Here is a 60,948-nt window from a genome sequence, read left to right on the forward strand (position 1 = left end):
TTATTGACAACAACTTTCCACCGTTGCCCCTATATATAAGTTTTTTTTTCCTATATTATTAACCCTCTAACCGGCAAGGCTGCCTTTAGACGGGGTATGTTAAATGTATGTAATGCTGCTTTATTTGTTTCTATAGCTGAAACAAAAAGTCGACTTTATGACCTTTCGACTTTTTCCGTTTTTTAAAAAGTCGACTTTTCGAACTTTCGACTTTTTAGTTAAATCGACTTTTTTCGACTTTTTTAGACTATTTTCGACTTTTTTAGACTATTTTCGACTTTCCGACTATTTTCGATTTTTTTCAACTTTTTACCATTTCTTGTAACAAATACATAGTTTCTACATTTATTGATGCGCCTTTTGTAATGTTTAGCAATAAAAATTACATTTATCAAGGCGATAATAGTTAGAAGAATGTTGTGTAGAAAAAAGCTTTAATTTATAAACATTTATTTATTATTTATATTAGCATACACTACAAAAAATGCAAGTGTACCAAATTGCAATAGTTTTAGTATAATGTTGCAATTAAATATTTTTTTAACAATCTAAAAAGTCGACTTTTATCGACTATTCGACTTTTGACCAAAAAGTCGAATAATCGAACAATCAACTTATAGAACCCTATTCCGTAGTTGTTTTTAAACAACTAATTTACATGCTGCTAATAGTTTGAATTAATTAAGATGCAATATTTAAACGGACTGCTCCAAAACCGAAAAGTTTTCATATAAAAAATAAGAAAAATAGAAAAATGTAGAACGAATTTTGATTTTTTCCCCCAAATGGAATCTGAAGAAGCTAAAACATAATTGATCGGAATAATTACTTTGGAATTGAAACGATTTTGAACAAAATGTGTGACATGCCTATATATATACAAACCTGTGTATATACCTATATAGATTAAACACTTATGACCGATAAAGTCGGGACTTTAAACATAAAAACGTTGCATATCAAAATAATTCTTGTTCATATCGCATTTTTAATTATTTAAAGTATAGGATTAGTTCAGATTCTAATTAAATTTAATTAATTTTTATACCCTACACCACCATAGTGGGGAGGGTATATTGGGTTAGTGCAGATGTTTGTAATGTATTAAAATATTGTCCCAACACCCACCATAAGGTATACCAATCTGCTCAGGATCACTTTCTGAGTTGAATCGGCCCATTATTTCTCCTAGCCCCCATACGTTTGCCCTATCTGAAAATAGTCAAGATCTCATAAATATCTTAGTTATATAGATATCAAAACCAAATTCAGCACAAATAAGTTTCATATAAGACGAAATCGCACTACTAAATTTTGTGACGATCGGTCCATAATAAGCCATAGCTTTCATATAAGGCCCACTTTCGAAAATCACTTTAACTCGCATAAATCTCTTAAAAATGTTGGTATTCAAACAAAATTCAAAACAAATAAGTTGTATATATAAAAAAGTCGTGTCACCAAATTTTATAACGATCGGTCCATAATTAGTAATAGCTCCCATATAAGGCACACTTCCGAAAATCACTTTAACTGGCATAAATCTCTAATCAAATAAATCGTAATCAAATAAAATTCAACACAAATAAGTTGTAAATTTTGTAACGATCAGTCTACAATTAATCATAGATCCCATATAAATTTTGAAAGAAAACTGTTTATAATCATCTCCTTGGTGTAGGGTATCATATGGTCGGTCTTGACCGACTATACTTTCTTACTTGTTTTATATATTGTTCATTACACAATATCTTAATGATACTAGCTTCTTGGCTTGCAACTTCGAAAATAATTTAAAATTTTTTTTAAAAATTTTCGAAATATCATTTATTTAAATGATACATAAATATAATAGCGGTATTTACAATCTTGTAAAAATGATCTAGCATCATTGCAAATGCAAAATTTTACACTAATCCATTAACAAAATACACACAAAAACCTATACAAATTTGCATTTGCAATGATGCAAGACCATTTCCACGTGATTGTGAATACCGCTAATATATCATTAGATATGTATTTTAAAAGCATTTTTAATACAAGTAAAATTTTTTTCAAAATTTTTTTTCGGTAGTCCGGGTAATTTGATAATCCGGATTAGGCTCTGCAATCAAATAATCGTATTATCAAGGTTTAACTGTAAGTCAATGTTCACTGTATTTTTTAACAAAGTTTTACTATTTCAAGCTTTTATTTAACACTAGAAAATGCTTACCAGTTTATACATTATTTTTTGTTTAAAAAAAGTTTATTTTAAATCTATAACAGTCTTTTAAGTTTATTCCTTTTTCTGTTTTTCCTCGAAGCACTTAATTATGAACCAAAAAATCCATAAATATTTTCTTTCTGTTCGTTGTTAAACCAATCTTTCGTTTTTTTTTCTGGAAGCGTATGGTAGTTTTGTTATTTGTTTGATAAACGTTTTATCCAACACAAACCATGTGCACTGCTGTCAAATAACAATATAGCAAGAAAACGAAGGAAAAAGTACACAAAATTGAAATTCAAAAGATGAAATTTTCGTTTTGTCAAGCAATCAGCAAGAAACAAAAACCAAAAAAAAATCTAAAACAGTGAAATAAAAAGTACTAAACTAGAATTTGCACTTGCACAAGACTCTGTGAAACAACGGACTCAAAAGAAAATCAAAGAGTTGTATGCTTTTATACCACGACCGCCAACAACAACTACAAAAAACCAACAACAGCAGCTGAAATAACTGCAACAACAGCAACAATAACAAGTATGTACATAGTTTTACTAACTTACCTCTATACATTGTACAAGTATGCAGTTAGTACGTACTCACACAGTCTAGATACATTTCATACTTCTACCACTCGTAAATTTATTGGAAATATGTAGCACCTCGCACAGTACTTTTCTACTTGTACTCGATATCGCCATCATACCAACTAACAAACCAGCTCAATTTAGAGCACTTTACATAAAAATATTGAAACAATAAAAAAAAACATTTTGTAAAACTTTTTTTTTCTATAAAACTAAACTCAACAATAAACCGCGCAATTAAATACCTGCATAGAAGCTTAGAAAAACAACAACAACATTTCAAATTCATAATATGAATTGCAATTTTTTTTTAAATATTTTATACATACAACAATACAAAATATTTCAAACTAATAAATATTTGTAATAAACAACAACATGTTTAAGGCGGGGGGAAAAGTGCAATTTTGTAATATTCAATTTTATTGAAAACCCGTTAGAAAAAGTTATTGAAAAACTATGTATTTGGTTTTATATTATCACAATAATTGTTTGTTTTAAATAAAATTTCAGAAAAAGTAAAGTTTTTTTAAAAAAATATTGAAAATTTGTTAAGAAATTTTGTTATATTACTTTCGTTTTAATTTTCTAATATGTAGGTTAGAGTGGTTTTTGTGAAAGGGCAACATTTGTTTTTCTTAAAATGATTAAGTGCTCACATCTAGAATTGTTCCTTTTAGTGTAAAAATACGATTGTAATAGTTTTAGCTCAATCGGACTTTGCTTTCCCGTGCCAAAAGTGCCTCGAAGTTTTAAAAATGACTACTAATTTTTCTCATTTTGACAAGAAATTTAGGAAAAAGAATTAACATATTTCTAGAAAAATTACAATAAAAGGTAATTTTTATTTAAAATATATCCGTATTTACTTGTGTATGAGTTTTTGTCTTCGTAGGATACCGTTAACCTATTCGCAGGTATGTCAAAAAAAAAAATATTTTTTTAACGGCTGTTTCGAATCTCCATTTTTTGAAAATTTTGTTAAACATATTTCAGAATTTTCTGACCATCACATTGAGATTTATTGACATCATAATAGCGAATAAAAATATGAAAAAAATTATGTCGATACCTCCTACAGTTTTTCCGTAACTAGGATTTAATTTTTGCGATTTTCGGGAAAAACCAATTTCTTGGCTATATTTTAACGAATGGGATCAATTTCCTTACTGTTATAAATTTAAGTAAAACCTATAGAGAATATTATAGTTCAGATAATTTAAAATATACTCTGAAAGTTTTACTAAAAACGGACAACTTTAACCCTTAACCCTCCGTTAGTCGCAATCATTTTCAATCGAGACTAGTCGCAATGTATCAAATTGATATCAATAAAAGAAAGGCGCGTTTGAAAATAATCTCTGCACTTTTTATTTCGAAAACATATAAACCATATTAAATTCAAAGTATTTAAAAGAATAATAAGAATAAAATTCCAGTATAAATATATTTTTATCAAAAAATAGCTTAAAACTTAATGTGTTTAAAAAAATTTAAATAAAAAAATGTTTGCCTGTATCAACTAGATCAGTTGCGAGTAACGGAGGGTTAAATGTAAAATTTTGTTTTATTTTTTGGCCGACTTTAATGAAACTTGAGAAAAATATACATTATGTTCTAACATACTACAAAAGTGCAAAAATGAATTTTAACCCTTAAGAGCATTTATGGTCAAAATTACTGTTTTTTGTGATTTTAAAAGTTTAGGGTAATTTTTACCCCAAGTGGTATTAAGGGTTAATTTCCATTTTTTGCTGTTGTTTTAGATTCTGGACTTCATGTTATATTTTTTCTTAATTTCATTAAAATGGGCCCAAAAATATATAACATTTCGCTATATTTCATTAGAAATTACAAATATTGAAATATTTAAAGGTTAACGTTTTTCGATTTTAGTAAAACTTTCAGACCATATTTAAAATTACCAGGACTAAAAATATTATGAATAGGTTTTACTTAAAATTTATAACAGTAAGGAAATTAGTCTCATTCGCCAAAATATGGCAAAAAAATGGTTTTTCCCGAAAATCACAAAATTTATATCGTAGTTACGGAAAAACTGTGGGAGGTATTGACATAATTTTTTAATATTTTTATTCTCTATTATGATCTCAATAAATCGCAATGTGATGATCAAAAAATTCTGAAATTTGTTTAACAAAATTTTTAAAAATTTGAAAATGGAGATTCGAAACAGCCGTTAAAAAAATATATTTTTTGCCATACCTACGAATAGGCTAACTGTATCCTACGAAGACAAAAACTCATACACAAGTAAATACGGATATATTTTAAATAAAAATTACCTTTTATTTTAATTTTTCTCGAAATTTCATAAATTTTTTTTTTATACATATTTCTTGTCAAAATGAGAGAATTTAGTATTCATTTTTAAAACTTCGAGACACTTTCGGCACGGGAAAGCAAAGTCCGATTGAGCTAAAACTTTAACAATCGTATTTTTATTAAAGCCACCCTAATGTAGGTAGTACCAATTTAACAAACTACCAAGGTACTAAACTACTTCAAAATATTTTTACCGTCAAAACGGGGTGTAAAAACTTAATTTAACTTGATATTCGAACAAAGGACTATAGGAAATTTTACTACTTTTTGTGGCCAAAAATAAAAAAATAATGACTGCTTACTCTTACACTCTTTGTTAGACTAAACACGGACTGCATAGGTTTTTCTGGAATGATATATCAATATCCTGCTGTGCTCTATTCCATGAATAATTCAGGTTGGACCAAGAACATATGAGATATTGCACACACTAGCTAATATCATAACAGTGTCCATCTGCCCGAATAATCAAAGGTCGCAAGTCTTATTATTGGGTGTATGACCTAAAAATTCGTGATTTTTTTTTTAAATTTTTAGCTTTTATTTTGAACTATTTATACTATATAAATTTATTCAAAGTTGTAAGCTACGGCCTTTTCCCCATCTTTCTAACAACATATGGATTCCGCGCCAAAAGAACTGTTCATCTTTTAAGACCAAGAACGAATCAAGCCAACATCGGATACTCTGTTATGAAGTGAAGCGTATCCCAGAGAGAGCGTTCTGCATCGATCGAAACAAATAGTAATCGGACGGGGCAAGGTCTGGACTATAAGGCGGGTGAGGCAAAACTTCTTAACAACTTCTTTCGAAATAGTTTTTAACAGATATTGGCAGCATCTGACCTAGCGTTGCCATGGTGAATTAATACGGTTTCTGACAACATATATGATGGTCTGGCCAGAATTAAGCAACTCATAATAGATAGATAGGTCCCTTTGGGTCCCACCAAATACAGAGCGTTATCTTAGCGTCATGGATATTGGCTTTGATGTCGATTCGGCTGGTAATATTTCGATGCAAAACTGATTTTCTTTTATACACTGACGGAAAAACGACGTTGCAAAATCGACAACGTTGGTGTCATTTTGACACCATACGGTGTCATTTTTTTTCGACACCGTACGTTTACAATTTGTAAACAAACGGGTACGAATCGACATCGCAATGTTGTTAAATTATTCGCGACGCATTTCAACGTGAGTTGCTTTTTATAAGTGTGTTTTAATTTTATTTACATTAAAAGTTTTTAATATTTTAATAAATAATAAAGGGTAATAGTGATGCAAATAAATGGTTTAAAAACCAAAATATAAAATAAAGTGTAATTGTGTTTGATTGCGAATTTGTGTTGATGCAGATGAAGATCCTGACAATAAAATCAGTGAAAATCCAGGCAGAGAAGATCACCGAATCCAGTGACGACATACAACTGAAAATGGAAACTTATAGTTTTTATATTTATTATATATTTAAGTATTTATAAGTATTGTATTGTATTAAAAAAATGTAAAAAATAAAGAAATTGTTACACAGAGAAAACAGATTCGTGATAGCAACCGAATTTGTTGCCAATCGAATGATTCGGTTGTATACATAGAATTTGTCAGTTCTAAGAACAGAAAGTCAGTTGATAAAGAAGAATTTCAGTTGAAGCAACCAAACTTTAGTTACCCCTTCCAAAATATTGTAGCCATAACTGTAAAATTCGGTCACTAAGATAGAACCATTCGATTGGCAACAAATTCGGTTGCTAGCACGAATCTGTTTTCTCTGTGTATTTAAACAAAAAAATAGAGAGGAAAAATTGTCAGGTGTCAAATCGTACACGAACGGTGACAAATTGTCAACACCGTTCGTGTACAATTTGTCCACATACGGGGTTGATACACTATTGACACCGAATGGTGTCAAATTGTACACGGATGTGTTCATTTTTTCGCTGGGTGTAGGGTCTTTCAAGGTCTCTCGTATGAATCCTGCTGCTTGCAAACGAAATTGCTGATTGAGTAGCTCCCTACGATTTTGCAAGCTCTTGTTGAGTTTGACAACAATATTCATGGAGTAATGCCTCCAATTCATGGTCTTTAAAATTTTTTGGCTGGCCTCGCCCTTTGTTATCCGTATGAAATTCACCACTTCTGAGTCGCACAAACCATCTCTCGCACATTGAAACCGATGAAACACATTCACAATAAGCTTCGGTGAGCAATCGATATGCTTCTGCGGCACTTTTTTTAAAATTAAAGAAGTGAAGCATAACTTCCCGCATGTAAATTGTTTAAAGACTCTAGAAAAGGTGGTTAGTAAAGTGACCACTAAACCAGAAAGAGTTCAAATATTAAAATAAAATGTCGCTAAAGTTAATTTTAATGAAACAGAAATCACAAGAACCCAATTTAGTTGATAAATAAAAGGCTACTCTAACAAATAAGGTTTTGTTTAAGAACGGAAATATAAGAAAACACCTTTTACCCTGGCCTTCTTAAATATATCAACATTGTTTGTGTCTTTTGTTTATTTTTTTTTTTTTTCTTGATCAGCTGCAATCAAAATCAACTTGGGCAAATATTACAACTTCGCCTGACTTAAACATAAAGAAAAATTTCTATATTGTGGTAAGGGGAATTTAAAAAAAAAATTTGGTTTTATTACATTCAATTTCTGTTTAGATTTTTGTTTTTAAATAAAACAAAAACGTCGTCAATCAACTATTGGTACAAATATGCAATAGTTTAGTTTAGTACTGCAACTAAAATTTTACGTCATCTCATAGCCCGAATAGTACAATATAAAAGTAGTACAATTTAAAAAAAAAAAAAAAAATCTACGCCCTCATCAGCATAACAAGTGTTTCTTTCCATTTTGTTTTCGCTGCTTCAGAAAATTGAACATTTATAAAAAATACAAACAAAAACAAGTAAGTGAGTTTTATTCGGCTGTGCCGAATCTTGTATACCCCTCATCAATATGTGACAATTATGGACCGATCCGCACAAAAGTTGGTAGAAAGATTTAAAATGATATAAAACTAGTTTATGTCCAATTTCATCTCGCTATTAATTATTATAAGAAAATTTATAATGATTGTTCAAGGAGGAGCTTGTATTGGGACTAATTTACGGTATAATTTAAGAGTACTTTGAACTAATTTAAACAAAATTTTATCAGGATTGTGGCGGATTGGTCCGATATTGCCCATTTTCAATACCATCCAGCTACCTCTTTTCGTTTGGGCCCTATCGTATTTTCAACATAAAGACAGACAGACAGACGCACGGACATAGCTAGATCGCTAGCTTTTCTGGGTCTGCTACAAATATTTCAATGTGTTACAAACGGAATGACAAAATCAATATACCCTCCAATCTATGATGATGGTGGGTATAAAAAACGCAACTGGTTATTGTGGATCAAGTTTGTTTTAAACTAAATCAAACGTATTTAATGCTTTTTTCTATAATGTTTAACCTCAAGACATTTTAAGAATGTTTTTGTGCTGCATTTAATGCTATTAAAGCTTTATTTGAGCGAAATAGTTTCTAGAATATTTGTAGCCAATACTTACTTACTTGATTGGGTTAATGGTTTTATTATTTAAAACTTGAAATGTAAAATTTGTGTTATACTATTGCCTGACCATTTACTCAAATTTTTATTACGCTCATGGAATGTTGTTAACTGAAAGTGTTTTTATTGTAAACATTTATTTTAATTTCATTTTAATTTTTTTTTTATATGTAAATTTTCATACTGCAGCTTTGTAAAGCAGCAAAGATTTTATCGGCTTGATGAACGAGTACTTGAACTGTGCTGAAATCGTTATGTGATCATACTCCTTTCACTATAGGTTTCCCCAGATGTTTAGAATGGATCAGTGTCTCTAAAACAGAACCTTAAAAGGAACTCAAAGTAGAGGCTTGAGCTGTAAGCTGTGTGTATGTACATTTGCTACACCATATTCAAAATATTGTGATTTGACAATGGTCTTTTCAATAATTTATGAGATTAATTCAGTTGGCAAATTATGCAAAGACAAAATACATATCTCAATTTTGAATTACATAAAATACCGCAACTTTTCATTAATCCCAGAAAAGCTTTAGAAAAAATTTAAAGTAATATTTGAGTGTAATATGCTTTCAGCTATAAAGCTTTTTAATCCCATTTCCCTTTCTCCTCAGAATATTCAGTCATCCATACAGAAACCAACATAAATAAAATAGAAGAAAGAAAAACAATATTTCTTTAGCTTTGCTTTAAACAGATTATTAAATAAAACAATTGTGGAATAAAGAAACAAATTTATCAAAATGAGACATAAAATAACACGTCTTATTTTATCAACTTACTCCATTTAAAGGGTGTTTCCAAAGGAGATGATATTAAAAATCATAGATCATATTTACTGATATTATAGATGCTTTTGTCATACAATGGAAAGAATTTTAATTAACTCTAATACATTAGTCTTGAACTAGTTCAATAAAATTATTAAAGTATAAATTATAACTAATTTGGACACTTTCACAGCAATTAAGGCCATTCTAAATCTCTACCTCTAGCATATTGCATGATCCAATTTTTTTTATCTCTTTCTTTATTGAATCTTTCTTTTGAGAAATTTACAATAAGTATTAATATCTTAACCTAAATTTTATTGAAATTCATAAAAGTAATAGAAATAATCGGAGTATAAATATAAGTAATCCCGAAAAAGAACAAGTTCGTTAAAACACAATGAGTTTCTTAATAGTGTCAACTGACAACTCCATTTTAAAGTAATCGGTCATTGAATTCGAACCGGTTCCTAAATCCCAGAAACCAGTCACGTAATTAGTTCTGTGTCATCTATCTTCCCTCTATGATATACATTTGGGGAATTTCATGTCAAGTGAACCAACCTTTGAAATCAATGTCTTCCGATCGGGATGAAATTTTCACCAAGGTTAGTTCTATTGGATAGTAATTCAGACACAAGATCGGTCGAGAACTGAGGGGGTCAAAAACACCAAGCAGGTGTTTTTTCTCATCCATGTAACTTATTACCTATTGCTCTAAGCAAAATGTGTCCCAAATAAATTTAATAGCTCTTTATTCAATCTTTCGAAAAATAAATAATTTTTTTTTTCCAAAATCAAAAAACATTTTTTACTTGTTTCCCAAATGGATTACTCGCATTCCACAGATAGTTGGCAAAAAAAAAATTCGAAAAAGAGCCAAAAAAAATTTGAAAAAAAGTCAAAAACGTTTTTGATTTTGCCAAAAAAACATCAAAAATTGTATATCATGAGTTACAAAATATTTATTTTTATATATATCCCACTAAGCGACAAAAAACCTCTTTAAAGAATGGACCTAAGCTTCCTTTTGAGCAAAAAAAAGGGCCCCATTTTGGAAAAATAGTAAAATTTAGCAAAGAAAAAAATTAAAAATTGTATAGCTACAAAATATTTATTTTGATAGGTTTCCCACTTGCATCTCATTACGCGACCAAAAACCTCTTAATAAAAAAAAATATTGAAAAAAATACAAGTCAAAAATAAATTTTACGTCATAAATTTTGAGTTACAAAACATTTACATATTTTGATAGATATCCAACTCGTATCCCACTATGCGACCAAATAAGTCTTCAAGGAAAATATCTAAGCTTTCTGTTGAGAAAAATAACGGGCCCATTTTGAAAAAAAAAGTCAAAAACTTTTTGATTTCTGAAAAAATTTAACATTTTTTTTTTTAATTTTTTTAAAGAGAAATAGCTATCTAAACTATTTGGGATACATTTTTCTAAAGACAATAGGTAATAGATTACATGGATGAAAAAATACACCTGATGAAAAATTGTGTCTGATTTACTATCAAATAGAACTAACCTTGGTGCAAATTTCATCCCTATCGGAAGATATCGATTTTAAAAGTTGGTTCACTTGACAGGAAATCCCACATATCAATAAATGAAATTTATTTTTAATACCAATATTTCTAGGATATTATGAATTATGAGCCGATCTAATCAATAAAACCAATTTGGTAGTATTATATCTGGAAATATTTTCAGGAAATATTAATAAAACCAGCTAAACATATTTTAAATTATGACACCTCCTATTGAAACACCCTCTGTTAATGCTGTGTGTGAGTGAATAATATTTTAACTAAAGGAATGAGTTAAATCGACAGAATGAGTGAGTACATTTAAAACTTTGCTCATTACAAATTCCAATCCCACATGGAATTTCAATGCTGATTTCAACTGTCTTTCTTTGTTCGCATATTATTAGACTGTTTAATCAAATTTGTTTACAAGTTTTCCTGGTTTTCTAGCGATATCAACGACCTCAGGAAGCAGACAAAATTCTTTTATGATTTCTTGTCTAGTTACTACAAACAGTAAATATATATAAATATTTCATGAAATATTATAATTAAACTTAACAAAATTATTTAGTGTTGACATCACAACAGAACACGAAACAAAACCACAAGTTATTTATCTTTAAAGGAGGTGGGAAAGTAATATATTTCGCGCCTAATAACTTGAAATGAATATTTCACAGAAATAGAAAATATCTAGGAAGTAAAGACAATTAATAAATAATGAACTTATATTACCTTACCAATGCAAGGTAATAATAAATACAACCTTGGTTTTGTTGAACTTAACTATATGTGACAAGATGAGAGCTTGAAAATAAAGTAAGATGTTGAGGTGTTTACATGAATTTATTTAAAGTCTTGTATGTTTAAATTACACAGTACAACATTTTTCAGTTCATTGCTTTGGGACTCAATTCTGACAATTGCACGTGAAAGTAGCCCCAAAAATAAGAACTTCTGCATCATTAGTTTTGTCAAGTTGGCTGCCGTATTAATTTAATGGCCATACGAATTTTTTTCCTCATGGTGGATTTTTTATCACTTTTTCTATATTTTAGCACGGTTATATCTCGTATACCGTACGTAATATCTCTTTTGTGGCTGAAGCAAAGTTGTAGATATTGAATAGTAGAAAAAAAGTACGGAACATACCTACACGAAAAAGGAGCATCCAGTGCCTTAAAAATAGCAAAAATGCCCATTTTTTTAGAATAACTGGATTACAAATCCAATTATGGACTGATCACCATGAAATTAGGTCATGTGATTTGTGTCTACATAAAAGTTATTTATCATGAATTTTGTATGTATACCATAATTTTTAACAGATTTATTCACTTTAAAATGATTTTCGGAAGCGGGTCTTATATGGGAGCTAAAAGGTGAAAAATCGGTTAAAAAATTTAAAAAATGGTCATTTTGGCGATTTTTAAGACACTGGATGCATCTTTTTCGGGTAGGTATGTTCCGTACTTTTTTTCTACTATTCAATATCTACAACTTAGCTTCAGCCACAAAAGAGATATTCCGTACGGTATACGAGATATAACCGTGCTAAAATATAGAAAAAGTGATAAAAATCCACCTTGAGGGAACAAAATTCGTATGGCCATTAAATTAATACGACAGCCAACTTGACAAAACTAATGATGCAGAAGTTCATATTTTTGGCGCTACTTTCACGTGCAATTGTCAGAATTGAGTCCCAAAATCATGTGTTGTACTGTGTTATTTAAACATTACAGGTTTTTATAGAAGTAAAGGTATGCAAATCTTATAAATTCTGTTAATATTCCTAGTAAGTAAATATTTACCATAAACATCTAGCATCTATAAAACTTTCTTTTCCCTATACTAAATTTATTATACATTAACAACTCACAAGTATTTATGTGTGTATGTACATATGTATATAATAGAACACCATGGAAATATTTTCCAAAAATTAACCTTATTGATTGAAACAATTCATTAAAATGATTTATTAATATTTGAACTTAGTTTCGTTAATGTTCAATTCAAGTTAATGTCATATTTAGATCTTATACGACATACAATTTCCATTAAGTGGATTTTAACATGTTTGCCATAAATAAATGTTAGATGTCATATTTGAATTGAATATAAATACATATGTATGTATATACAAGAAAAACCCTTCAGATGCAATAAATATATTTGGGGGATTCACACGGTCTGCTATTAGGTCATATTGTCATAATGTCCTAATGTATTATAAATTTTAAACAAATTGTAGTTGTGCTTCAAACAAAAAAAGTGCTATTTTATGACAAAACAATAAACATCTGTAGTTCAAAAAGTCTTATTAGTTTACAACTTTTTTGTTTGGAACTCAATAACAATTTGTTAACCCTCCGTTACTGGCAACAGATCTAGTTGATACAGGCAAAATTTTGTTTATTGTAAATTTTTTTAAACACCCTAAGTTTTAAGCTATTTTTTGATAAAAATATATTTTTACTGCAATTTTATTTTTATTATTCTTTTAAATACTTTGAATTTAATATTGTTTTTATGTTTTCGAAACAAAAAGTGAAGAGATTATTTTCAAACGCGCCTTTCTTTTATTGATATCAATTTGATACATTGCGACTAGTCTCGCTTGAAAATGATTGCGACTAACGGAGGGTTAAAACTATCATAATATATTAGGACATTATGACAATATGACTCAATAGCAGACCATGTGAATCTCCCAATTGTGTACCTGTATAATAAATGTGAATTTGTATTAAAACATTAAGTGCATTCAATATCAGCTGCATTATTAAGAGTAATTATGTACATACATACATACATATATGTTAATAACTATTTAATGTATTTTATTTAGATAAAATATCAGATAATCTCATTTACCACAAATCCTGACTGCAATCTGAAGTTAATCTTTTTACAAAGGCAATATTTAATATAACTAGGGATTTTAATTCCCAAAATTTTTTGATTTCCGTGAATCAGGGAATTCCCGAAATATTTAATTATAATGTAAATTATGAATATTATAACAAAAACTTAGTGTTATAATCATTATGTAAGAATGTTATATGAACATCTACATAAAGTCTTAAATTTTCCACAAATAATTTTTCAAAAATATAATGACGGAAAAATCAAAGATGACATTTACGAAATTAATTTGTTTGATGGAAATCGGATCGAGAAATATGAAATAATTTTAAATATTTTATATACCCCAGATACCACACTCTGTGTTTAAAATCCATATTCATCCATAAACTCCATCTCTTCTATAGCCATTGGAAATTTTATTTAAATCGGAATATCCGTTTAGAAGTTATAGATTTGTTTGTCCTTTTTATGAATTCTCTCACTGTCCGATATACATACACATATTTTCTCAAGACTTATAGATAGTGAAGTCGTTTCCAAAAATCCAAAACAACTAATAATAAGCAGTCTATTATTATTAGTCCATTGAAATTAGAATTCCAACTTGTTTTCTATGTACTTTTTTTTAACCCTTTCACACGTCCGTACATCACATATGATTCACAAATTATATTATTTTTCAATTAAGAAAAAAAACACTTTGGACGTACGGCAAATTTTTTTTTTTGTGTGGGGGACAGGCATAAGGTTAAAATAAAACAAGGCACCTTTGGCAAGGCACCTAAACGAAATGTTCAAGAAAGAATATTTCATTCTGAAATATAGTTAACCATAAAGGTTCCACGTCCCATCTTAATGCGCTAAAGTTTTTGCAGAAAAATCAAAGTTAGCCCAATTTAATGGTATCATGATTCTAAACTCAGCAATATACAAGAGGGTCTTCATTAAATCCCAAGATTGTCCTGCATAAAAAGAGATTGATGGCAATAGGTAAACATTTATGTGTGTGACTCTGAAATTGATGAATTTAAAGACAGGACTTCATTTCCTTGTCAATACCATAAATATTGAAATCATACTATTATTTTCTAGAAATTAAACTAAGTTAGACAGCGATGCATTTCAGATTTAAAAAGCAACACATACCAAAATGTTTTCTATGGATCAGAAAAGTAAAACAAAAGCTGTTCCACCGATTCGTCAATCTCCTCGACCTACAAAAAAAAACCTACAAACGTTATTCATAATTATGTTAGGTTATGTTGAGTAGAAGTTTAAAAAATCAAACCTGATCCATGTAGTAGTCTTCAGAGTATTGGTTTATGGTATGGGTTTCTCCATAGAACTTTGGTCGTTCTGCCGACTTTGGAGTTCTGCCAGTTTCTGACGTGTTTATTTATTTAGCTCGTTCTTAGACTTTAGAAAGGGTTTGACATTTTCCAGAGTGATGATACCATTTTGTATAGTTTGTCCGTCTTTTCATTGCCGATAATGCCGAGATCGCCTGGAACCCCTATTATCTTCAGATATTCGCAATATGAGTGAAAAGGTATGTCATTCTTGCATTGTAAAACGTTCCGATATCTAAATATAAAAGCTTTTACGAGTTGTAGTTTTGCTCTTCAACTACATAATTCTCTCCGTAATCGTCATTATCTCAGCCTGAAAAGCAGTATTGTGATCTGGGAAACCCATTCGTAGGTACCCATTCCTGTTCGTTCAACAATTGTTTAACCATTTGTTCGGTTCCTTGGTATTTCCTTACCCTTGTTACTTCATATCATGCTACACCTTCCGGTGTTATGGTGATCCTGCCTTTCAGAAAGATGTTTATTATATTTTGTTGTTTGGATATATGGTCATTTATTAGTCATTATGCCATTGCCATCAATCTGGTTGCAGCTAGGGCTGCTTCAGATTTCACCTGTACTTCGATCGGTAGTATTGATAAAATATTTTCAATAGCTTTTGACGATGCGGTTCTCCGTCTCATTCTCAGTTCTTTTTGAATATGTTTAATTACAACTTTCTTCTCTTAGAATAGTCGCTGCACATTCGTATGAGCCTATAGCTTTTCTTTAGAAAGTCCCGATTCTGTGTACTTCCAGAACAGTCTCATAAAAATTTTGTTGTTATATGTAACTTATTTGGAAAGACAGGACATCAATTTGGAATTTTCCGCTTTCCTGTGAACATACAAATTTCCGTATTTTCCGGGTTTGCTCTTTCTCTCATCAAAAGGATATTGGATAGCGCTTACTAAATCAGGAGATCGCTTGAGACGTTTTTTATATCTTCATATTCCAATTTTTATATCTTCATATTCCATAACAAGTTAATACCTGTAATTATATTTCCCCCACGTACTCCTCTATATATTTCAAAAGTACAAAACTACCACAACGATACGAAACTAAAGTCATTGTCTTGAATCTATTCTTATTTTCTGTTAAGTACGTTAAGGACATAATGATACTGATTAACAGCTAAAGGACAACAACTCTGACAGTGTGACAACTGAATAAACAAGCTAAAAGTATATAGTCACCAAAGTACACATAAACCCACATATCGTCACCTAAAATGCAAAACAACGTATCAACAAAAAATACGAACATTTTTTCTGACTCATCCATTGACTCACCCAGCCAAACCGCTAAAGCTAGGAACTTGAAATTCGGTTAATATGTACTTCTACATCATTTAGATCCACTAAGAGATTTTTGGAAATTCGATCGCTAATCGGGATAAACGGGCAAAATCGAAATAAAATGTTAAATGTGTCCGCCTTTAATCAAAAAAAGAGCCTACAAGTGTCTGGTACTTTTTGAAAAATAGTACCATTAGAACCCTCTGTTAACCTTTATATCTTCTAAATTGATAAACATGGCAATACAATTTTTAATTCATCTGAACCGGATTAGTAATGGGTAGAAATTTTTTTGGTACTTTTTTGAAATTCGACTTTTTTGGTACCGTTTTATTTTTTTAATAAAAGAACTAAGAAATATTATTTTCTAATTGCACTTTTTACTGATAACACAACAAATTGAGACTTTTTGATTGGAACAGAATAGCGACATATTGTAGATCCAAATGTCCTTAAATCAATGGCATTATAATTTTTGACACTTTTTATTTAAAATGCCAAAATTCCTAAAACGGGGAAAATGTGTTCCAAAAACTGAGTTTATTTAGAAAATACCCTACTGCGACATTATTTAGCGTGTGATAGCAAAATAACTTTGTATGTATTTAAATAAGATATAGGGCTATACAAGCATGCTGTCTTTTCGAGGATCGGTGCTTTGCATTTTTATAATTTTTTACTGAAACCAAAAATTTTGTTTTTTTAAATTGTAAAAGTTTGGATAGCGACTAGGTCCACTTAAGAGAGCCAAGATTTACTTTACACGCTTTTGCATTAGGTTATCTTTTTGGGTCATATACAAATTTTATATAGTCCCGAAGTAAATTTTATTCTACAGAAGAAAAAATATATGTACTTTTTTGGAAAAAAACGTAAAAAATACATCCATTTTTTCATGTTCCAACTTTGGATGCGTGTAACTTTTTATAGGGATGAGATAACTGTTAGCATGTTACCTTTATTGTATTCGAAATTTTATTTTATATGCTATTTAAAAAAAATGCGAACTTCCATAGGCCCGCCATATCTAAAAAACCAAAACAAGATCGAACAGAATTAAAAAAAAATAAATAAATAAACCTAAATATCTCTTGAACTAAAAGAGATAACTTACATATGTATGCATATATTTATGTTTATGTTTTAAATTTCAGCTTGTTCGGATCATATTTGAATTTTTTTAAAAAATGTGAGACCCGATATGGGCTGTAATTATGCTAATTAAGCGTAAAGAACTTTATTTACAACTTTTGTGTCTTTGGTGACCCCCAATGAAATTTTACGGCAAAAAGTTTCGTGGAATTTTGTAATCCTTAAATGTCCTTTTTGAAAGGACTTTTTTCGATTTTCTCGAAAAAGGGGTCAAATTGACCCCTAAAGAGAGGAGATAGGGGTTTAAGATCTTCCATAAAAATGATCCCCATAAAATTCCACGATATAACTCTGGCAATAAGAATTCTCTCAGATATTAACTAACAACATTTTTTTCAGTTAGTATAATGCTACCTTCGATCAAAAAATTATAACTTTGACCCACAGTAAAATTCACAGTAATTCAGACCAGCTAGACTATAAGTTTATTCTACAAAAATGATCTACTCAACATGCCCTTTCAGAATTATAGGGTCGCTAGTCTGTTCCAAAAATGCTGATTTCCACACGGGGGGAAAAAAGGGCCCAAAAAGGGGGTAAACTGGACATTTGATATTATTTACTCAAATTAAAAATTAAAAAATAAAATATACTTCCAACAATACAAAAACGATCCCACAAGACGCTATTCCATGATGTATTAAGTAAGGTGAGAGCGTTTCGACAACAAATACAACAAACTCAATATTTCTTGCTGACAAGAGCATAGGTTTTGTCAAAATTGAATTTGTCAAATAAAAAATAAACAAATTTTACTTTTGCATATAACTAAAAAACGGCCGTTAAATTTAAATTATTTTTGAAAAAGAACAACGGTTTAATAGTGCTTTATCCAAATTTCATTATATGAAATCTTTTTATTGACATTTTCATTCATGTTTTTTGATTTTAAATTTTTTTTCTTTGAAAATTAAATTTATTATTTTTTCAAAATAAATTCAGTTTGACAAAACACGAGCACTTTCAAAATAGATAAATAAAAATCAGCTGTGTTGTTGATTTCACCTTACTTAGTGCATCCTGCGCTATTCTATTTTTTGAAATTAATTTCTGATATTCTATTTTAAGTACTTTTATTTTAATTTTTTCAATAAAATAGTTATTTCATCTAAAAGAAATCTATCATAAGCTATATGCTATATACTTCTGGGAATATAGCAATAGGTAATTATACCCTACACCACCATAGTGGGGAGGGTATTATGCGTTTGTGCAGATGTTTGTAACGCCCAAAAATATTAGTCTAACACCCACATTAAAGTATACCGATCGACTTAGAATCACTTTCTGAGTAGATTAAACGATGTCCGTCCGTCTGGTTGGCTGGCTGGCTGGCTGTCCATGTAAACCTTGTGCGCAGAGTACAGGTCGCAATTTCGATCAAATTTGGTACATGCTACTTTTTCGGCCCAAGGACCAAGCCTATTGAAACTGGCTGAAATCGCTCCATTATTTCACCTAGCCCCCATACAAATGTCCTTCCGAAATTGGACTTTATCGGTCATAAATGTTTAATTTATCTATGTATCTACACAAATTTCGCTCCAAATAAGTTTTATATATAGAAAATTCATGTCACCAAATTTTGTTACGATCGGTCCATCATTAGTCATAGCTCCCATATAGACCCGCTTCCGAAAATCACTTTAACGTGCATAAATGGCTTAAAAATGTCGGTATACTCACAAAATTCAACACAGTGAACTTTAATATAGACACAAATCACACGACCTAATTTCATGGTGATCGGTCCATAATTGGTCATAGCCCCCATATAAGGCCCACTTCCGAAAATCACTCAAAAATATAAATTATTGAAATTTTAAAAGAAAAATGTTTTTGCTCTTTCACTTAGTGTAGGGTATTATATGGTCGGGCTTGACCGACCATATTAGGTGAATTAGGAATCAACATAAAAGTTAATAAGATATAGTACTTTCTGTAACAGTGAGCTAATCTTCAAATATGTGCTTTAATAAATTAAACTTGAATGTTTTAACCAGCTTTAAACGTTGGTTGAATTTCTCCGCTAACGAAGAAGCGAGTTAAAAATGCTAGTAAAATACATATATTTCCAGTTTCATTGTCATCCAGATTTGAACATTTTGTTTCAATATCTCAAGTAGTTTTCTTATATCGTTTTTTGCTTATGAAAAGTGATGTTATTTTATTTAGCATTTTAGGTGACGATATTTTTCCATATGTTGCCGCATCCCTGTAGTTCTGTTGACTGTCCGAACTAGTGATTTTACCTAGCACTTATGAACAATACTGGCTACTGAATAAGCTATAGTTAGACCATTATCTTAATATGTTTGTGTCCTAGAAGGAAGTAAATTTATCCTACTGATTAATAAGACTACAATGGGGATTACAAAAGGATGCACATCTTCAAAGTAAAATAACAAAAGCAAAAGACATTAAACTTATAATTACTAAGGTATACTAAAGCATCAATTGATTCTATATCTGATGAAATGATGTGTGAAATAATATATTAATTGGTGTCAGCCTGATAACTGACACTATTAAAACTATAGGGATACATACCATTACAAGAAGTTAATATGTTTAAACATGTGTGTCCATAATGAAGTCATTCAACTTATAATGTCAACCCAAATGTGTCTTCAACAAAAATAGACCGAATTTATTTGAATACATGACAATATTTATTATTTTTTTTATAAATTTAATAAACGAAAAGGTGGTAAAAGCCAACACTACTATTAAAATATTTCAATTAATTAATAGTTTAATAAATAAAAAATCCATAATTTGGGTTTTTCTATCTAGGTTTTTTACTTGACTTTCTTTGACTCAACCTTCTTTAAAATGCGATCCATATGATTAATTAATTGCTCTAAAACCTCCTCCAACATAGTAATGCGTTTGTTTAAACTGTAATTAAAATAATTGTTAAATGCGAATGTAATTAGTTGATTATAGATTAAAAAATGTGGAAACATTCGCCTGTGGGAAATCATTTCAGCACAGGGCTGGTGCACAGAGAAAACAGATTGGTAATGGCAAACGAATTTGTTGCCAATCGAATGATTTTTCGGTTTTAGCAACTGAAAATCAATTGATAAAGAAGAATTTCAGTTGAAGCAACCAAATTTTTGTTACAAGTTCTAAAATTTTGTATCCACAACTGTAAAATACGGTCACCAAGGCAGAATCATTCGATTGGCAACAAATTCGATTGCCATTACGAATCTGTTTTCTCTGTGTGGTGTTACCACAAACTCTAAGGATATTCAGACAAACAAAACATTCGAATTGTTAACATGTTTTCCAGAGTAAAATCTTGTTTAAGGATCGACAATATTTTCGAATTTTTCATAGTAAACTTAATATTAAACATACCTTTCAAAATCTAATTTTTTCCCCAAAAAATCAGGTGGCTCTTGAAATTCCGAAAGCTCCTCGAAGTATCTGTGGAATTTTAAATTTAATTTGTTGCTCATTGAAGTAAAGGAATTAAAGAATTTATTACTTTACTTACTCTCTTAACACTTCACTGACACGCTTTCTTACACGATCGGGCGAAGATGGTTGAGATGAATGTTCATTAGTGGATGCTGGATATAAAGAAGGTGTAGTAGCAGATATTTCCTCCATTTCCTTTAACAACAAACTTTCATTTGCTTTAGTTTTAAGTTTCCTTTTAGGAAAACACCACATATAGAATTTCTGAAATAAGCTCTTTAAATATGGACCAAAATCCGAGCGACCTATCTGAACTTCACTTTTAACAGCGCCATAAGTATCATTGATAATGGCCAGAAACATATTCTAAACAGAAGAAGTATTTTTAACAGTTGATAATAAATATTAAAAGCAAACCATTATCTACCAACCAGTAAAATAAAGAACACAAATAAAACATAAGTTAAAAAATAAATGGGTCCCAAAACATGATTCGCCTCCTCTATCAATTGATAATCAAAGTCTCCCAAAAACATGCGCATCAATGTTATAACCGAGACGCCAAATTCACGAAAATCTGGATGACTGGAGCCAAAAATTAGCAGGCCCAATTGAGCATAAGCCAAGAAGACAATGAAAAACATGACGGCAAAGCCAAAAAGATCTTTAGCGCACTAAAGAATTTCTAGTTAGAAATTGGAAGTGTCTTTTTTCAAAAATTAATTACAACTTACTCTTTTCAAGGTGGTACTAAACTGCAACATGGTTTTATTGAAACTTATATATTTGAATATCTTAATCCATACCAAAAATACACAAATACCCATCATATCGATGTAGAGTAAATTCCAATAGCAGATGTAATCAATGCTCACAAATTCATATGATTTGGCTTTGATCTGGTTCAGAATGTCAGACATATACCAAGGATGCAATAAATTATAGATTAAAGATAAATAGGAGAGCTGAAAGAGAAAAATTAACAGGTTATTTTTAGAGTGGTAACAAACACTTTCAAGAATGTCTTATGACACTCCCGGATAAAAATCTGGTCAATTGTAAACCGATTCTAATAATACTTGGTATTTTAATGTTTCTTTTATTGGGTGTATGACTTAAAAATGCATGAGTTTGTTCATATATTTTATAAATTTATTGAAGTATTGTTAGGTATGACCTTTTCCCAACTTTCTGTCAAAGTATGGATTCCGAGTCAAAAGAACAACTCATTTTTTTGAGGCCAAGAACGAATCAAGCCAATACTCTGTTCTGAAGTGAAGCATATCCCAGATAGAGCGTTCTCTATCGATCGAATCAAATATTAGTCAGAAGGGAAGTTCTTAACTATAAGGCGGTTGAGGCAAAGCTTCCCAATTACTTCATTCTAAATAGTTTTCAACATGTATTGCAACATGTGGCCCAGCTTTGTCATGATGGAATATTACGGTTTCCTGTCTGGCCGCATATTCTGGCTCGCTTCCAACTAATATTTTGCGTTCGCTACAGGTTCCATGTGATGTTTTGGCGAAATTTCAGATAGATAGGAACCTTTTGATCTCACCAAATACAAAGCATTACCTTAGCGCCATACATATTTGGCTTTGATGTCGATTCGGCTCTTAAGCTTTGGGTTATCGTAATCGATCCATTTTTCATCGCAAGTAATGATTCGGTGCAAAAATGATTTTCATTTATAGCGTTCAAGCAGCATTTCAGATACACAGAGAAAACAGATTCGTGATAGCAACCGAATTTGTTGCCAATCGAATGATTCTGTCTTAGTGACCGAATTTTACAGTTGTGACTACAATATTTTGGAAGGCGCAACTAAAGTTTGGTTGCCTCAACCGAAATTCTTCTTTATCAACTGACTTTCTGTTGTTAGAACTGAAAAATTCTATGTGTGCAACCGAATCATTCGATTGGCAACGAATTCGCTTGCTATCACGAATCTGTTTTCTCTGTGTAGTATTTCAAGGTCTCCCTGCTTCTTGATTAATCCTGCTGCTTTCAAACGTTTTGATATTGCTGTTTGAGTAGCTCCCAATGATTTTGCAAGCTCTTGTTGAGTTTTACAGCAATCTTGGATGTCAAGTACATTTTTTTCAAATTAAAGAAATAAAGCAACTGGTTTCGTAATGAAACCAGCTCCAGTTTTCAAAGTGGAATTGATATTGTTTTTTACTTACATTTTTGTTTTCCTAAAATTTTTAAATTATTATTTAAAACCATTCCAAACGAAATGTGTGACCTATTATTTTATATTGTCTCCATAATTATTCGAGATAGCCACTTACCATCAGTACTAAAATATCCAAAAAATTCCAAACCGAAGAAAAATATAGTTTCGCACCCATTCTTGAGTACTGAATAATTTCTTCAATAGTATAAAACAAAACCATAATATAGAAAATACCACCAGCCACATACACATACCAATAGCCCTCGGTCCAAAGAGTGTGCAATTTCAAAGCCTGGAATTGATGAGATGGCACAATGCCACCAACCGGTGGCACCTCGGCTATAATTCTAAAGAAAAGCCAATATTACATAACAAAAAAGATAAAGAATAAAAAACAAAACTTACTTGACATTATTAAATATATTTGTATTAATATTAAACAAAACAAATTCTAAAATGATCATGCGAGTTCCACGATCAATCCATTTGTTGGCCTTTAAGTTTTCTAGGATTTTTCGATTTTCTTCAAAATCATAACTCAATTCTTGTACATAGCCAGCTCCATAATATTTGGTAATTTGGCCATGTACGACATTTACTTGTAACTCTGTCCTGGTAAAGAATTTTGAACTGAAATATTTAAAAACTAAGACTTAGTAATTCATAGTTTAGCTTTAAATGAACTTTATATCTACTTCATGTATGAATCTGTAATATTCTCTTTATCTTTGCTATAGCCCGCATAACAGTTTATGAAATATGTAAGAAACACTTCATGAACTTCACAGGAATTTTCCCTAACACGTATTTGTCTCAAACGAGGAGGTCCCAATAAAATATTATCTCTTAAGTAAATGCGTGACAAACTTTCAGTATCTCGTTCTTGGCCTTCATTACCACCACCTTCTGCTTTACTTTTAGTTGCTCCAATTTTTCTTCTTTGCTGTCCTTTACCTTTAGCTATTCCACGTTTACCTCTTTCTTTAACTTCTGAAACTTTTTCTGTTACACTTGCATTATCATTTAATTTCTCCTCATTTATCCATTCATAGTTGAGACCATGTAAATTGGCCAAGAAAACTCTTTCCATATATAACCACCAATCAGCTGTTGTCACCAAATCATTAAAACTCAACTCTGTTCCCAAATCAGTTTCTAAATTCCTGTCCAAAAATGATCTCTCCAAAGTTTGATTGAAATAGAACATGTACAAATGCTGAGCTGCATTAGCCACTAGAAAAATAAGTTAAAGTCGTTGTTCTTAGTTATTATTTGATTAAAAATTGTAAATTTATTGACTTTTACCAATTGTTATTGCCACCAGAAAGATAACATATATCAATATTTCCAATAAGGCCGCTTTAACGTTTTCATCATTATCATATTTAGGTGATTTTTCAGTTATTTTCTTTTTTGGGGTTTTCAATTGTTCCGTATTGTTTTTAGCTTTTTTAAATTTTTTGATAAAACTTCTAGGAGAAAACATGATGACAGTTTTTATTTTCTATTTATTATTAAATTACGTAAAGAAATTAGGAAAATATTTCTTCCGATAAATGTTGTACAATCGATAACACTATGCACGAAATTTACACTTTTTTCTGTCAAGAGGGGTCGCTGAATTCAGTGGTGCTAACCGTTTTTTTAGGTTAGCTCGTATTTTCGAGATATACCGTTATTTCGAAAATGGATATTTCGAAAATTCGCGTAACTCAAAAACGGGTTAGTTTATTGAATAAACTGAAAAAACCGAAATTCACCAACGAAATTACCTTCAAGCTAATCTTAACATGTTTATAATATTCGCAGTCGTTTTAGAAATATAATATTTTTTTGGCAAAAAAATAATTTTTTAGAAAAATTTAGAAGTTTTTGGTTTTTAAAACGGCATTAAAAATTGAAAAATGCATATACGCTCACATTTTTACACATTTAGAAAACGTAGTTCCAAATAAAACAAGCTCTAAATAAATAAAATCTGTCCACAACTTTTCATTTTATTCACAAAAAATTATACAAATATCCCCTAATATTTTATCAAAATACATAACTCGTAGTAACTAAGTAGCTATATCGTGCAGTGCACAGTGGTAGAGAAAAAAAAAGGAAATAAATCTAAACCCTTAGTCCGATTTGATAGAAATTTGACACGCGCAAAGAAAAAGTGTTGTTGAGTTTAAGTTTGAATTTAGACCGCATGAGTCCACCAGAGGTGCGGCCAGGGGTCCCCAAAGTAGGACTCGGGCAAGGCATATTTAACCAGGTGGCAGCGTAACGCCAGCTGACTATTTTTTGCTCTACTCGTGTTTTGCCTTGTGAAATGTCAAAAGCTTGTTTAAAAAATTTTTAAATTTGTTATAAGATTAAAAAGATTATTTTATATTAAAAAAAGACAGTATTTGTCACCGAGTTATGTGTATAAAATATTTAAAAGTGTTAAAAAAAACAATTTCATTTATAAAAGTGCGTTTTTGTGAATTTTTTTTTGACGCTTTACACGGTTTTGCACAAACAAAAATGATTATCTAGTTTTCTATTTATGACCAATGATGTTGACAATTTTAGTTTTTAAGATTCCAATCTTACGGGCTATTTATGGTCAATCATTTGTTACCAAATGTGTAAATAAAAATCAAAGTATTTTCATTTTTATTATTATTTACCCAACGTTTCGTTTGTTTGTTTCAAACTTCTTCAGGGGTTTTCTTTTATTGTTGAATTCTAGCGACAAAAACATATAAATATTTTATTATAAATCATTGAAAAACTTAAGATATCACAGTTCAACTTACGAAATTCTATTGTTTACATTGTCAATTAACTTATTATTTAAAAAACTGGACTTCACGACACAGAATTAATAAATAAATAAATAATCATTACAACACAAACATATACTATAAGTCAAACTTAATACTAATATCACAGAACTTCAACTGATTTAATAATTAAATATTGCAGCGGAATATTGCAGTTTTATGTTATCCTTGTCCTCTTTCGTGTTCATTGTATTGTGTATTTTTTGTTGTATTCTTAAGCTTTCAAGAGTGTATTGTTTGTTCTCTTTTTGTTCTCTGTCCAATATCTTAATATTGTCAAAATCCATCTTATGATTGCACTCCTTTACGTGCAGAGATAATGCCGTCGTTATTTTTCCTTTTTCAATATCTGTTTTGTGTTCATTAACTCTCGTCCCCAACATTCTCTTTGTCGTACCAATGTAAACCAAGTTACATCTCTCCCTTTCATTACCGTCATATTTTATCTCATAGACCACATTATCACTCTTAAGTTTGTCAATTTTTGTTTTGTTGTTTGTAAATAGATGCCTCAGTGTCATATTTGATTTGTAAGCTATTGTTGTTGTTTTCTCTGTGATCATTCTCTTCATTGTTTTTGTCTCCGTTAGTTTGGGAATAAATGGTACACTGTAAAATGATTATTGTTCTTGTATTGTTGTAATTGTTGTAGTTACGCTGCCACCTTGTTAATACATCTTGGACTCGGGTATGATCAATTTTTAAAACGATGGTATTTCTTCGTTTGTGTTCCGATTTCAAAAAGCTTACACATATAATATCTCCTCATCGAGCACTACAAAAAACCTCGTCGTGGATATCAACTATCTCTTACAGCTTAGGAAATATTCGCATTTGAAAATTAAATTATCAACATTTTTACCCACCATACTCCAGTTTTTTGATAACAGCGGGTCCAAATATTTCCCGATTTGCTCCTTTTTTCTTTTATTGGACTAACTACAAATGTGTATGTCAAACAAAAAAATAATTATTTACAAATCGTGACTGACTCCAAAGTTATATGCATTTGAATTTAAAAATTAAGAACGTATACGCATTTTCCAATTTTTAATGCCTTTTTAAAAACCAAAAATTTCGAAAATTTTCTAAAAAAAAATTTATATTTGTAAAATAACTGCGAAGATTAAAAACATGCCAAGATTTGCTTAAAGGTAATTTTGTTGCGGAATTTCGGTTTTTACAGTTTCTTCAATAAAATAAACCGTTTTTGAGTTACGCGAATATATGCTGCGCAACCTTTCCATTTTCGAAATGACGGTATATCTCGAAAATATACCGACTAGCACAGTGTAATTAAAGAGATAGTTTTGCTCATAGGGTAACATAGAGACAAGACGTAATTTTAACAAGTAAGAAAGTTGGTCGGTCAAGCCCGACCATATAATACCCTACACTAAGTAAAAGAGCAAAAAGATTTTTCTTTTAAAATTTCAATAATTTATATTTTTTAGTGATTTTCGGAAGTGGACCTTATATGGGGGCTATGACCAATTATGGACCGATCACCATGAAATTAGGTCGTGATTTGTGATTTGTGTCTATATGAAAGTTTACTATGTTGAATTTTGTGAGCATACCAGCATTTTTAAGCGATTTATGCACGTTAAAGTGATTTTCGGAAGCGGGTCTATATGGGAGCTATGACTAATTATGGACCGATCGTAACAAAATTTGGTGACATGAATTTTGTATATATAAAACTAATTTGGAGCGCAATTTGTGGAGATACATTTATAAATTAAACATTTATGACCGATAAAGTCCAATTTCGGAAGGACATTTGTATGGGGGCTAGGTGAAATAATGGACCGATTTCAGCCAGTTTCAATAGGCTTGGTCCTTGGGCCGAAAAAGTAGTATGTACCAAATTTGATCGAAATATCTTCAAAATTGCGACCTGTACTCTGCGCACAAAGTTTACATGGACAGCCAGCCAGCCGACCAGACGGACGGACGGACATGGTTTAATCGACTCAGAAAGTGATTCTAAGTCGATCGGTATACTTTAAGGTGGGTGTTAGACTAATATTTTTGGGCGTTACAAACATCTGCACAAACGCATAATACCCTCCCCACTATGGTAGTGTAGGGTATAAAAACGTCAGAGACAAAAAACCTTAGGGCCTCATTCAGAAACACGAAAGGAAAACAATTTTCAAAGTTTTGTATGAACATCACTCAGTTTTTAAATATTGTTTGAGTGTTTTTCATACAAAAATTTTTAAATTGTTTTCCTCATAGAGAAAATATACATAGAGCGGAAACTAGAAAAAAACTCAAACAAAAAAATTACTCAAAAAAGTTACATATACGAGTGTTGTTTTTGTTTTCACATAGTTTTTTTTACTAATACATTCTCACCACTTAGGTTTTTGACAACTGAGTTAGGTCTTTGACAGCAGAGTTTCCGCTCTATGTGTTCTCTATAGTTTTCCTTTCGTCACAATTTGTTAGTACAAAAAAATACGCATGATTTTTAGTCATGACTTAAAGTCATAATGTAAATGCCCCCTAAAAAATCGATAATAAATTGTTAGCTTAAACGTGTATCCAAGGTGTATTAATCAAGTGAAGCTTCTCGGCAACAAGAACAATATTTGTTAATTGTCAAATGACTGGCAATGTCAAAATATGTTGTGGCACATGAAAAATGTAAAAAACAAAGAAACAAAAAAAAGGTTTATGAATATGTACGTTAATCTTTTATTAAATTTATTAAACATTTTATTTGCTCTTACAAAAGTCACCTGAGATCAAATAAATATTTGATGGAAATAGTATTTAATTAAGTTTTTAATCAATTTTAATGAAAGTGATTAATGTTCGTAAATCGTGAGTCTATAACTGTTGCCAAATATCATTAACAATCATTTGCTTATTAAACCTTAACCTTATTGACAACAACAATTAATTTCCAAGTAATGTCATGTTTAATGCCTGTTTATTTGTTAAAAAAATAAAAATCAAAAAAAAACAAATCTTAAGAAAAAAAAAATGCGACAAGTCATTGCAATAAAAATATAATCAAAGAAATAATATTAATTATTATTAAAAACTATTGGTTCAGCAAGAGTTTATTTAAAATGCCGTATATTAATAAAATACTTGAATAGAAAGAAGCATTTGAAATACACTAAAACCCCTAAAATTTTTCAAAGAGGGCAAGGTTTGTGGTGCTTCTGAAAAGTAAATATAGGCTTTTTATTTAATTATTTGAAATTGGTGAATACCTTAGAACCTAAAGATTGATATTTTAGTAAAATTTTATAAATTTGTCTGGAGTCATTTACTCTGCGAGTTGTTAAGTTTTCCCTAATTTATTTGCCACATAAACATAAGGTAGACATGTAATATATCAATGGATAGGGGATTTTGTCTATTTTTCAAAAATACATGTATATAACTTTTTACAATTAAAAAATTCATGGAATACTTTTTTGAAAAATATGACAAACATTGGTTTTTATTGAGTTTTTGCAAAGATACAAATCTTTCAAATTTAAATTAAATTTTTATTTATGAATATTTTTTAATAAAATTTTACAGTTATATAGACTTTGTCATTGAAAATATAAAACTAAAAAAATTTTTAATCAGTAAAAAAAAGTGTTGAAAAATCCCAAAAATTTTTTTTTTTTTAATTTTTTGGCTATAATATCCATACCAAGGGCAGGGTTATCGGAACCCTTTACAAAATAAATTAAAAACATATTTGGCCATCTAAAATGAGTTATTATATTTTGATGTCGACTATGCGATTTGAGAATTTTTATCCTAAAGTTGAATTTTAGATAAGAAATAGGCGTTTTTTGGATGGACCTGGTAACCTCGGTATCAACAATTATCAAATAGGTTTTCATTTGAAATATTTACTGTAAAGTTAGCTTTTAAAAAAGTATAAATTCATAATACACCTTCTTAGAAATTTTTTAGATAACTTAAAAAGGAAAAAAGTACTTTTTTTCCAAAAACTTGCGAAACATTTTTTAAATTTTTAAATTTAAATGCATATAACTTTGGATTCAGTCACGATTTGTAAACAATTCTTTATTTGTTTGACATATACATTTGTTGTTAGTCCAATAAAAGAAAAATGGAGAAAATCGGGAAATATGTGGACCCGCTGTTATCAAAAAACTGGAGTAGGGTGGGTAAAAATTATATTTTCAAATGCGAATATCTCCTAAGTTATAAGAGATAATTGATAGTACTCGACGAGGATATTCTATATATGTAATGGTTTTAAAATCGGAACACAGCCAAAGAAATAGGATCGTTTTAAAAATTTAACATACCCGAGGTGTCCTACTTTGGGGAACCCTGGCCGCATCCCTCGTGGGCCCATGTGGCCAAAATTCAAAACTTGCGCATGTCAAATATCATTCAAATCGGACTAAGGGTTTAGAAGTTACAGATTTATTTCCCTCTTTTTTTTCTCATACCACTGTGCGTTGGACAAATTTTGAATGTATTTAAATAACATATACTGTTATACAACAACTGTTGAGATCTATCGAGGATCAGTGCTTTGCGTTTTTAGGATTTTTTAAATTGGCCAAGTTTGGATAAGTCCTGGGGTATGTCCCCTTAAGTGAGCCAAATTATACTTTATACGCTTTTGCATTAAGTTCTCGTTCCGGACTATATAACAATTGTCCCGAAGAAAATTGTTTTCTACAAAAGAATAAATGTAGGGACATTTTGTTAAAAAAAAACGTAAAAAATATGGCTCTTTTTACATATTCCAACTTTGGATTATACTTTTTTTTTGCGTTTATTTAATACAGGTCAAGCCCGACCATATAATACCCTACACTAAGTAAAAGAGTAAAAACATTTTTCTTTTAAAATTTCAATAATTTGTATTTTTGAGTGATTTTCGGAAGTGGCCTTATATGGGGGCTATGACCAATTATGGACCGATCACCATGAAATTAGGTCGTGTTATTTATGTCTATATTAAAGTTAACTATGTTGAATTTTGTGTGTTTACCAACATTTTTAAGCGATTTATGCACGTTAAAGTGATTTTCGGAAGCGGGTCTATATGCGAGCTATGACTAATTATGGACCGATCGTAACAAAATTTGGTGACATGAATTGTGTATATATAAAACTTATTTGGAGCGCAATTTGTGGAGATACATTTATAAATTAAACATTTATGACCGATAAAGTCCAATTTCGGAAGGACATGTAGTGTGACTGTAGCTTTTAACTAATAACACTTAATTTCAAATAACTACGTATTGCATTTTTAATATCCAAAACTAGTAATACCCGGTTTAAAATTATATTTTACCCAAATAGCTAAAGTCTTGTTTTGACTGGAAGATTTTTTTTTTCTTAATGAGTAGAAATGCAATAGAAACATAACAATAAAAAAATAGTTAATTATTTAAACTTATAAGTAAATGACGACAGTATAAACACCTAGCAAATATTTATGAAATTTAAATTTTGAAGTAAATAACAAAAAGTGACAACTTTGAGTGCGAAACAACAAATAAATGACATGCACGCAAATTTTAGTTTAAAAACCAATTAATTAAATTAATATTAAAACTGTTTTTAGAAACAGTTCATTTAAGCGTGTTGTATTTGTGTATTTATTTAATTTTAAATGGTTTTCTGTTAACAAAGTGTTAATTTACATAATCTAATAAAGAATCTTTGAATAATATACCAAATATGTAGCCACAATAGTTCTTAAAATTTGTTTTAAACCATTAAACTGACCTTACTCAAAATCATAATAAATTTGCATAAATTTATTTGTAACACAAATATGAAACTTTAAATATTCATTTTATACTTTTATTTAATTATTAAATTGCCAGCAATTTAAATTAATAATTCCTTAAATGTGTGACTACTTTAATATGCCAACTTTAAAATACGTAGTGAAAACAACATTTAAACTTAACAAAACTAAACAAAAACTTTTCAAATTTTAAACCACAAAAAAAAACACAACAAAATAATAACCCTGTTTTTATGAAATTTAAGAATCTAATACTAGAATAACCACACTATTTTATACACAAACATATATTAGCTATGTATATTTAGTTGTGATCAAAAAAAAGTTTTATTTAATGCTAAACGAAACTAAATAAATTTTTAGTTTGTTTCAAACTTTCTTAACTTTTAGTTCAACATGAAGCAGCAACAACAGCAGAATCAATTTCAACCACACAAGTTTGGTGGCAGTGTCCTTTTCATAGTTGGTGCCCTAAGTTTAATGGTCGTCAGTGTACAGGGAGATGCATATTTAAAAGAAGCACGTAAGTGTAGCTATTTTGAACTGTGAAAATAACCGTCAAATGTTATCAGCCCCATTTAGTAAAATGACAGTATATATTAGAGTTTAAAAAATGAGGAATAGTCCTAGGGGAAAAGGAAGTAACACAAAACTTGTCACGTGACTAGTTCCAAAGTTGTAGTTATCGGTTCTACACCATTTCCAATTGTATTTCAAAAGTTTCTAATTGTATTTCAGAAAATTCCAATTGAATTTCAGAATTTTCTAATTGAATTTCAGAAATTATATTTCATATTTACTTCCATTTGTATTTCAGAATTTTCCAATTATATTTCAGAAAATTCTACTAGCAATACCAATGAAAATTTCTGAATAACAAATAGAATAGAAACTTTTTACATATATGTAAATTAAAACTTCGGAAATACAAATGGAAATTCTTGAAATTCAATTGGAATATTCTGAAATACAATTAGAAAGTTCTGAAATATAAATGGAAACTTCTGAAATATAATTGGAATATTCTGAAATACAACTAGAAAATTCTGAAATATAATTGGAAATTTCTTGGAATATATTTTCCGATTTTAACTAGGGACTGTAAGTTTTATAATAGTTATTTTGTGACTTTAGAAATAAAAATCCATCTAAAACAGTTATTAATCAACGTAGAAATAAAAGCTCGAATGAAACTCTTAAAAAAAGAGTTTTAAATAGCCGTCATAAAAAAATTCATTTAAGGAGTTTTATTTTTCCCGTCAGAAATAGAAAATATTCTGAAGTACAAATGGAAATTTCTGAAATACAATTGGAATATTCTGAAATACATTTAGAAAATCTGAAATTCAATTGGAAATTTCTGAAATACAATTGAAATATTCTGAAATACAATTAGAAACTTCTGAAATACAATTGGAAATGGTGTAGTTCAAACGTTTTATATGAAGGCGACCTGGCACTTTAACATGGCGATGTCCTAAGAAGGGGGTAAATTTACACCTTTTAGGTGTAAATATGTGATCGGTTTTTGAAACTTTTTTAAAATTTATTGATAAATTACATGACAATTTATCAATTGTACAAGTCAAGTGATGTGTTCTCTTTTCACATATCACGAGTCTAGTTCGTTTAAAACAATTGACAAAAATTTCACGCAGGTGGTTATTAATTCCCACAATTGAAATGGTACTGCTAAATAATACTACTAAAATAAACTATGTTTAATATTATATATATAAAATCAAATAAGAGAACTATATTTTTCAAAATTATTTTTTTTTGTAATTTATTATTGAAAAAAATGTTATGAAAAAAAATGTATTTTTCGATTTTGACCAGGGACCGTAACGGTTATAAGTGATATCAGTTTTATAACAGTTATTTTGTGACTTTAAATATAAAAATCCATCTAAAACAGTTATTAATCAACGTAAAAATAAAAGCTCGAATGAAACTCTTAAAAATAAGTTTTAAATAGCCGTCAGAAAAAAACTCATTTGAGGAGTTTTATTTTTCCCGTCAAATATAAAACTCATTTGAGGAGTTTTATTTTTCCTGTCATAAAATAAAAGTAATTTTGATGAGTTTTATTTTTGCAGTCAGAAAATAAAACTTAATTTTAGTAAATTGAAACACATAAAGCTTGCCGCTGCAGCGCGCTGGTCAGTTCATTACAATTTGTAAAGCCCCTTGCATTGCAATTGAATAAATTGTCATTAAAATAAAAGAAAGTGGGATTTTAATTTGTTATTGTTTGATTCCTATTATTAAATTGTTGTTGTTTTTTTTTTTTTTTTTCTTAAACCAATAAATTACTACAAACATTATATAAGATGGACTCAATAATGAAAGATACTGAAAAAAGTAGAAAATAAACGAAAAGAGTTTTATTTTATGACGTAAGAAATAAAACTCCTCAAATGAGTTTTTTTATGACGGGAAAAATAAAACTCCTCAAATGACTTTTATTTTATGACGGCTCTTTTTTTTAAGTGTTTCATTGAAATATTTTATGAATATATTGGTATATAACAGTATAGGTCTCCGTTGGCTCTAATACAAAGAGTTGTTGATTTCAAATTTTCTGGATAACCGTTATTTACGGTCCCTGATTTTGTACGACTTACTATGACGTTATATACGTCGTTGCAAAGGTCATTGGATATCCATATTATCTATATTAATGACTTAGTAATCCAAATATATATCTAAAATATGAAAAAAAAATCGCAGTTGTCGTGATTTTTTCCTTGTATCTCAGCCATTTGAGCGCCGATTTCCTCGACTTTAAACAAGCAACCGAATCGGGTCTATAGAGGATATATTGTTGTATAAATCATTTGTGTAAGTTATTTGGTGGCTACGGAAAGTTGATTTCAACATACATACATATCGATTGCGCTATCTATAACGATCCAGATTATATATGTATATTTTGTGGGGTCGCAATTGGAAAATGTAGAAGTTACAAACGGAATGGCAAATGATGAAGGTTATAATAATTGTAATTAATGCCAGCATTGTAAATTTTTATATCTAAATTTATAGTTAATGGAATAAGGCAAACATAATTGGTTGATTTTCATTACTTAGAGAACAATTCCTAATATAATCGTACAAATCCTACATTTCCATACATATGTAAATCTTACATTGAACCGGTTAAAAAGTAACTGTAACGATAATTTGAATTAATTCGGTAACGGTATTTTAGCGGTAACGGTAATTGCTATTATTTCGTAATTTCATCATAAATTAAATTATTAATATAATTTATGAAAATTACAGATAAGTTGACATATGTAGTATGTAGGTTGTAGTTATAATCATAGAGAATATACATAGAGCGGAAACTCTCCTGTCAAACACCTAACTCAGTTGTCAGAAACCTAATTGATGAGAATGTATTAGTAGAAAAATTATGTCAAAACAAAAACAACACTCGTATGTGTGATTATTTTGAGTAATTTTTTTGTTTGAGTTTTTTTCTAGTTTCCGCTCTATGTTACTCTATGGTTATAATCATAAGCTCCAAAATTCAAGCGTTGATTTGCCTTTCATAATTTGAAAATTTTGTATATAAAACAAAAACAAATTTTTAAAATTTTTGAAATTTTGATTTTGCTTTCCATAAAAATATCACTGGTGATGTGATTTACAAAATTAGGGCCATAATTTTAAATTATTTATATTTTTGAACCTTTACTCTAGTGAATTCAATAATAATATTTGGTAAATGTATATGTTTTTCATGGCCATACAAAATTTAAAGTTCTCCTGAATTTTAAAATTCCAAATATGATATTTTTTTAATAGGTTTTAGCAAAATTAAAACTTTTAATAACTTGAGAACTGTCAGTCAGATATTATAATTTTTGATCTCATATTAAAGCTAATGAATCATAGATTTTAAAGTTTTTTTTTATAGAAATCCGTTTATCATCAAAACTGAATATAACTTAAAAAATCGTCCTTGAATAAAAGATATCTCAAAAAAGCCATCTTCTAAAGATTTTCCTTAAAGATGAGTAGTGTTTATAAAAAACCGACTTTTTAAAAAACCGGTTTGTCGGTTAACCGAAAATTGGGCTTTTTTAGAAAACCGGTTTTTCGGTTAACCGAAATCGAAAAAACCGGTTAACCGTCATATATATGTAGAAAACATAAAATGTCCAATAAAGTATATACAGCTTTAAAATATGTAGTTTTTAGTAGTCAGGAATGGTTTATATTAAATACCTATGAATATACAGAAGTGCTAAGTCCATTTTATTATGTAAAAATTTCAAAATTATTATCTCAGTCAAATAGAATTGAGTATAAATATGTTACTAAATATATAATATACTTGTTTTAATTATTGGTTTATTCATTAAATTTTTCTGATATGGAACAGAAAATGTAGCAAGTCCCATAAAAGGACCTATAAGATGCAAACGCACTTCTTCTTAGCTGTGATTATTTGTCATTATCAGGGAAACCGGAAATATGCTCTAAAAAAAGCGTTTTAGGCGCTTTAAATATGCAGTAAAAACTTTAAAATATGTTCTTAAAATTTAAAAAATATGTTCTTACTTTTACATAATTTTTTACCAAAAAAAATTTACTTAAATTTTCAAATAAAAATCGTTGTCTATTGGATCTGAAAACATTTTTAAACATAGAAAATGTTCTTTCGACATCAACTAATGTTACAGGAGCAAATTTAAAAGACAATATTTCTTTAACACTTAGAACGGTTAAGTTTGAATTAGAACTAAAATTTGATATTTAGATGGAGCTATTATTAAAATAGTGCTTATTTTATATTAAAACAATTAAGAGAGCTATATTCGGCTGTGCCGAATCTTATATACCCTTCACCTAATTATACTTCAAAATAAAAAATTTAAATATTTTTAGGTGAACAAAAATTTTTTTTCAGTTTTTTTATTTTTTGGATAAAAAAATTTTTCGAATTGTTATTTGAAATTTAAAAAAAAAAAATTTTTTGTTTTTTAAATTTTTTTTTTTGGTGAAAGCCATCTATTTTTCAATTTTGAATTTTAAACAAAGGAAGTAAAAACCTGTAACACAACAGCGAAAAATAAGTAAGACAAAATTTGTTTTTGATAAACTCAAAATATGCTATTAAACAGTAAAATATGCTCTAAAAACGCAAAATATGACATAAATATGCTCTTAAAACAAATATATGCAAAAATATGTATTTAAGGGTAAAATATACAAAAATATGCACTAACAAATCGATGCCAAAATTCTTAAATAGTTCTGAAACGTGTAAATATCTTATCCATGTGCTCATTAGACTCACCAGAAAAAACATGCATTTGCATATTTTGGTTTCCCTGGTCATTATAAATCATACCAAATAATTAATAAAACTCCATTATCAGATTTCAAAATATTTCAAATTATGGATTTTGGAACGTTGTTATTTCTGAAAAGGACTTTGTACACTAAGCTAACGAAATGAATAATAAAATAAAATTTTAAGAACAAAACACACTAATGAAGTCAAATTGATTGAAAGAAGGTATGCACATCAAATTCAACTTGACGTTTGGTAAAATCATCACTAAGTTTATAATGAATCATTATTAAGATTTTGCTTAACTTCTAGAATTCTGCGGAATTTAATGTTTATAGTTTGATTATGTGCAATTCATTCTGAAAAACTTTTTAAGTAAACTCATCGTCCTCTACTATTTAGAATCATTGTAATTCTTAAAAATATCAATCTAAATATGTTTATATTGTAAATCAGCAGTTTAGGTTTCAAATCAGACCAATAATGTTTGTACAATGAATATAAAAAATGCACAAAACCATGAGATTTCTTAATTTTAAACCTAAATTTTAAAAACCGGTTAACCGAGCGATAAAAACCGGATAAACCGGTTAACCGAAAATCAACATTTTAAATTAACCGGTTCGCAAAAAACCGAGATTTCGAAGAAAAACCGGTTTTTCGGTTAACCGGTTAACCGAAAAACCGGTCCCATTTTGAAAAAAAAGTCAAAAAAGTTTTTGATTTCGAAAAAAAAATATTAAAATGATAAAAAAATTAATATTTTTTTTGAAAGTTTGAAGAAATAGCTATCTGAACTATTTGCTAAGAACAATAGGTAATCAGTTACATGGATGAGAAAAAACACATGTTTGGCCAAAATGTCAAATTTTGACTATAACTCAGAGAGTTCTTCACCCATCTTGTTGAAAAATGGTTTTTGAATTACTATACAATAGGTCTAACCTTGTTGCAAATTTCATACCGATCGGAAGACATCGATTTTAAAAATTGGTTCACTTGACATGATATGTATAACATTGGTCCTCATACGATTCTAAGACGATCTAGCTTTGTACGTCCGTATGTATGTTTGTTGAAAACACTATTGGGCTTAAACGAAAACAGCTAGCTAGTTGGAATTTTCTACAAATACTCTCTGTTGATAAAATTTGTCTGGTATTAAAAATTAGCAATATCGGGCCAAGATATCACCTATACCCCCTTCAAATGTCCCCCGGAATACTGTTTGAGCAGTCATAAATAGGTTGATTATGCGGAAATCCAGATAAAATTTTGGACAAATTAATTCGAAGTACTTTGGAATTGTACTGTAAATTATGGCATACAAGGTCCCCTTCATGAAATGACTTTTACATTCATAATTGTCTTATAATAATTAATATCGTGATGAAATTGTACACTAACAAGTTTTATATGAACCTAAATCTTTTTACCTACTTTTGTGAGTATCGGTCCATAATTGACAGCTATTTCACATATTAGATTTTTCCCCAAAACTATAAAAATTAAAAAAAAAAATTCTCCTTTAAGATCAAGTGGAATATTCAGCAACTTCTTACTAATCTACTTTTTCTTCTTTACAGCCTCATTTTTAAAACCATGTGCCCTAAGCGACCCCAATAATGGCGTATGTTTAGCAAAAGCTGTTCAAAATGTGTTCACAAACTGGAGAGAAGGTATTTATTTCATTTGTTTTTAATTCCATGAAATAACATGTTTGTGTTTTAATATGCCTTAAGGTATTCCTGGCTTAAAGAATTTGGGCAGCATTGACCCATTCCATGTGAAAAAGGTAAATTTGGAACAAAACAATCAGAATATTAACTTGAAGATAAATCTTAAGGATGTGATATTCACAGGACTGTCGCAGACTACTATTACAAAAGCCAGGTAAATTATAGATGATTAACTTTTGGACTCACATACATATATTCTAAAGCAAAAATTGTCTACCACAATTTTGAATTACCTTCTGATCTGAGTTTTTGTCTTAATAGTTTTTGTCTTAAAGTTAAAAAATTAATGAAATATCATCATCCAACTGCCAGAAAACCTAATCAGCACACTAATTCTTAACAATCTAATATAATTTGTTACTTCCGTTAATGAATTTATTACGAATTAATTCATAGGCTTTGTACTTCAAATGTATTGAATTCAGTGTCTTAAGAATTGATTCATTATAGAATTAAAATCCATTACAAAATACTTGTAGCTTTAAAAATGTATTGAATGATTAAAATTTTCTCAAATTCGAATCTATTACAAAAAGGCTTAAATCAATTTCTTTCAATTCATTTTGTAAATGATTAAAAGCCAAAACGAACAAAACTGAAGAAAATACATTTTTATTTTAATTTATATTAGATTTGAATTAACAAAAATTGAATGAATTACATTTAAATATTTGAGTGGAGCTAAAGAATTATATGATGGTAGAGGGTTTATGAAATTAATGGCTGACATTATTTAATGCCGAATTAAGATTTGTGTAAATTAAGCTCAAATTAAATTAGTTATTTCGAACCTTTGGTACGTGATCAATGTCCAAAAATAACATTGTACAATTCGGTATTAATTGGCAATAATTAACATTATAAAAAAAGTTTTAAGTGATCTAGAGATAGGCTCTCCAAAGAATACTTTAGAATCCTTTAAAAATGTTTTCTCAATTTCAGCATCAACGATGAATACAATTTCAAATTTTTAGTAAAAATTCCACTACTGCAAAGTAAGGGAGATTATCGCATGAAAGGCAGTATTTTGCTTTTACGTTTGGACAGTACAGGCCTCATGGAAACTGACGCTTGTAAGTATTTATTTTATATGCAAACCAGAACTAAATTTTACAAAACTGAACAAAATTATGTTCCCTCTTTCAGCTGATGTCGATGTTCTTTTCTCCCTTAAGGCCAAACTCATTGAAGCGAACAATCACAAATTCTTCGATATTACCGGTATCAAATCGTCTATTAAAAATATCGATAGGTTCCACATTAATTTCAGTAATCTATTTAATGGCAATGTGGAATTGGAGCAGAGTGCCAATGCAGTGTTCAATCAAAATTGGCATGAACTGTTTGAAATAATGCGTCCCGTTATCGAGGAAACTTTGGATGCCATTGCTCTTGATCGTTATAAGAAAATCTTTGGTTATGTTCCAGCTAGTTATTTCTTTGCGGATTTACCTTAAAACACTTTCTTTTCTTATTCATATTAATTTAGACCAGCTGTGTGATAATTTATTTGAATTTTTTTTTTGTTGTTTACTTTAATTTAGCTAAAACTTTATTGTGAATTTAATTTGAAACGGGTTTCATTAAATTTATGACTTATTTTTGTATATACTCATACATACATATATAATTTCATTATATAAAGACGTATGAATTGTTAATTATTTAAATAAATAAAAATTAATATAAACAAAAACATTTTGTATTCGAAGGCAGATGTGTGCGAATTCAGACGTCAATATTAGAAGTTATTTAAATGTTAAATTTTATTTTAAAAAAATTACAGTAGCAATTAACTCTGGTAATTGCTGAACGGTTAATAGATGATATAAATTATAGAAATAATAAACATGTTCTTAAAAGCATTTCACATAAGACAATTGAACTTAGTCTCAGTGCTTTCAAATAATGAGCATACTACAATCCAAACAACTAAGTATGATGATCGCTTTGAATGAAAATATCTTAGTCCTACTACAGATTGGAATCTTGAATATAATATAATACGTTCCAGTTTGGTTCACTTATTTTGACCTGAAACGGAATTGAAACTAGTTGAAATCGGTCTATGATTTAAGCTATTTACACATTTCTGAATCAAAAATTACATGTGTTCATCACTATACAACAATGTGTGCATAACACTATACAACAAAATCATAATTACAAAGTCCAACCAATAAATTCTGATAGAAGAAACAAAAAAAGGACACGTGTATCGGCGTTTTGAAAGTTTACATCTGAATTTCATTTGAGTTTCCAAACTCTGGCACATTCTTATTGTTAATCGGCATAAGAAACCATGTGATCCTTACATTTTATGTAAAATGTTACGGAGAACATTTTTGTAAAATATGTTAACCCTCTAAATCCTCAAGGCCTTCTTTTAAAAAAGAGCAAAAAACACCATTAAAGCAGGGATTTAAGGGGTTAAAATGAGGAAAATTCAACCAGAAAGTCAGAAATATATTTCTGATTTCTGTCTTATAAGACAAAACAAAAGAGAGCCTAGGGTCAATTTCCCATTTATTAAGAATTTTATTTTAAAGTACCCCAAAAATTTAGCATAAAAAAACATAGTTCAAATTTAACTAAAAATCAGTATTCATTAATTAAATTTTTTAGCTCTAGGCAATTCCACTGTATTACCATACAATGTCCAGCATGTTTCATGTTGCGTTCGTTACTGGTTCCCTTTGATGGTTTGGACAGATTAAAGCAGCTTATAATATATAGGACCCCTTTGCTCCCACCAAATACAGAGCATTACCTTAGCGCCATGCATATTTGGTTTTGATATGGATTCGGCTGGTTGTCCAGGCATTACGTACGATCTGAGACACTTCGGGTTATAGTAATGGATCCATTTTTCATCGCCATCATCATTTTCAAAAGTGATTTTGCTGAAGCAGCATATGACTTCCCGCATATGACGCTCTGTTGTCACAAAGTTCCATATTTTCGAAGCAAAAAAACATTGTTGTTTACACTAGTTATAATGTTCAATAACTAAGTGAGAATAAATGACAGATATCTAGAGTTTTTCATTTCCCGGGAAATCGGGATTAATTTTGAAATTTACTCGAATCCCGGGAATTCCCGCCTAGAACGAATTATTATTAAATTTTAAGAATGTAGACTTCATTAAAAAGCTAAAAAATGTCTTTGGTTTTAAAATGTAATTGAATACAATTAAAAAAATTAAATAAAAATTTAATACAAAAAGATAAACTGACTCGATTTCTTCAATTTCCATTAGATTTCGCTCTACGTTCGTTAGATTCCAATTAATTCTGTTAATTCGCAAAAAATAAACATTTTATTTTTTTAATTTTGAATTGGAAATGTTTTGTTTATTAAATCAAAAAAGAAGTAAAGATGTTAATTAAAACTTGAAGAAAACCCAGTAATATTAAACAAAATTCAATTCCACGGAAGGTGGTTTTATTCCAAAAATGTTCGTTTTACTCTTTGTGAAAAAGCAAAATACTGAAATAATTCCACTTTCGATCGGAATTGAATTCTGCAAATCCCATGAGTTTTTGGAATAATTTTAATAATGAACTTGTTGTTGGTCTATTTGGGTTAAATATTTTTTGTTGTATGCATCTTCTGCATTTGTTTTGGAGATTTAAGCTTCTTTTAGAGAAAGTCAAGTTCAAATAACATTACATAGAACTAAGGAAAATAATTCCCGGGAATTTCGCACAATTTCTCGGGATTGAAAATTATTGCGGAATTCCCGTGTAAAACTCTACAGATATCCAAAAAGCCATCAATTGAAAATCCGGCATTTTTAAGTCATACGCCCAATATAAATTCTTATTTTCAATTGGAATTTTCTCAATTTCATATTGAAACTCTCAATTTCAATTGGAATTTTCTCAATTTAAAATTTAAATTCCCTACTTCATTTGAAATTTTCTATCATGTGTAATGTTCTCAATTTCGGTTTAAAATAGTGTAGTAACATTTTCCATGAAATTGTTAGCTTAGTGAACAACTAGTTAGCTGACTGGTTCTTCAGATGAAAGGAACCAATGCTAACACTTTATATGAAAACTTAAACAGGCTTTGAACAAAGAGAGGGTTTATTGACACCTTTTGGACACTTTGTGACAGGCCACATTACAAATTCAAATGAGCTTGCTCTGTTTTGGATATTAAAATACTGGTCCCCTCCCCAAATGGAAATTGAATTTATTTCTATTATTGTTTATCCAAAATTGTTTAAATATTATTGATAAATTGTCTACCTTTTGTCCCCATTGGACCAGTTAAGTGACATGACTTCTTTTCATTAGTCATAATTTTCCGCAGTGTTTATAATGACACAAATTTCACACATCCAGACTCCCTGGCATGTACGAGTATGAATGTCTTTATTTTTAATCATCCTTATTGATGCTTAAAAATTCACAATATATAATAGATTATTTTTTCTTCATCCTCTTACGTTTATCCGATTTAATAATATTTATTGTAATTAAAATACATTATACTTTATATATTAAATAAGATATTTTATCTTATTTAATTTCTTATTAGAATATTAATATAATTAACCTAAATCAAGGTTTATTTTGAAAGTATTACAGTTCATTTATTTAAATATTATTAAAAGTTTAATGGAAGTAAATCAACAACAATACCAGGCATATGAAATTTCAATTTATTAACTGAGCATGTGTTCACATTTTGTGATAAAGTATTAAAACTATAGTAATACTTATATCGTATGTGCAAATCAAAAATATTCTAAATCTTAATTTTATGTTAGTTGTGAAATGTATCCTAAACCCGACATTGCACAGTGGTTTAGAAACTTTTTTTTTGGAAATAATTCAGTATCTTTGGAACTATTGGAGATATTATAACGAAATTTCACCTGGCTTGAGCTGAGGTGTTTTCGAGTTGATTTACGTTTGTTCAGCTTCCTAGCGCTAATGGGGGCCAGTGCGTAGCCCCTCAAAGTTGGTCACCTCGGGTCTCAAATTTTTTAAAAAAAATCTCAAAAATCCATTTATGATCCGAATGAGCTGAAATTTTTAGAAGATCTACAAAAAATATGCTTACGCTTATTAGTTTTAGAGATATTCAGATTTATTGATTTATTTTTTTTTTTGTTCGATCTTTGTATGGTTTTTTTATATATGGCGGGCCTACGGAGGGTCGAAATTTATTTTTAAAACATCAGGTATATTGGCAATAAAATTCTAAATAAAATAAAAATAACTTGCTACTAGTTATCTCTTCCCTATAAAAAGTTATACGCATCCAAATTTGGAACTTGTAAAAAGGGCCGTATTTTTTACGTTTTTCCCAAAAAAGCCCATATATTTTTTCTTTTGTAGAAAAAATTTTCTTCGGGACTATATAGAATTTTTATATGATCCGGAAAGATAACATAATGCAAAAGCGTGTAAAGAAAAACTTTGCTCACTTTAGCGGACATATCAACCCCCAGAGCAATCCAAACTTGGCCAATTTAAAAAAAAAATTCGGTTTGAGTAAAAAATTCTAAAAAGGCAAAGCACCGATCCACGAAAATTCTCCATATTTGTATAACCCCATATGCTTCTTAAATATTTAATAAGTGTTTTTACTATCACACTGTAAATAACGTCACAGTGGGCACTTTTCTAAAAAAATCTCAGATTTTGGCACACATTTTCCCCGTTTTAGGAATTTTGGTATTTGAAAATAAAGAATGTTAAAAATTGTAATGCCATTGATTTAAAGACATTTGAGTCTATATTGGTTCCAATTCCAAACTGTTAACATTTTACATTAATTCAAATTTCATATTTTTATTCGTGGAAAATCACCATATTATCATTTTTTTTGTTTTGTTTTTAAGGTAAATGAAGTCCCAAAAATTTATAAAATTTTTTAGTTTTACTAAATTATCAATCCTCAAGTTCCCAGATTTTTAACAATATCAAATACTTAGGTATATAAAAAGCCTTTATTTACTCCTCACAAGTTCCACAAACCTTGCCCCCTTTGACAAATTTATACGTTTTTTCATATAAAGCGTACATGACAGAGACAATAGATTGGCTAATGGGTTGGGTTTAAGACGAATGGAAACAGGACGAAACAGGAAAACGAGTATAAAATACGATCATTTTGGACAGTAATCATTCAGTTGTGAAGATTAGTCACTGAATGACCTATAAATAAAATGTATGAATTTGAATTGTAATAAGTGTTTTTTTAGAGAGAGAGTTTTTACGATAAGCAGCGCAACCAAGATGAAATAATTAGGCCAGAAAGAGAAGTAGAGTTCTACAATTGTAAGTTAAGCCAGAGAGATAAAGAAGGAAATGTAATTTTCTACATATGTATATCTGTATGGTAAACTATGATATGCCTAAATGAAAATGTCTTTGAAATCTAAGAGACACTTGAAAAACAAGTTCATTGCAGACTTTAAAACAAAATTAAGATTCAATTGAAACACTAATAATCATATTCTTTTAATGATAATTTCTTTTACTACGAGTATCTATATAAAATACAGTTATTTATGAAATTAATATCAAATATTTAAAGTTAAAAACCATAAAATCACATCAGTATTTGGGCTGCATCAAACACACGAAGTTGGTGTCACTGCAAAAACTGCAAAATCCAGCAAAAGGACTTTTTCTACAGCTATAGCATAAAAGTATATAAAAAAAACAAAATAATAAAATTGAAAAATTTACATAATGAAAGTTTCACTTAAAATCTTTGCCCTATTGGTCATAACAACAGCTGTTGCTATTCACACAGCCAAGGCTGCTAAATTTTTGGCAAACAAACGTAAGAATCTGTGATAAAATTTAACAATTGAAAATTTAAAGAAGAATTTATTCGTCTATTTTCTTTTCAGCTGATTTTTTGATACCCTGTCATTTGCAGGATCCAAATTTTAACAAATGTTATGCCAGAAACTTTGAAGGAATTTATCACGAGTGGAAAGATGGTATGTTTTTTATAAGAAATTCGCATAGCGTTTAGTTTATTTAATCAATTACAATTTAAGGTTTACCTGGTTACAAGGAAGCTGGCTCCTATGATCCTTTATATGTAAACCGTATTGTTATTGCTCAGGACCCCAATAATCCGGTTGCTTTAAATGCTGAACTGATTAATCTGATTATAACAGGTGTCAGTAATATGCAAGTGCAAGATGCCAGGTTTGTTATTTTCATTTGCAGCTTAATTACAAAAAGCAATTAAATTAATTTAAACTAGTAAAAGTGGTATATTCGGCTATGCCGAATCTTGTATACCCACCATAAATATGTGGGTATATTTTTATTTTTTGCCAATAAAAATATGGACCGATCCTCGCAAAAGTTAGTTGAAAGATTTAGGATCATATGAAACTTGTTTATGTTCAATTTCATCACGATATTAATTATTATAATACAATTATGAATGTTCAAGTCATTTTCTAAGGGGGACCTTTTATGGGGACTAGGGACAAATATTGACCGATATTAGCCATACTTTACAGAATAATTTCAAAGTACTTAGGACTAATTTGTGCAACATTTTATCAGGATTGCCTCATAATCAACATATTTATGACTGCCCAAAAAGTATTCCGGGGAGAAATGTGTATGGGGATTAGCAGAAACCTTACACATATATATTCTAGGTCATCATAAGAATTTAAGACGATCTAGCCGTCCAAGTGCTGGCTTTGCTGCTCTCTCTGGAGCACCAAAAAGTATATATGTATGTATATTCTAGGTCCTCATATGTCCGTGTGTCTGCTGAAAACACAATAGGCCCCAAACGAAAGGAGCTAGTTATCTTATCTGTTGATATTTATTGCTGGCCAAACGGTATTCCGGGGAGATATTTGTATGGGGGCTAGGCGTAATCATGGTCCGATATTGCCCATTTTCAATATATTCTATCAACAGATAAGACAGCTAGCTCCTTTTGTGTTTTCAGCAGACACACGGACATATGAGGACCTAGAATATATATTCGTTTTGGTGCTCCAGAGAGAGCAGCAAAGCCAGCCCTCTTAAGCTACGTTTCCGCATACACCGAATCGGCACCGAAAACGAAATTCCATACATTTACACCGAAAAAAAGTTTGTTTCAGAAATCGGCAACGATAATTGTGAACGAAATGGCACCGATCAGTTTCGGTGCTGTAGGAACGAAATTATTTTAATTATTTTTTTATTTAAAATTTAAAGAAAATCAAAATGAATAAAAAAAATAAATTTTCTTTATTGGAATAGATTTTGTCAAAAATATTTAATGTGCGACATCCAAAATTAAAAAATAATTTCGTTTCTGTTTTATGCCGCAACTGAAACGAAAACAATTCATAAACGAGACGGTGACGAACACCATCGTTTTTCAGTTTCAGTTTTCGTTATCGGCGCCGATTACGGTGTATGCGGAAACCCAGCTTTAATGGAGAAATTCGGTCATGAAGACTGAATCCATAGACAACAACCAGATAGGTAACTGAGAACCAACCTAAGTATATTGTCAAAAACCTAATTCATGAGAATGTATTGCATGTACATATTTTGTTTTTGTATCACCCGTATGTGTGAAAAGAGAGTAATTTTTTACTATCTCCTTCCGTTCTATGCGTTTATTCTATGACTGAATCATTCGATTAACAACAAATTTAGTTGTCACAACTGTTTTCTCTATGTACATATTTTATTTCTATTGTGATTTTCTTTTGATTACAATTGGGACCTAGAGGATCTCCAGAGAAATTCCATGACATTTGAGAACGATGCATTTTTTCCAAAATGTATTAGAACTCATTGTCGATAGATTCGGTCACCGCATCTTAAATGGGGAAATTCGGCCATGAAGACCGAATCATTTGGTTAGCAATAAATTTGGCTATTATAGCTGTTTTCTCTACGTATTTTATTTACATGTGTATGTATGTACATATCTATATTGTAATTATCTTTTGTTTTCAGTTTCAATCCAAAAACCTTGAAATCAAAACTTAAATTGTTTGTGCCAAAATTACGTTTTAATTCCGATTATAAACTAAAAGGGCGCATTTTGAATTTGGCTTTGAATGGCAATGGCAAGGCTATAATTGATATCGGTAAGTTTCTATAATATGTTTCTGAAATATGTTAGTAACTTTCTTTTAAAATATCTTAATTTTCTCTTTCACAGATAAAATCGCCATGGTCCTAAGCATACAACTGAAGTTACGTGACGAAAATGGCTTTACATTTACCGATATCGATAAATTACACCTGCAGATTCCCGATATTGGTGGTTTTAATGTAAATTTCGGTAATCTTTTCAATGGCCAAAAGGCCCTGGAGGACAGCACAAATGCTGTGTTCAACGATAATTGGCGTGATTTTTATGAAATTTTACGACCCGCTATAACCGAAGCCGTTCAATTCATCATGCATGATCGTTTGTCCAAAGCATACAGTTATGTGCCGGGCAATTATTTCATTGCCGATTTACCAAGTGCTGCCCAGCTTAGAGGTTAATAGCCTAAAGTATTGTAAATGTAAATGACAAATAAAGATCAAGTATAAAAGTTAAAGAATCACTAGTAATTAGTAATAATTATTTTATTTTTTATATTTTTTTAACCTAAAATTTGTATCTTTTATTTTAATTACTGCATAAAATTTTGATAAGTTCAAATTTATGAAACAATTTGCTTTATTGTTATTCACTTTCTCATTAGATTTAACTCATTATTATTACCAGGGATGCGATTTTCATGCAAATGCATGATGGTAGTCAGTAACCCTAAATTAATTTGACCAATAGAAATTATCACCTCCAGAACTGGTCCTAAAATCAGTTCTGTATGAAATTGTCACCCTCGGAACTTTTTCTACGGAAGCTTAACGGAGCTGATACATATACTAAAGAACAGTTCTAGAACTAGTTTTTTCATCAGTGATTTTTGATTGATTCATTCATTTATTGAATTAACATTATAAGATTTATATTTACCGAAATATGAATTTGTGTATTTATAGGAAAAAAATAGAATTAGTTTTTCAATAATTTTAAACTTTTTATTTTTCCATAAAGTTTTTTAACCATTTCCAAAAATTAGTTTCGGATCTAATAAGTGATTTACAGAACTAGTCTAGAACTCATTCATGTATATAGGAGATTTCAAGTCAAGTGAACCAACTTTTAAAATCGATGTCTTCCGGTCGGGATGTTTTGCACCAAGGTTCAACAAGATCGGTCGAGAACTCTCTGAGTTAGAGCTTGTCAAAATTTGACATTTTGGATAAAGGGATAGTTTTTCTCATCGATGTAACTTATTACCTATTTTTCTTAGGAAAATATGTCCCTAATAGTTTAGATAGCTATTTCTTCAATCTTTCGAAAAAATGGGACCTTTTTTAATTTTGTTTTGGTCAAACGAAAGCTTAGGTCCATTTCTTAAAGAGTTTTTTTTATCGCTTAGTGGGATATAGATCTAAATAAATGTTTTGTAACTCAAGATATACAATTTTTGATTTTTTGTTGGCAAAATCAAAAACTTTTTTTGACCCTTTTTTTAATTTTTCTTTTACTCTCCTTTACACTCCTTTAAGAGGTTTCTTGTCGCTTAGTAAGATGCAAGTGGGATATGTCAAAAACCAAAAACCTCTTAAAGGAATGGACCAAAACTTTCTTTAGAGCAAACAAAAAAATTAAAAAGAATGGCTCATTTTGAAAAAAAAAAAGTCAGATTTTGCCAAAAAAAAAAAGTTAAAAATTTTATGTCTTGAGTTACAAAACATTTAATTTTATATACATCCCACTCGCACCCCACTAAGCGACCAAAAAGGTCTTCAAAGAAAAGACAAAAAAAATAAAATTTTTTAAAAAAAAAACAAGTAAGAAAGTATGGTCGGGCATGACATGACATAATACCCTACCCTAAGTAAAAGAGCAAAAACACTTTTTTTTTAAATTTTAATAGTTTATATTTTTGAGTGATTTTCGGAAGTGAGCCTTATATGGGAGCTATGACCAATTATGGACCGATCACCATAAAATTAGGTCGTGTGAGTTATTTCTATATGAAAGTTAACTATGTTGAATATTGTGTGAATACCAACATTTTTAAGTGATTATCGGAAGCGGGTCTATATGAGAGCTATGACTAATTATAGACCGATCGTAACAAAATTTGGTGACATAAATGTTGTATATATAAAACTTACATGGAGCGGAATTTGTGGAGATACATATATAAATTAAACATTTATGACCGATAAAGTCTAATTTCGGAAGGACATTTATATGGGGGCTAGGTGAAATAATGGACCGATTTCAGCCAGTTTCAATAGTCTTGGTCCTTGGGCGGAAAAAATAATATGTACCAAATTTGATCGAAATATCTTCAAAATTGCGACCTGTACTCTGCGCACAAAGTTTACATGGACAGCCGACCAGCCAGACGGACGGATGGACGGACAGACATCGTTTAATCGACAAGGATTTTGATTTTGCCAAAAAAATTCAAAAAGTGTATGTTTTGAGTTACAAAAAATTTATAATAGGTCTTCAAGGAAAATATCTAAGCTTTCTTGATTTACGTTGGTGTTCAAGATTTTAACACGGCGTGATATTGAAGGCGATTTCCATTCTTTACTGAGCTGGCCAAAAGATTGTGTGGCTTTTTTTATTCGGCTTACAATATTTTCATTAGATCCCCCAGTTCGTTTATAACAGCTGTATAACCCATGTATAACTAACTTAAAAACCCTATAGAAGTTCTTTATAATCGCAATAGAGTTCTACAAAACGGTTTCCAGGAGTAATTGCGATATCAATAGTTCCGAGACTACAATTAAAAAACCTGAAGAGATTCTGATAACACTCATTCTAGAATTATTTACTTTAGAAGAAGTTCTGAAAATCTTCCTGGGAATTAAAAATTTATTTCGAAATGTTCATAATTTGTAATTTATTACACTGTATAACACAACAAAAATTACAAGGTCCGACCAATAAATTTTGATAGAGGATACAAAAAAAGTCTATGTATCGGCGTTTTAAAGGTTTACATCTGAATTTCATTTGAGGGGGGGTTAATGTTTCCCAACTCTGGCACATTCTTATTGTTAATCGGCATAAGAAACCTTGTGATCCTTACATTTTAGGTATAAAATGTGTTCAGCAAATTTATGTAAAATATTACAGAGAACATTTTTGTAGAATATGTTAACCCTCTAAATCCTCAAGGCATGGGTCTTTTATTCCATTAAAACAGGGATTTAAGGGGTTAAAATGTTCCGCAAAAGTATTACCCCTGAAATTTTACTATAAGTCCCTGAATACACCAAAACGGAAAATTCAAGCAGAAAGTCAGAAATAAGACATAACAAAAAAGAGCCTAGGGTTAATTTCGCATTTCAAGACCCACGATTTTCATTACTTTTGAGGACACAGTTTAAAAGAAAAATGTCCATGCTTTATTTCTCTGTGCAAATATTTTTAGTTTTTGCAATGAATTGGCTTACTAAGGTGCCCTACATTAAAATTTTTAATAATTTTTCCAGTTGATCTTTCAAACTGCATTTTTAGTTTTTTTCATTTTCATAAAAATTTTAAAAGTTATAAAGCCTTATTTACAAAATTTACTTCCGAAAAATCTGAAAAAAATCTCAAAAATACTCTACCCTATAAGCTTTCAAATTATGCTTGAGCACCCATGAAAATAAGAAAAACTACGTTTTTTGGGACACACAAGTGCGCATGTCTGATGAAATGTTTGACCAAAATTCAACAAAAACTTATTTTTTAAATTCCCATGTGGATTACTTTGAGAACCAGTTGTCAACAGAATCTGATGAACATGGTGAACAATTTCATCAAACATGCGCACAGATTGAAGAACGCTTGTAGCTGAAATATGCTGGACATTTTATGATAATGAAGTGCAATTGCCTAGAGCTAAAAAAATGTAATTAATGAATACTTCCTATCCAAATTTGCTATCGAAGGTAAAATAAATTTGTGATTTTTAATTAAATTTGAACTATTTATTTTCATGCTAAATTTTTGGGGTACTTTAAAAAAAAATTCTTAATAAATGCGAAATTAACCCTAAGCTCTCATTTGCTGTGTCTTATTTCTGACTTTCTGGTTGAATTTTCCGTTTTTGTGCATTCAGGGACTTATAGTAAAATTTCACGGATAATATTTTTGCAGAACATTTTAACCCCTTAAATCCCTGTTTTAATTGTGTTTTTTCTCTTTTTTAAAAAAAGGACAAAAAAGACCCATGCCTTGAGGATCTAGAGGGTTAATATATTCTACAAAAATGTTCTCCGTAACATTTTACATAAACTTGCTGAACACATTTTATAGCTAAAATGTAAGGATCATATGGTTTATTATGGCGATTAACAATAAGAATGTGCCAGAGTTGGAAAACTTTAACCCCCCTCAAATGAAATTCAGATGTAAACTTTCAAAACGCCGATACACGTGTCTTTTTTTTTTTTTGTCTCCTCTATCAAAATTTATTGGTCGGACCTTGTAATTTTGGAAAAAATTTGATTTTGTTGTATAGTGTTATTAATGATCTTGATTTTTTACTTTCTTCAACTTGTATCAAAATTTAAATGTTTTTTTTTATATAAATATTAATCGTACAATTGTGAATATTTTTCGATTTATAGTGCCTGTTTTATGAGCATATTTTTGCATTTTTAGTGCATGAAATTCACAGCCCTGATTATTGCAATTAACCTAAATCAAGGTTAATTTTAAAATTATTAGAGTTCAATTATTTAAGTATATATATTTAAACATTATTAAATTTACAAATGAAGTAAATTAATAATAAATTAAATGCAATAAAAATTATAATTTATTAATTGATTGTGTCTATTCACAGTTTGGGATTAACTAAGTCTTAAATATATGTACAATTATGTTAGGGATGTTCCCAACTAAAAAAATTTACTTCAAAAATGTGTGTTCTTGTTTAGACGTTGAAGAGTTAACTGGACCACAGCATTAAAAATGTTTCCTGTTTTTAAAATTATGCTCCTATTTGTTCCAAAGGAACCACTGGAACCAATTTTGCTACCGACATTTTTTAATATTATTTCTAGTATAAAAATGGTTCGAAAAATCTGAAAATCACAAATTTATCTGATCTGTTTATTAATAGAAAACTCTAATTGTGTATAACCAAAATTCACTCTCACACTGTTGGTGTTTCCAACTATTATGGCAATTCACTCCGAAATTTCCGAAAATGTGTAATACCAAAAGAGTGACCAGAAAGTGTACTTTAATGCCAATACTTATTATTTCAATTCACAATGCTTTTACGAATAAATTTTTTTATTTATATATGCAATACTGTGATCTCCGTAAATGAAATAACATTAATTTCTTGACTAAAACCCGCTAAATCAAGAAGACGCTAGAAAAACAAGTTCGTTGGGAACTAATAACAAAATTAAAATTATAATAAACAAATTCTCATATTAGTATAACTGTTTTTTTTTATTATTATTATTATTCTTTATAAGATGCAGTTATGAAAGTATCTACTACAAAATATTTAAAGTTAAAAACAATAAAACGAGTTCAGTATTCGGGCTGTAACAAACAATAGAAGGTCGTGTCTTTGCTTTAGACTCCCTCCTACAATTCAACATAAACTCCCAAAGAAGGACATATTTTCTAAAGCATCAGCATACAAAAACTATAAAAACAGGAACATTTACATAATGAAAGTTTCACTTAAAATCTTTGCGCTACTGGTGATAACAACAGCTGTCACAGTTCCCACAGCCAATGCGGCTAAATATTTGGCAAGCAAACGTAAGTATCAGGAATAAAATATAACAATAGAAGAGGAATAGTAACAACACAACACAATAAATTAAATTTAATTTGTCTATTTTATTTTGCATTTCTTCCTTTAGCCGATTTTTTAGTACCCTGTCATTTGCAGGATCCTGCTTTTAATAAATGTTTTGCCAAAAACTTTCAAGTAATTTATCGCGAGTGGAAGGATGGTAAAGTTGCATATAAATTAAAATGTTATTTAAACCATGCATTTAATTTAATATACGGATTTATATTTACATAGGCATACCTGGTTTTAAAGCAGCTGGCTCATTTGATCCTCTGTATGTGAAACGTGTTCTCATTAGTCAAGATCCCAAAAATCCAGTGGCTCTTAATGCTGATCTGATTAATCTGGTGATAACAGGTGCCAGCAAAATGGAAGTTCAAGAAACTCTGTTAGTTTTTTTTATAAAGGATTAATATCCGTAATTTCAATAAATAGATATCTACTGTGTAAAATACTTAGTAGATAAATTTACCTAAAAGGTAACTTGAGATTAATTTCCAATCAATATCTACGGGTAAAAATTCCCTAATATTTTTACTCCATAAGTAACTAAACACTGATAGATATCTATTTGTTGAAACTACGAGCATAAGTGTAGAATTCACTTGCTAATTTTTTTTTTTACAGCTTCAATCCAAAAACATTAAAAACAAAGATTAAATTATTCGTGCCTAAATTACGTTTTGATTCGGACTATAAACTAGATGGCCGCATTTTAGGTTTAGCATTGAATGGCAATGGCAAGGCTCACTTTGAAGTAGGTTAGTGTTTGTTTTTTTTAGAAATTATAGCAAACAAAAATTAAAACAAAAAATTAATTTATTAACTTTCTACTTCACAGAAAAATTTGTCTTGATCCTTCACATGCAACTGAAGCTACGTGACGAACATGGTTTCACCTTTACCGATGTTGATCAGTTACAAGTGGATATTGCAGATGTTGGTGGTTTTCGCATACAATTGGATAATCTCTTCAATGGCCAAAAGGTTTTAGAGGACAGCACAAATGCTCTGTTCAATGAGAATTGGCGCGATTTTTATACAATTTTACGTCCTGCTATATTGGAATCTGTTGGAGTGGTCATGAAGGATCGTTTGAGCAAGGCATACGGTTATGTGCCTGGCAACTATTTCATTGAAGATTTACCAAGTGCTGCCCAACATAGAGGTTAATTTACAGTATTTTATAAGTAAGAAATTAGTTGTAGAAAATTGTGTTGGAAAGGGAACATTTTTAATTTCTTTTATTTATGAAATGTGGAGCTAGGTAATTTTTAAGCCTTTAATTAAAATAAGATGCCAAATATTGTCAAATTTAACAGTGATTTTATTCTTCTTGAACCAGCTACCGGACTTTATCTTTGTAATCTACGTAGATTCAATTGACTTGTTATAATAACTAGTCACAAACAGTGGTGAACCTAAAAAGTAGGTGAAATCACTAGTTCTGGAAACCGCAGGGCGGAGATCCCTTTTAGACAGTTAGTGTCCCAGAATACTTGGTTTATGTATAGTCAGAATCATAATTAAAGGCACGGCGAGTAAATCCAACCCATTTAGCTGAAAATGGAGTTTTTGGAGTAAGTGTAAATATTAGAGTCTAATTCATACTAATCCGAAACTTTTCAACTAAAAAAAACTTGTGGACTCTATTAGTATTGTCTTTTCATCTTGAACCGAAATGTTTTTTTTGAGGTAACGGTTTTATATATTCTATTGATTATAAACTGAGTCATCAAAACTTACAGCCTTTTCTTTTATAAAACTGACGAATTTCTAAATGAACGATTCGTCAAGAGACGAATGTTTATTTGTTCATACATTTTGTATTTCAAAATTTCAAATGGTCACTTTTCTAACCACCTTTTCTATAGTCTTTAAAAATATTTTTAGTGATATTTATTGGCATTTTGCTAAACAATTGAATTCTTTGAAGTCATAGTTTTTGTTTTATTGTTAGGTTGTCGCGTTGTCTCAATGATCGGATGATAAAATTGTCTGCAGTTTTGAATCTGACGAAGAAGAGAATTATGGGGAGCAAACTGATTTAATGGTGCTCGGTGACATAAATAATGAGTCAAACTTATACACACTATTCCAGCCAAAACTTATCCTTGGTCCAACAAATTATTATTTTTTTAATCACGTTAGCTTTTAAAAATATGATATTATCTTTTCTAAATCATTAATTTTCAACTGTTATTTCGATCAAAAAAAAAGTACGTGAAAAATTATTTAAAACTTTTCAAAAAAATCCAATATGGACTTCCAAAAAAATAGCAAAAGATCTGAAGGTTCATCGTCACTCTGTTTCAAACAGTATAAGAAAGACGTGAACATTGCAAGAAAACCTGTATCAGGTAGAAAAAAGGTCTAACAGATATTGGTAAGCCAAAAAAAGTCAAACAACTCTTTCGAAGAGCACCGAATACTTCTATCAGAAAAGCAGCTCGTAAAGTTAAATGCTCTGATTATTTTGCGCGCAGAGCCAAAGCTAATGCTGGATTGAAGTCACATAAATTTCAGAAAGTTCCAGGTCGCAATGCGGTAAAGAACTTAGAAGCAAAAGAACGAGCGAAAAAATTGAGGTAAAATTTTATGAAAATATACACATGTTGTGTGATTCAAGAACAATACCGGAAAAAAAATTCCCCAAGAAGTTTCTCAAGTGGCAAGCCTTGATGTTGCAAAAGAAGCCAATCATTTGTGACATAAGGCAGAAATATATATTACGGAGTGTCTACAAAAACGGCTTTTACCTTTCTTAGAACAGCTCAGAGTGCCTTCATATTTCTGGCCCGATTTGACCACTGAATGGTATTCAAACAATAATGTAAATTTTGTACCACGAGAGGAAAAACCACTCAACTGTCCAGAACTTCGGCCTGTGGAATGGTATTGGGCTCTTGTAAAAAAAGAATTAAAGAACACAGGTAAGGTACTCCAGGACATGTCCGATTTTAAGCGTAAGCGGGCCACGTCGTCCTAAAAGGTAACGGAAGCATCTATAAAATCTTGAATGGGAGGATTTCCGAAAAAAATTTATAAATACCGAGTAATATGCCAATATTTTAATGTTTAATGAATTCGTACAATATTTGAATAAATTTACATATTTTTGAGAATTTTTATATTGAACGGTTTAAGTTTTGTTTAACTTAATACATATAGTTTTTTTCTGGCTCACTCTTTACCTTCGGGGTGATTTGATACTTCTGTTAGTGACTTATATACCCAAAAAAAACTTTCCGCATGCAACGATTGAATTGCAACAAAAACAGTGTAAAATGAAACAAAATATGTTTTTTCTCGCACAAGTGTTTCTGTATCTTGAGTTTGCGAGAATTATCTGTCATTTAAATAATTTTCCAGCAATTATTGGAAGGATGTGAGAAAAAGAGTTTCTGTAACAATATTTTGCGAAAAGTTTCTCACAGGAACTGTCAAAACAAGTCACATTTGAAATTGGTGTGAGAAAAACAAAATTTTAAAAAATATAGATATTTTTAACTTAAATATACATATACACATGTAATTACACAAAAATATGTTTCTAAATTATTTTTTTTTTAAATTCAGCAGTTTTAAGCGCCACACTTTACATTTTGTTTTATATTTAAATGATGACAATCAATAAAACACAATTGTTATATTTTGGCATTTTAATTTTTTTTAGCCTTTCACTGTTTTGGTTTTAATATAATTTCTTTCTTTCGTTGACGTTTGTCTTGCATTTGACACTTAATTACTGGAAATATTCCAGTAAGAACAGAATCTGTGTTGTCTGTTTTCGCATTCAAATACAGAAACACTTTTTTCTCGCACATCGAGAAACGATGGAATTTTTTGTTTCACACTTCATGTGAGAAGTTTTCCGATGCGAGAAATACAGAAACGAGCTACAGGGTTAATTTCCCAAACATTTTTTTTTAATATAATATTTATTAATATAAATAAATCTACATATTTTTAGAAAACAATGCAGAAAGTTAACGAGTTTCACCTATTTATTTCATATAAATAGTAAAATTTTGAAATCGAAATCGTTGTCCGATTTGCTCAAATTTTCAGCACTTAACCTTTAGGCCTAGTGTCACAATATTACACCCGGCACTCCTTGAAATCTAAAAAAAACAAATCGGCTGTCATTCTAATATACATATTTCAATTTCGTTAAAATATAAAATTATCTACTAAAAATTATTCAATAAAACAAAAGTACTTATTGCTTATTACTCACTTATTTATACATTTATAAAATTACTAAATAAAAAAATACCCTCAACTCGAATGCTGCTTTTCTATAATTTTAAACATTTATTCAATATTTTTTTTGCGTTTTGCTATTTTTTTGCCAAAACAATTATTCTTTTGTAAGGCTTTGTAAGTATTACCATAGAAGCTATAAATAAGTAAATAACAGAAATTCATAAATAATCGGTTTTGCAGCTTTAAATCACGCCAATTTTCATTGAAGAATTTTCATTTGTATTTCAATCGACCTCTTTTTTATAATCTTGCCATTGAAAAGATTAACGAACCCAGTGTAGATGTGAGTGAATACAAGTCGTGCTCACATCGACATGTTTACTTTACAAACTACTTACATCAAGCACTGTCAAGGGTGGATTGTTGCCCCATCACCGGCTGTTATGAGGTGGGATTTTTGGCAGAGATAATTAATTAATTTTATTGGGATGTTATTGGGGATATGGAGAAAAATAGGAAAATTATAAACAGTTTTTGTTCTGAGTATGAATGAATTAAAAATTAATGCTATGTTCACACTTGGGCAAAATTTTGATTAAGTTAATCAAAGCCGTTCACATTACATTTGAGATGATTAAGTTGACACTAAAATGATTAAGTTGACAAATAAAAAACAACAAACAAATTTATATTTCTTAAAGGCATTAAATATGGAAATAAATACTTTATTAAAGATATCAGCAGATTATTTTAAACTTTTTAATTATGAAATTGTGAACCATAGAGAAACATAGAGCGGAAACTAGAAAAAAACTCAAACAAAAAAATTACTCAAAATAATCACACATACGAGTGTTGTTTTTGTTTTCACATAGTTTTTTCTACTAATACATTCTCACCACTTAGGTTTCTGACAACTGAGTTAGGTCTTTGACATGAGAGTTTGCGCTCTACGTCTATTCTCTATGTTGTGAACATTGATGAATTATTTATGGTTTTTTTATAAGAAAAAAAACTTCTGTCAAAATTTATTTATCGGTACTACACATCATAGTCGGTTTGAGGTATGTTCAGGTGATTCTATGTGATTAATGAAGTGATTAAGTTTTAATCATGTTAATTTTAAGTGATTAACAAATCATTTAAATGTATGGATAATCATCTCGATTTTGAAGTGATTAGAGCTTAATCACGTTTGAGATGATTAACTCTGCAAATGTGAACATAGTATTACCATTTAGCAATTTTGCCCTTTGCACTACAAAAATGTGCAAAAGGGAAGAAGAAGGCAACATTCTTGCTAGAAATGAAAAGATTATCATGTTCAGTTAGCACGTTCTCTTAATTTTGTTTGAGGAATATATAAGAGATGTTTTTAATAGAGCCGGAGTAATTTTAATTGAAATAAAATAGAGAAAAACGTTTTTAATATCCAACCAATTGCCTTTATTAATTAGATAAATTTATGGCATCCATATTTAAATATTGTTACGATTTAAGCTTTTAAAAATGGTGATTTATTTCCTTTAAATAAACCGAATTATTTTAATTGCAAATAAAAGAGATCAGCAGTTTAAAAATTGTAACAACTCTTTATTTATTTAAAAACACACTTTATTCTTTACAAGAATACACTGGTAATACTGTTGATGTTAAATCTAACAGCACCTACGATATACTAACTGATTTACAACTCGCTGTTACTTTTTTTATACACAACGCCATCTTCCAGATGTCTCATTAATAATCTAACGGAAAAAAATCGAATGTTTTATTTTCACAATGATAACTAGAGCTTTTAAAGCTTTTTCACAGTTAATGTTGTCATACTTATAAACAATGTTAATAACAGCGTGTTATCCACATTGCTGATAAGTATAAGTTTCTACTGATGAAAATGTTAATAAACATGATGAATGTTGCAAGCAGCCGTTACGGACCGTTAAATTCAAATTGATAATACAGTTTCGTAACAATATGATTTCCAGGTCCAATTTTCACACGCCCTTCGCAAAAACTCAGGCTTTATTTAATATAATGTTGTAAAATCACATGAACGAGGTGGCCAGTTAACATGTCTATATTTTCGATCCATAGTTTCACGAATTAATCGCTCGGATGGACAATTGTGAGCACCATAAATTGCATGCTGTCTCATAAAACAGTGCTGCCAATTTAATGTTTATTGCCCCTAAAAAAACACCTTTTATAAAGCACTGTTTATATAGATACAATTCCGAGCTATTCCTCGCCTTTATCAAATTCTTATATTTTGCCATATGTGGAACACATGCCTTTATTAATCTTTTGTTATTATTTTTGAAAATTTATTTTAGAATTTATTAAGTTTTTTATCTACTCTAAAACGCTATGCCCGTTTTCTGCCATAAAGCTGAATGTTAAAGGGCCATTGTTAAAAACAAGATAAATTAGTTTTTAATTGTCTATATAACTAAGAAAATCAACCATAAAATTCTAAATGAAAATTATTGTATAAGAAACATGTTTAAGAACTTGTTTAAGTAAATACTTTATAGTTATATGAAATTACTATTCTTGACAATGAAGATATTGAAAAAAAAGTACTTAGAACTCAAATGGAAACCAGTTTCCAACCAATAATCGCAGTGATTAATTTAGTTCATTATCAATAATCAAGATGATCAGTATAACTCTGTTTAAAAGTAAATTTGAAGGTTAAAAAAACTATTTAACTTAGAATTTGAAATGACCATGAAGTGCACTATGAAAAGTAGGTTAGGGTTTTTATTTCAGTATCAGCATTAGGTAGCTACTTTATTAGCTGCAAGCAGTTGAAAACCAGCAACACATAGCGGGCTCAATAAATCTGTATCTTTTTAACTACAAATCCGATTGGCATATGATGTACGAAAGAATCGTACAGGAGGATATAAACTTTCAGAAAATGAAG

The 60,948-nt window shown here is 29.8% G+C and overlaps 4 protein-coding genes across 4 annotated transcripts in view; 2 read left to right on the forward strand and 2 right to left on the reverse strand.

Annotated features, from left to right (window-relative positions):
* Cpr97Eb (Cuticular protein 97Eb) overlaps nucleotides 1–2,349 on the reverse strand; it is a 16,080-nt gene extending 13,731 nt beyond the window's left edge. The window contains exon 1 of the mRNA XM_065508522.1: nucleotides 2,219–2,349. Within this exon, the coding sequence (XP_065364594.1) occupies nucleotides 2,219–2,230 (12 nt within the window). The 5' untranslated portion in view covers nucleotides 2,231–2,349. The remainder of the gene's footprint in view (nucleotides 1–2,218) is intronic.
* An 18,149-nt stretch (nucleotides 2,350–20,498) lies between these two features.
* On the reverse strand, nucleotides 20,499–24,797 carry Pkd2 (Polycystic kidney disease 2). The gene is made up of 10 exons (XM_065502762.1): nucleotides 24,617–24,797; nucleotides 24,266–24,544; nucleotides 24,007–24,199; nucleotides 23,717–23,941; nucleotides 23,427–23,658; nucleotides 21,864–22,094; nucleotides 21,561–21,803; nucleotides 21,206–21,495; nucleotides 21,067–21,135; nucleotides 20,499–20,598 (listed from the first exon to the last, which is right to left on the reverse strand). Exons 1-10 carry the CDS (start codon nucleotides 24,795–24,797, stop codon nucleotides 20,499–20,501), a joined length of 2,043 nt encoding a protein of 680 aa, XP_065358834.1.
* A 7,496-nt stretch (nucleotides 24,798–32,293) lies between these two features.
* On the forward strand, nucleotides 32,294–40,408 carry LOC135953099 (protein takeout). The gene is made up of 5 exons (XM_065502774.1): nucleotides 32,294–32,420; nucleotides 38,795–38,887; nucleotides 38,951–39,101; nucleotides 39,890–40,020; nucleotides 40,094–40,408. Exons 1-5 carry the CDS (start codon nucleotides 32,294–32,296, stop codon nucleotides 40,402–40,404), a joined length of 813 nt encoding a protein of 270 aa, XP_065358846.1. The 3' UTR covers nucleotides 40,405–40,408.
* Nucleotides 40,409–45,663: 5,255 nt separating this feature from the next.
* LOC135953105 (uncharacterized) lies at nucleotides 45,664–55,126 on the forward strand. Its single transcript, XM_065502787.1, has 11 exons — nucleotides 45,664–45,757; nucleotides 45,828–45,920; nucleotides 45,981–46,134; nucleotides 47,914–48,047; nucleotides 48,122–48,448; nucleotides 48,920–48,947; nucleotides 53,538–53,770; nucleotides 53,875–53,967; nucleotides 54,042–54,195; nucleotides 54,435–54,568; nucleotides 54,649–55,126. The coding sequence occupies exons 1-11, from the start codon at nucleotides 45,664–45,666 to the stop codon at nucleotides 54,978–54,980; spliced, it is 1,776 nt and encodes a 591-aa protein (XP_065358859.1). The 3' UTR covers nucleotides 54,981–55,126.
* Nucleotides 55,127–60,948: the final 5,822 nt, after the last annotated feature.

Source organism: Calliphora vicina, chromosome 1, assembly GCF_958450345.1.
Source record: "Calliphora vicina chromosome 1, idCalVici1.1, whole genome shotgun sequence".
Lineage (NCBI taxonomy): Eukaryota > Metazoa > Arthropoda > Insecta > Diptera > Calliphoridae > Calliphora > Calliphora vicina.

What these genes read in the sequence shown, in the direction of transcription:
- LOC135953099 (XM_065502774.1), top strand. Translation starts at nt 32,294, where the DNA reads ATGAAGCAGCAACAACAGCAGAATCAATTTCAACCACACAAGTTTGGT. An exon ending in GTTCACAAACTGGAGAGAAG is followed by an intron (nt 38,888 to 38,950) that starts GTATTTATTTCA and finishes ATATGCCTTAAG; the next exon opens with GTATTCCTGGCTTAAAGAAT. An exon ending in ACTACTATTACAAAAGCCAG is followed by an intron (nt 39,102 to 39,889) that starts GTAAATTATAGA and finishes TCTCAATTTCAG; the next exon opens with CATCAACGATGAATACAATT.
- Pkd2 (XM_065502762.1), bottom strand. Translation starts at nt 24,797, where the DNA reads ATGTTTTCTCCTAGAAGTTTTATCAAAAAATTTAAAAAAGCTAAAAAC. An exon ending in GTCAGTGAAGTGTTAAGAGA is followed by an intron (nt 21,136 to 21,205) that starts GTAAGTAAAGTA and finishes AAAATTCCACAG; the next exon opens with ATACTTCGAGGAGCTTTCGG. An exon ending in AAAAAATTAGATTTTGAAAG is followed by an intron (nt 20,599 to 21,066) that starts GTATGTTTAATA and finishes TTTTAATTACAG; the next exon opens with TTTAAACAAACGCATTACTA.
- LOC135953105 (XM_065502787.1), top strand. Translation starts at nt 45,664, where the DNA reads ATGAAAGTTTCACTTAAAATCTTTGCCCTATTGGTCATAACAACAGCT. An exon ending in TAAATTTTTGGCAAACAAAC is followed by an intron (nt 45,758 to 45,827) that starts GTAAGAATCTGT and finishes TTTTCTTTTCAG; the next exon opens with CTGATTTTTTGATACCCTGT. An exon ending in CAAGGCTCACTTTGAAGTAG is followed by an intron (nt 54,569 to 54,648) that starts GTTAGTGTTTGT and finishes TCTACTTCACAG; the next exon opens with AAAAATTTGTCTTGATCCTT.